Here is a 52377-nt window from a genome sequence, read left to right as displayed (position 1 = left end):
ATATGCACGTAGTCAAATTTGCATATTACAATTCCGGTCTCTATATTGTGATACCTATATAGACTAATATACCTATATGTCTCCGTCGTAATACACATCGGCGGGAAATTAAAATGAAAACCATTTTCGAAGTCGCACACTTTCCCAGACGCCCTGTATGCGGGAGAGTGCCGATATCTATAAGTATCAATAAGTATATTATTATAAATAATAATAATATTATTTTACGCGTGCGCGAGCGGGAGAAAACGCCGCCACAGTCATCCTCCGTCCGACCGATCGAGCGAAAAAAATTCTTCCGCGCGCCGACCGGTACCCCCACCGCCGGGCACGGGTTCCCCTCCCCGCGGCGGCGCGACGGACCGCAGCCGCGGCCGCGTCGTGCATTCCGTTCGGATTTCGTCGGACTGAGTCAGTAGGGCAATCGCGCGCGCAGACCGGTTACACTCGGCGGCGCGGTTCAGTTCAAGGTTTCCCATTTCGGAGAGTTCAAGGCATATATAATAATATAAAAATAATAATATTATATACATGTTATACGCGTGCCTCGTAAACCGCCCGCCCTACTGCCTCAATACCTGATAATATAATATCACGGTGGTCGGCCCCTCCCCCCGGAAAAATCGTCATCGCCCGTCGACGGGATTTTTATTCTCTCGTCACTAGCCGGCCGGCCGCTGTACGATCCGCGCTCCGCTCCGTTCCGCTCCGGACGTGTAAACAATAATAATATAATATAATATAACTGATACAATATTACGTCTATAATACACCGAGAGCGCGAGTTGTCCGCCGATCTTTCGAATCTTGCGTTTCGGTTGACTCAGAACCTCCGTTTTCGAATCGATTAATTTTGAATACATTTTTTTTTTTTTTTTAAATTTGTTTCCCCAAAGTTTTTCTCTACCGGCCGGCCCGCCCCTTCCGCCGCCGACAGATCCACGCCGATCGATCGGCTGCCCGAAACTACTACAGTGGTGACAGTCGGAGCGAACCGCCCCGCACGTCGCTCGGAAACAAAAGAAAATCGTCTGTGAACGACGGGAAAACATGAACAAAATCACGTAAGATCACCCGACGCACTGCAATTAGATCGCGGGTCCTCGTGCAGTCGATTCCTTCCGATCGCATACAAATTGGAGCACAGTGACTGGTAAGAAACAAAAATCAAAAAATAAACTAAAACAAAACATTTATTACACTTACTTATTATTTTTTATTTATTTCATTTTTTTGTATTATATAAATAGAATTTGTATTTTTAAATATTCTTCTTCCGTCTCAGTGCTGTCGCGACAGTTCAAGATTTTAAAGTCACGCTAAATGGTAACTAGACGTGTGTGTACCTATAATAAAATATATTATTATGGTATAATAATATGATAATGTTTATGAATAAAATGTCGATCGCACTGCATAACATCATCTCATAATTTATGTGAGTGGTATAATATTTAAAATTAGTAAATTAATTGCGGCTTAGCAATGTAGATACTTATACTTTTTTGTATCTAGTTGGTGGACCAACACATCAATTATTATTTATTAAAAGTTTAACAAGGAAATAAAACATATTGATAATCGATTAAATCGTGTAATTTGTCAAAATCAAATCCGTAATGTATAATGGATTATACAGCATGCGACTAGCGTAAAAGTAATATAATATATTACTTATTGCGGGAAAATATCATCTTCGTTTGATAATAGTTACTCAACAGTCAACAATTTAATTACAACTTAATACGAATCCGAATAAAATAAATTACAGTTATAAATTATAATAGCGAATACATTGACACATTTGTCATTTTGTATAGAAGTATAGTAAATTATTTGAAAAATAGTTTCTTTAGGTTCCTAAGTATTTATCAAACACGATTTCCTACCAAAAATCTTTCTAAAATATTATAGTTTTATTTTTAAATTCAGAGCAACTATTGTTTTTTTATGTTACTAATTCACAATGTTGTAGTAAATAGTAGTACTATTTACTTAGTAGGTACCTACCTATATAATATGATGTTAACGTGATTTTCCCACCTGCAATATTTAATGAAATATATTAATACAAATTTCCTAAATATTTTTTTTTAGGTATTGAAGCCTCAATACCCAAAACCCAACATGGTTAAACTTAGTAGGTGTCTACCACATTCCACAATTATCATATTTCAATCTTCTATAGGTATAAATACCTAATATTAATTTAAATGTTAAAAGCTTAAATTAAACGCATGAGTTGGTAATGTTTTATATTATATAGGTATATACTTAATACAATAATCGTAATTTTACTGTTGGCAATGTTCTATTATTTGACGAAATATCAATGTTCAAAACACTATCTAAACTATTAACTAGAATACAATCACTCAGCTATTTTATTTTAAATTATAGGTACAATTATAGGGGTACACGAATACCCCATTAAAATTGCATTTTAATTTATAATAATTGAACTGTATAATATAGATAAAAAATTAAACTAAAAAACTTAGAACAGCTGAAATACTTTTTGTAAGATATTATTACTGTGCGAGAAGTTCGATACTAGCACCACCTACCATTATATAATTAATATTGCCCTACTTTTTTTATTTTTGCCGGAAAGGTTCTTTTTCAATTACAGTTCTAGTTTATATTTCTCAAATTGTAAGATGACTTATATATTTTAATAGGGTCTTTATTTTCAAAAATATACATTTAAAATAATTTAATTAATACTTATTATAAGTATATAGAATTATTTTTGGTTTTTTATTATATTTTACAAATTGTATTAATATTGTAAAATATGGTAAAGGTAGGTGGAAAGTACCTACTTAAAAATTAATCTTCACTTGATAAATAATATTAAATAATTAACTACATATTTGTTTTCAAATCAATTATTATTTTAAATAAATAAATGTAGGATAATGTATAGTTTTTATGTTTCATGCATCCATACAAAAAAATATTCTTAAATTACGATTAATAAGATATAATTAAAATTGTCAACAGCTTGCAGGTGACTATAGGTATATAATAAATAATAGCATTGAGTCTGATAAAAAGTTATCACTTTTCAATTTACATACATTTTGCTAGGTAGTAAAAAATGAAGTGTATTATTTAAAAAATTAGGATATTAACAGCAATATATAATACATATAGCTAATAAAATATTAACATATACTTAATATCTAATAGGTAGACGTAATTTTTTTAAATACATTTTTTTATTTTTTGAATATAAATATTTTAGCCGATTATTTCAAACATAAAATCGTTATTCGTAGACGGTGGTTGAAGAAATAAATTGAAATCTATATAGTTCAATTGTATAATAATAATTTACGTCCGTCCTATACAAGAATCTTCAGGTCTAGCCATTGACACTCCAAAATAACAATAACTGTACGTACATTTTTCTTCTATTCATATTTTCAATGAAACCGCATTGGTACCTATACCGTAAAAATTGGAATACTTATGAAGGCATTTTGTCAATAAAATATTTTGTTTAATATTCAGTAGTTAAATATGTTTGATAATAATAGACTCATTAAAAAAATGACGAATTTCAAATGATCATTGTTAAAAAAAAATGTGATGTGCACTTAATTTATTAGTATAATATGATTTTTGAATACTATAAAAGTATTCTAAATACAATAAATAATATTTGTGCGTATGTACATTCTTTATTTTTTCTTATTTAAATATTTAAATATATTTTGTAAAATCTTTATTAGTGATTTCGTTAAGTAAATTATATCTTAGTTAACTATCGTCGTCTTAAGTCATCTATGCTTCATACACAAATGTATTTAACAGATAATTGAGGAATTTAGATTATAGATAGTGAGATAATTGAAAACTAAAAATATTGTTCTTAAATTATAATAGTATAAATGTTTTCTTCGAATCGTTTAACATAACAAATACGTCTAAATTGTTCTTATATTCATCGATAAACGTTTAGGTATGTTATATCCTTTTTAATATTTCAATGGGTGTTATTACTCATTCAAAACATATTTTTATCGCTGGGCCTTTCATTTTATAACTTCTCAAGTAATAACTGTAATTGTAAAAAAAATATCAAGAATTTCATATGAATCTTTTTTTTTTTTTTTACAAATATTTACGTTTTGAAAGACAGTAAATATTTATTTGTAAAGGGAAATCGCATGAAAACAATTTTATGTTTCTTCTTCTAATAGTCCCACATACGGAATTCGATATGACATATGTTTTATATAGGTAGGTTATACCTATACAGCTCATACCTACCTTAAATTAAGAAATAACAGTACATACTAATAACTGTGCCGTGTTAGTTATATATGATGACATCATTGTTAAAAATGTACGTTGTTTGAATTTGGTAATTATTGTTAATATATTTAATAATAATTGCTTTTGAAAATGATAGACCCTAAAAGGTTTCGAAATATTAATGCAAATTTTTTATATTATTATATTATTGTAACGTACTGCAGGATTATATCAAGGAAATCTATAAAAAAAATAACTCATTTAACCTAGGTACACAGTATTCTGCAGTATTTAACGATTATATGACAATATGAAGTTTCGAATAATTGTTATCAAAGATAAATTCTACATCTAATGTGTGGGTGGGTGGCTGGATGGGGGAGGAGGTAGGTTGGGCGTCGTAGGACGCATACTCGACAAAAGCAGAAGACAGCTACGTGAAAGGATCCAAGATGGATATTCGCGATGCCGTTATACATATAATATAATATAGGTATGTTATAGTTATACATACTTACATACATATTTTATGACGAGTTGTGTGAAAGGTGCGAATAAGGTGGTATCGCCCACGTCTTTTATTTTGTATACTCACCTCTAATCAGATAACCCTGTATCCGACGATCCGACGATTGATGCTAAATGTACCCATTCGTATAATGCATCCAGCGTGCAGTGATATACATGATCATGTTTATGGGTCCGTTCCTTATGTTAACCGAGTGACTTAGATACCGCCTTAACTACAGTAGATATACTTATGTACATGCGACATACCTATACATAATAATACATATTATAAGCGTGTGCGAGTACGTATGGAAAAAAAATAAAAACATCCAAACGACATGTCATGATTATTATCATTACAGCCATTATGTTATATATACACAGTGTCCCATATTATATTATCAGAAAATGTATTTATGTGACTTTGCGGTCGACGTCCGCACGTTACCCGTTTATGTGCACGCGTGTAGTGAGCGCCTGTGTTTGTTTGTGCGTGTGGGTATACGCGTAGTTCTCGCGGCATTATTATCATGTGCGTGTGTGATGGACGCCGATGACGACGATGATAAAGGCGACGGCGTCTGGTTAGACTTTGTCAGTTCCGTGCACTGTTTGGAAACTAATTATCTATGCGTGTAAACATGTGTAAATGTGCTGTAATACGTCACATTAGACGAAACTTAGGTCAACTTTCTAGGGGCTGTAGACCGTAGTTGTCCTGACAAAAAGTTAATGCAAGCAATGCAATGCAATAATATTGTATATTTAAATCAATTCCCTAGCAAGCTTTTAGAACGGCAAATAAATTTGCTGTAGAGGGATGCTAAACCTTTGTTTTGGCTGACTATAAGTTACAAAATTGTGCCAATATAGTGTATACGGTCATCATCCTGTCATTTACCGTCGTCTGCACGTGCGTTCTCAGTTGCTCACCAAGTAGTCACCCATCCTTCCGGTCCTTGATCCGTTCCGACGAGTGACGAGTGACACGACTATCGGTGGATCCCGTTTCATTTTTTTCTGACGCCAGAAAATCATATATTATGAATGGATAGGTCGGGTAGCCGGGTCCCAAACATATTACTTACGCGTATTTCTGTCATTTTATTATATCTATCGGCGTTGGTCGACGTCTTCGCTGGGAAAATAAAAACGCTAACGGCGGTTTTGTTTGTTATACAATATGATGCGACCTGCAGGAACGTCCTAATTACGATTTTCTCGTATTGAAAAAACGATTCGATCTAAACTAAAACTAAAACTCACAATATCATTGTATATTACGTTTTTGTCGGAGACTCAGACCTCGAAATGAACGGAATGTTACGATGTAGATACCTAATAATTCAATCTCGTCCAAAATAAAAAAAATGTATGTATGACAATTATACTGTTAAGATGTTGACGAACTTGAGCTTAATATGGGAAATTTGATTTGATTCTTTAACATCAGTTTTAATATAAATATAGGATTAAAAAAATTAATTGTTTGCAAAATGGTTGATAAATAATAAAAAGTAAGAAATCAAAATTAGTTATTTTTTAAGGTAGGCAATTAAAATGTATAATAATTAAATATGTCAACATTTTAACACTGATTCCTTATTGTCGTGTGGGTACTGTTTTTATCCTATTTATAATAGTTCATTCAGAGAGAACAAACGAGTTCATGAACTTCATATTTCAAACAAACTTTCCAAGGTTCCCATGTATAGTACGTCGTCTACCTACAACTCAAATATTATAATAATATAGTATGCACAACAGTAGGTGTATTGCGAGGTCGAAGAACGGCACGGATTTATGGATGTGACATAATTATTGTTATTTTTTCTATCGTTATTTCTTCGCATGGCGCGTGCCGGGCGATAGTGTTATTATTATGTTTACTAAGCGCACGCATCATTTATTATTGAAACATTATATACCTGCGTTCAATTCCCCGCATAAAACCGTACGGGCACGACTATAATATAAAATAGTTAAATTCTTCGTTATAAATCATGATGTATACAACACAGTAATCCGATAGGTATACGCATGATTTAAATCAGGTACTCAATATAGGTACATATATATTATAATATGCATATTATAGGTACATAACTTAAAAGTGCATAGGTACTTATAATAGGTATGATATCTATAGTTGTTGCACAGATCGAGTTATTTAAAATTAGGTAAAATGTTTTATGTACACGGTAGTATTGTATATATTATAATATACGAGTATTCTGTGTAATCTCAACGAGGAAAAAAATACCGATTCGTAATAATCATGTTTGTGTATAGAACGATTTGGATTTTTTTCGTATATGTTATTAATATGTTACTTGCTTATATATTATTACATTGCCATCATATACAGATAAACATGCGACAGTCGAGTTGACTGAACTTTCGACAAATCGTCGAAAAAAAAAACACTCAAACTGCAATTATGAGTACTTATACACGTGTATGTGTGTTTCTGTGCAGATATATTTTGATATTATAACGGAGTACGGTTAGCATTACCTATTATTATGATTAATTACTGCGAGCACGAGATACATATGCCGGCCAAACCGGTATTAAAATGATTGACTGTATGGCTCATATGTGATGGGCATTGTAGCAGTGCAGTAGAGCATGTATGGTGTAGGTATCTATAATATAATACTGCTCGAGTGTTGTGCGAGTGTTGTGGTACAGAGAGATGATGGATGCGGTGCGATTAATGATATTATAACACAAGTGAAAATGGGTATACCCATAATCTTATACATTGTCGGTTCATCTAATACAAAACATTATTTTTCTTATTTTTTTTTTTTTTTTGTAAAATCTGGGGAAAATGAATAGAACTGCAGGTTGCAATACTAAACGTTCTGGATATAAAAGAGAAATTACAGCAGTAAACAAATCAACCAAAACGATATTAATAATAGTGATAAACATTGTACACACCGCTACACCAGAGGTGGAGCTAACAAATGCAGATCACATAATTAAACAATATTCTCTTAATGCACATTGCTTATAAACGATTATATTTATTTTTAATTTGTAAAGTGTATTATATTTATATTTATTAATATAGGTAGGTAATTAAGTGTAATTTTGTTACTTTCAAGCAAAATATCACGGTTACAAAATGATTTAATTATTGATGTACCTAATATTGGTTAAATTAGTACAGTAATAGAGATGGCCTGCACACAGTAGTAAATGGCAGGTAGGAATACAATAATAATTTATTGAACTAACCAAGATGTTCTGATACCTATTGTATTTATTTTAATTAACTTCCAAATATCATTATAGGTACATGTCTTTTAGTCTTTATACCGACTTGTCAGTGTTTGATTTATAAAGAGTAGTGAACGATTTAAATGCTTTACTTATATTATAGGTAGGTACAACGGCGAACAGTGTGAACAATGCATTGTCTGTTGTTAGTGTATGATGTATCTGAACGATACCTAAGCCCATAGTGATAATTAAAATCGTCAAAACATTTTAAGAAATCGAACTTGTTATTGGTTCTTTACTAGTTAACGAGTAATTTCTTCCAACATTTTATTGTATTACCTGCGTACCTACGTGCTATATACTTTGTACATAGTCATCGAATATTATGATGTCTGCTTTTATTAGCACAAATCTATTGTGATAGATCTCAATCGTATTCATATAACGAATATTAAATTGCATTGTAGGAATATATGAATTCAAGTATTGATCGTCATTTAGTAGTTATTAATTTACAAATACGTGGTTCATGATTGTTCTTTTAAATTTAATTTAATTATAACATAAACAACAAAAGTAATATAATTATCGATCATGAATTTGAAAATAATTATTAATTAGCTTAACTGCTTAAGAATATTGTGTTTGAATAAGAACTTGTGTATAAATCATGTAAATAGAGGATGTAATAATTAGTTGCTTTATTGAATAAAGAGAAAACGCATAATATTATAAATTAAATTACCTTTGTATAAAACAATATTATTACTGTGCAAAAATCGTATTTTTATTGTTCGATAACAATGATAATATAGATTTTCTAATAGCTGTTAGAATGCTGTTAGTAATCGAATGAATATGATTTTTGAAAATGTAAACTTTTTTTTGATTCTTGAACCATATAGCGGTATAAAAACACAAATTCAAGTCCAAAGTTATATAATATGCAAAATTATGGATTCAATATTTAAAGTTCAGTAGTATAACGTTTAAATTATAATTTATAAAACTATATCTAATTGATAATTATTCTAGTGAAACGTTAATAAGCCGCCACACTCTCATATTTGTGAGGTCTGTCTCACACATGCGTAACATAGCAAATGTACGTACTTACCGGATTCTTACTACAGTTTGTCTATAGTGTTCATACACAGTTAATATTAGAGTAAGTTGATATATAATCGAATTCGTATAAGAGAATATAAACAGGGCCCAAGCAGTTTCTATTCATGTTTTTTTTACTTTTTTTAATGAGTTAAAATTACTTAAATAATTTATTTTTTCAAATTAATGAAATTCGTTCTTAGATAGAAATTTGTCAGCTGTCTGTTGATGCGGACACACGAGTACATATAAAAAAATATTATCCTTTATTTCTATTTGATGAAATTGTACGACGCAAATCCACGTAAACGCGCGTATACACACACACACGGCACAAATTTAACGGAAATCTCTATTATTAATAATATAATGTCGGAATTGATTTTTCTTTTAATTATTGTGAATGTTGGAAATCGTACGCGCGTAAAGTAAAAGCGAGTAACGCACCGTGATAAATTGATCGGTATTGTCTTTCCAATTTCATCAAAACCGTTGTGTCTAATTATTATTATTATTTCGTCGCCGTCGTCGATATAATTTATTCAGTCACATATAATACTGTACTGCTGTCTACTGGTAGCACACGCAAAAAAAAATCGAAGAAAAAATTACCAAGCTGGTTTTATAATGACAATAACGAAAAAATGCGTACCATATTATCATCGGTCAAGTCGGTATAATAATAATAATAAAAATAACAATATGTACAATGCGGATAATTGCGTGCCTATTGAAAACAAAACCGCCAAAAAGTCAAAACATTATTACGAACAATCTAGCAAAAATCACAACGTTTTAAAATGCGGTTTATATGAATGATTGTTATCTCTTTTTCTTTTCTTTTTTTTTTCTTTTGATCTGTTTCACTTTCGCTCATTTAAAAACCATATCTATAATACATAATAATAATATATACACGGATACAGTAATACATTTATCATACATACATACATACATACATACATACATACATATATATTAGTTTGACCGCAGACATGTGCGCATTTGCCAATGTCGACCAATACGTTCTTATTTTCGAGAAGAAAAAAAAATCATAAATTATGAATAATATGTGCATCTGATAATATTTTACCTATATTATGTTTTACTTTCACGGTTTTCATTCCATGTGAACATTATTATAAATTACATCTATGATCTATGTATACATATACATTAATGTTTTATACACACACTTATATATAATATATATATAATACACACATACACCTCGCAATGTATTTACTCGTTGTCAATCGGTTACGGTTTATTCTCGAAAACCCATTCGATTAATACAAATAAAATTACTAATTTTCCTATTCTTCGTATACCTGCGCGTTTTCAAGATTGAAAACATAATGGAATATTGAATTTTTTATTATTTTTTTATTTTTATTTATGTATAATATATCATTGTACGTTTTGAAGTAGGTTACGCGTTCTACGATGGCCGGAAACATTTATGATTTTATGATTGTGATGTTACCTTTCTATTTTCTCTTCAGTTAATATGGCGTTAACTTGATAATAATAATACACAATATGTGAAATATGTGTGTTCGGGTACTCACCTGAGAGGTTATATAGTCATGAAAATAATAATAATAATAATAAAACCACTTAAATTCGACTAACATCATTGCAACTCACAAAGCTATAATAATATCAAATTAATATTATAGCACATAATGCATCAAATTATCATTAGATGATACAAAAATGATTACAGTTATAGTTGCAGAAGGTTCCCTAAATTTATAATAAGTTATATATTATCATTTATGTAAGTACAGTCGGTATAATGACAATCTTATTTTATTTTGCACAGTTATTATTTTTTTTAAATGCCGAACAAGTTCTTCTAATACCTACTTACGAATAGGATTTTTGAATTTGATAAACTTATCGAATAAAAAACAGTATGTTACTTATTGCCCCTGTCATTATAAACTATAAAGTGATACCATTAAAATTCAGAATCCTCGATGTTCAAAAAAAAAAATATATTACAATAAATATACGATTTGAAATTTTGCAATGGTTTGCAGTGAATATAACAACAAAATGAGTTCTACGCATCTCTGGTTTGGTCGTATGCAGCGTTGTTGCATTCTTCGGTCTGCCTTTAACAATGCGTTCTAAATAGATCAGTTAAGTGTTATTACAAAACCGCAGATTAAATGCAGTAAAAAATTCTTTTTGATGCATTAAGTATGTATTATAATGTATTTAGAAATAAGCATAGATAATACATTAATCCCATATCGATATCTTACTTTTAACTTATCAACTAAAGATCATAGGTTGACATCGGTAAAGGGGGTTAGGGTGGTAGTTTCTGGGAACTAAGGGCTCTAGAAATCATAAAATTAGGTATATTTACCTTTGAATCATGTAAATAGTAATCATCGGGCCATCGGGGTGTGGATCATTTTGCTTTAGATAATTTAATCAAATACCTATATCCACCTAAGTTTAAGATTATCTTTTGATGTATATATAGACATGTTCTATTATATATCATACATTTTGCATACCTCGCTAATTATTAATTTTCTAGTTTTATTTTTAAGAAATTTGGTAATTTATTTCTAAATTTTATCCAAATCTATCAACTATTAAAAAATCTCAATTGGAGGATCTAACTTTACTGAAATGTTGATAAAAAAAAATCAAATTTTGAAGAAAAAAAATTATTAGGTAGGTACTTCATATTACATTCTTTATAGGTGTGCGACTTTTGGACTTATATATTATGTCATTATGATTTATATGTAAAAATAGAGTTGAGATCAGTCATTATAGTATTTAAATAACGTAAAAAAATTTTTTTTTTAATATTTTGATTCATAAAAAAATTTAGAAAATTGTCTTAACACACTTAAAGCTCGAGTGAAACTGTGGTAGTATCCGATTCTGATATGGATGCTGAAATATTCCTGTAAAATTTTGTACTCGTCTGTAAATTTTTCAATCGATGCATTTTGCATCTATCTTTCTGTAATACGATCCCACGAAAAAGCATTTTTACATAATAATTATATTATATACCTCAAGGTAATAACTGCTAATAAAATAAAAACCTTTCGCTACTTGATTTAATAATATATAATTTTATGTAGGTACTCTAATCTTGGAATGGCTATTGATTAAGTCGTATAAATTTCCTCGTTCGACGTAGATAATAGTCGGTGTATGGTTGTGATTTACGATTTTTTCATACAACAATACAAATAATGTGTATTTGTATTATATTATAATCTAAATTTAGTTATTTAAGGGATTTTGGTTGGGAAAGGATAACATAATATTATGTAGGGCTACAACCCTTCAATGGCACACTTATTTTAACTTAAAAAAAATTGTCTAGGTCATAATAATTTATTGTATAGGTTAGGTTAGGTATACCTATATTTTTTTTTTTATTATAAATAAGTTTCAGCAGCAATGGCCACTGGCTGACATTTGATAATTGACAGTGATTTACATAAGATTAGTTATACCTATATTATTAATGTTTTACGGACTTATTTTTCATTATTATTATAAATTGTCTTTCTTTTTATTTCATGATATTTCATTAAATGGGGAGAATCGTTTTTATTATTATTATTATTATTATTATTAATATATATCCTGTTTTAAAAATCCACAATATATTACGCAGTTTTTGTCCCAATTTTTTCTGTTAAAAAAGATAATTTTTTTGTACAATCAAATAATTGTGAAACCGGTTAATAAAACTCAGCAGTAATGAAAACGGGTCATGTTAGGGTTAATAAACATTAATAAAACATAGATAATACTGAAGCTACACAATCGTGTATACTGTATAATAAATTTAAACAAATAAAAAATAAATTGTTATTAATATATCTTAACGTAGTTTTAGTGTTCCTACTTTTTATGTGATGTCAACACTAGTCCCGAATTTGAAAGTATCCAATCAAATTTGTCACATATGAAAACGATTTTCCCTTTTCTGTGTACAATGAAAATAGAATCGTTTGAAATGAAATCAGTGCAGTACAAAAAGAAATACATATTTTCATTATTAAATGGGCGTATGTGTCATCACTCATCTTCACCATACCATATAAATTGCAGAAGACTAAAATTTCTCAATGTACCATCGAACTAAATTTCGTGTATAATCAAATACGTTAAATAATATCGAATTAACTAATTTTTAAAATATTACAATTATATATTTAAAAGTAATTGTGTGAAACATTGTGTTGAACTTGTTCATTTACAAATTTACAATATAGGTAGGTAGATGATTAATGGTTTTAATTACTGTAACTTTTGTTTGGCTAACTGAATAAATAGGAAAACCGACAAAGAAGAATATTAGGTAAAATTTACTATTTGATAGTAGATAAAGTCATTAGTTTTAGCCTTAGTTAATCGTTTATGACACATTATTGGTACTCGACACGTAAAAACATTTGACGAAAAATCATGGCAATTTGACTACATATAACATTTCTAGTTTATGAGCATTAAATTGTTTTATGACTTAAATGCAATTTCATACCAATCAACCAAAAATGTAACCATCAAACTCTCATATTGCAGCCGGCTAGGGATGCAATTTATGAAATCATAATAAATGAATAGTGTATAGTGAATAGTGAATACAATATACTATTGTATACCTATACCTAAACTGCTTATTGCAGGATTCATATTTCATATTACGCAAATAGCGACTGATCGATAGCCATGAAGATTGAAATTACAATAAACCTTAATAAAATGTTTAAATCAGTAAAAATGATTTAAATGATTTAAATGTAATATCTAGTTATTTGGTTACAAATGTAAATTAACTGTTTTTTCTTAATTACCTATATCTTAAGATTATCATGAGTTTTAGAACTTTTGTTTTATATTATTTGAGTTTTTTTCTTAAAAAACGTATAATGTTTATGACTTATAATTATGTACTTAATGAGGTTTTTAAACACTAGATAATAATATAAAAAAAATAATAGGTATCTAATTAAATTCATATTTATAATATGATAATTTTATATAGGTAATTGCCAATTCATAAATAAATTATAAACACATTTTTAGGATTCTAATGTATTATCGTAATACTAATAAGGAATAAGCTATTAAGCTTATACAACTTTAATGACTTAATGATTGTTACGTTTTGAGGTCATAGTGTTATATTTTTTGACAAATTACCAAAAATTGGTAGGTAATTATATTATTGAATTTCCTATATACACTTATAATATATATGTCCCTATATATTTCCCACCATTCTTCTATTATTTTGTGATTTACTTACTGACCAGTAATTTTCGACACTGATTCGTATTCCACGAAATATTTTTTTTTACTCAATACACGCGTACCTATTCACTATTGTAGTATAATAGGTGGAAAAGAACAAGGCTGGGCAAGTTAATGATTTTTTTTAACTCAATTAAGTTAAGTTAATATGCACCAATAACAAAAAGTTAAAAGTTTATTTAACTATAGATTAACTCAGTTAAGTTAAAAGTTAATAATCAATTTTTGTTAACTTTTTATTAAGTTAAAAATAAGTTAATTTGTTTATACAAAAATTAATTTTTTTCCAACCCAAAACTAAATATTATAGATTATAGTGTTTATACTTAGTACAATATTTCCATATAAGTTAGATTCGAATGATATACATTTTTTACTTTAAACAATATGCGATACATATTTTTTGACATGATAAAGAAATATACTGAAATAGTGAAATATAGTTAAATTAAAAAAAAAATAGATTAACTTTTTAACTTAACTTTAACTTTTTAACTCGTAAATGCCCAGTATTATAAGAATAATAATTAAATACTGCAACGCATTTTCAACTTATTAATTATTTACTATTTACAGATGATCATTCTTTTTTTAGAATATTGGCAATATTATTTTTTCTTTATGTAGATAACAATAAAATCTAGGAAGGAATAATTTGATCTAAAATTCGCAATTCAACTACATCGGCTTCCTTAGTATCAACAGTTTCAACAAAAATATATATTAATTTTAAACTTCTATAGAATAAATCATAGCTGGTACTTTATTCACAACTTCACACTTATTAATATTACTACCTAAAATAAAAAATAAACAATATTTCAACGATGTGTACTTTTGTACCATGCCTTATTTTATGAGTTAATTGAAAGCGTCATTGCACAGTATGGATCATATCAAACCTGATCACACGCTGCTTTATTGTTTATTAATAGTTGATACTTAATATACAAATATACAATATACACTTTGTACATAAACATAACACTTATTAATAATTAATATATTATTCAAGTGTGAAATAAATTATCACTTATTGAATGTCAGTAGGTACTCCGGTTAAACGTTATTAGGAAGGTGGTTACTATAACTGCAATAATGTCTGCTAACATACATTAGGTATACATATCTGATATCAGCTACTTACCTAGTTGTAATAATTTATGATTTTTTGAAATCTGGTGAAAATATTGAAATCATTTTTTCACAATATATTTTACATATAGAAATTAAACGCATTTCGTTGAACAATCGATTGTTGGATTCAAAATATGTTCAAACATAAGTGTATAAAAAATTATAAATATATTCTCCCTCTAAAATTAATGGTAGATGTATGATATTAAAAAAAACGTAAATATTCTATTCTTACGCAAAAACGTAAAACAATACAATATTCTGTTGTAAAAACTAACGAGAGAGCGAAAAACATATGGTATTATTACTGTGGGAATCTAATATAAATTAATAAAAACTTGGACGAAGTACAAGTAGGTAAACGAAAGTAATTTTAATAATATAGTACGAACGAAGTCCTTTTTACTACCTATAGGTCAATACCCATTTTTAGAAATTATGTATAAAAACAAATAAGTATTGGTTAAAATATATAAAATTACTTAAAATAGTTACGTTTAGGAATGCTTTACGTTGAACTCGAACATTACGATTTAACGCGTAAGTATTGTGGGAATTATATAATATCGAAATATATTACCTTAGTACTTTGACATTCGTTTAAAAACTACATTTCTAATAAACTATGTATTATTGATTTAAAAATTGAAATACCTATCTCACTATTATAGTAGACGTTGCCAGTATCGTTTTAAAGTCAATTATTGTTTTATTTCATAATCAGAAGACCGTGAATTGGTTTGGACACAATTTATTTTACCTTCTATTGTTAAAAATGGCCAATTATTTTTTCCCAAATAATAGAACATCCGCAATTGAGAAACTATAGGTATTCACTATACATTCCTACTATGATAATTAAAGTTTTCTGGTCTTTACCTGTAATAATAATTTTATACATTTTTATTCAAACCACCGACCTTTAAAAAAGTTGTATAACATTAAGTTTTAAAATGTAGAGTATTTCGTAAACATGTCCGTACAACATTCGATACAACTGAATACAAATCGTTATGTCACGTTTCGGTAATAGTAATCGTCGACGACGGAAATGTCGTAAATCTTGGAAATGCGCAGCAATCAAAATATACTCGAAAGAGTACACTATACGCGTATATTACAATATTATATAGTTAGATCGGTGGGAAGGAAAAGTTGTTCCAAATTTAAGGGAACAAAAACGATTGAATGTTCATGACAATATTTCCGTAGGGTATCCGCAGGTATTAGAATTATTGGACACGTTGGTATATATACAATATACCTGTTATTATTATTTATAACTATTATAACTTTATAGACGACGAGCGTTTTAAAGGTGAAATCGAATTAATAATAATTGTTATAGCGTTGATAAAAAATAAAATAATAATTCGTGTTCACATACGGTACGGCGGCGGTTCGTCCACCGCCGCGGAACAGACCGTAGGCCGAAACACGACGTCTAGGTCGTTGGTCCCGAAGCCCTTGAACCAGAATTTCGAGACTTCCGGTTTCACGATATATTATACGTCGATATTACGGTAGAAAAATTTTGAATAAAAAAAACTCGTTTATAGACGAACACAATATTATATCTAACGGACAGAAACTGGATGAATTAATTAATATTTGCCCGTATAATATGAGTGTATGACACACTACGCTGTTCTTATGCGCTTGTATTATATATTATAGTGGTTACGCTCATCCATCCTTACGCCATCATAATATTATCTCGGAGGAAAAAACGATTTTTACAAATCTGATGGACTGTCAATTAATCTATATGTTATACGTCTTATTAAACCTATAACAGTATTATAATATCATACAAAAAAGTCAAAGGCACACCTATAATATTACACGCGATATATCGATGTATATTAATATAATATAGTAATACCGATCGACGTAAAAGATTTAAATTCCCTCGAAACACGTCGACGCATGATGATCCGGAGGGGGAAGAAGACGACGAGCATTAAGAGGTGGTGGTGTGAATGAGTAGAACGAGTAGTAAAATGTATAGTAGGAGTTCGGTGGAGGTGGAGAAGAATCGTAGTCGTCGCAGTCGTTGTCGTCGTCACCATCGACCGCCTAAAACACATTCACTGCCGGAACTGTACTGACCTGGATGAACGTTCATTTGCATTGTGCATGTAGGCTAAACGGTCCAATGAATAATAATTACCAACAAAGTGAAACTCCACAATAATATCGCGTGTTGAGGTCAACAAGGGAAACCACCGCGTGGATTCTAAATTCTAATCGAATAGAAAGTAAGTAGGTAGGTACTTCTGTCGTCGGAAGTCACGAAATTAATTTACAGTACCTATGGTATATTCGCGGATTAGATATATGCGCATAATGAATATTTTAAAGCCAGGGAAAGAATAATAACAATTTATTAAACGAATCCACCGGGACGAGGGAATACGTTAACATGTTTTTATTATTATTGTTATTATATCATCATATGCCTTCTTCTATAGATGACTTCCTCCCACCTGCTGAGTGCAACTACCTGCAGAGTGCTAGATAGTAAAATATATTATAAATACTGTAAGAGTCACTCGGCTGCACACGGACTTCCGCGAGTAACGATGAGGCGGTGACGCTCATAAAGTTAGGTCTGAGAAAATACACGTGACGAGTCTATTAAATTTCCGATTTACGGTCGGGCGTTCCGTCGTAGGCCACTGCTTCCGCTTCCGCGTAATAATACGATACAGATATAATAATTATATGTTAGATAATATTTACTGTTTTCACGGCGAGATCACAGCGCGACGAACTTCATTGCGTTTGCGGCTGGTCGTCGTCAGGATCGTGTTGCTATTACTACACATATAGTATACGACATAATAATTTATAGTGTGTCCGAAACCGATCGGGATATTCGCATCGTCGTCTGCCGATGACGTCGCCGCGAGTGTAACGTATTTTCGTTTTTCCGTGAGCGTGACTTGTTGTCCGGTGAACATAATACCTTCGGATCACTATGTGCGATATGGTCATATTGCTATATAGAGTGCTTCAATTTGTCAAATTGTTGCTTTTATGATATTATATCCATAAGGGTTGAACGGATGCATGAAAAGGCTCAATTTTGAATTATGAAAGTAGGTATATATTTTCAAATTTCAATGGACACAAAATGATATCACACTTACAATCCCCTGGGTTAAAGTGGACACGATATCGATATTCGTTATAATTAAAAATATTATTACGATTTGATGTCCTGTTATTCAACAAATCAAAAAGGATGTATTACAAAATATGCTATAGGGTATAGTATACCCACGTCTGAAGTTCAAACGAGTGGCTATTTGTATACGCTGTGGAATGATCCTGCTCATTGAGCATTGAATGATATTTCCCATAACATTTAAAACGAAAACTATAATATGTACTATTTAATAGCTATATTTGAATACAATAGACTTTTCACCATTTTATTATATAATAATATATTGGGTAACTGTAATAAATAATGTTGGTCGTTGGTGGGGGGGGGGGGGGGGTACTACCATCCTTACTACGCTTTGATCCATACAATTTATTGATGTCTATAAGATGAGATGAAATACTGACATAGGTAGGTAGGTACTATCCTATTTTACATATACTTCAGGGTGCTTATGAATAACACACCCACCCACCTATTAAATGAAGTCCTCTATCAGCCTTCTAAAACGCTTACATAAAAAAATTAAACCTTTAAATCAGTTGTCACTATAATTGTATTAAAAACTAATAGTGTTATCGTATTTTTTTTATTTGAACTCAGCTGGTAAAGTGAAAAAAAAAATGTTATACCTTAATTTCAATAGTATTATGGATCACCAATGAAGTTATATATTTTCTAAATTGTATAGATACCAAAAATAATAAATAAAAAAAACCTATTTTGCCGGAGACGAACACTCTGTATTAGCTATATATTTTATGATTCGTAGAACCAGTCGCGATATCTTTCTGCAATAATAATACTATTATCATCATCATTTGAATCTTTTCGTATCATTTCACATTTGTAGGTAGGTACGTGCCGGCCCGTACGAGTTTCATCCGAATACATTATATTATTATAATGTCGTATTTTTAATATGTCAGTGTGCCAAACACCGCGATCGCCATCGGAATAAGTAATAAGATAACGTCTGCGTCTGTGTAGTACCTATATACGTTGGTGTATTATATATACATCGTAAAATATAATAGTACGAATGTATACCTACCTATATAACATTGTACGCTGCCATCGTCGGTCTCGCCACGGTGATTCTCGACGTAACGACTACCTATATGGCGTCAGGCGCGTCACTGCAGTTCGGTAACTGCAACAACGATATTAATAAATATTGAATAAAATGAACGAATATTAGTCGGGTGAATGTTAATCAAATACGTATTTTAAATGATAACAATTAGGTTGAACGTAGTATTTTAAACGGTTTTCCAAAAAAAAATTTTTTCCAATTTATAAATGCTTTTTTTTTTTAAAATTATTTCAAGTATATTATTTTGTATATTATGTACTTGAATATACTTTAAAAAAAATAAAACGTATCTTCAACATGACTGAAGGTATCGACCGATTCACCCGCACCACGTGCGGTATTAATAAATAATTATGGTGAAATATTATTGCCGTACAATTACGGCCGTTCGAGATTCGATTATCCGGCCGTGTCTCCCAGCTGTTGTGTATTTTATAATATCTTGTACATCGTTACGATGCTGTGGTTTTTTTCCATTTAGTCACCTGTTGTTGGTGTGTTACATATTATAATATTATGCACGCGTAATACCCATAACCAGCTATACCTATATAATATAATATATATAATGTACATAGGCGTATTTATAGGGCATGTATACATATTATATTAGATGGTATGCACATTTAAGTAAACACGATGACGTTTGCAGTTAAACGTCTGGTCAAACGTTTAAACCGGATACCTATCAATTTGCATCGGAAACTTATTACATAATCACACCGCTTGCATCGTGAGTCGTTGTCGTCGGTGCCCACTCTATAGCCTTCCTACTGGTTATTATTTTTTTCAAAAATGCTTCGATACACAAATATAAAACAAAAATTAATTTTTCAAAGCTCTGAATTTATTTTCAACAGCTGCATAAATATTTAATAGCTTACCAGACAAAAATACTTTAATAAACCTAGGTATAATATAAAGCTAGGTGCATGTACACTAATAAAAAAATGTTATTCTAGTTTTCTAGTTTTCATTCCTGCCTACACCTACGTATTGTGAAAATCGATATTTGGACATACGTTCAAATGTATCGAACTATTAATTTATAATACGAGTATATAATATAATATTATTATGGAAAGCAATTCGAGGAAAAAATCTTCCTACTTATAGATTTAAGAGGCTGTTCGCATATGCATCACGTTTAGACGAGTTAATCCCGTACGACCACATTACCATGGAATTTACATTTTCTACGTGGAAAGCGGTATAATAATAATCGATAATTTTTTTTTCAAACCGTCATGCCGTCATGGTACATATAATATTATCGGTGAATGTGAAATAATGTAAAATCACGAAATGAAACATTATGTAAATCCATTGCACTAGCTATGACTCTATATAGTTTTAAGCTAACACGTGTTTTGACAGTTTATGCGGTGGCGTACAAGGATTAGGATTTTTGTTTTTGAAGTTATACTATCCATGTTATAAAAGAAGCTCATCCAAATACTATTTAAAACGTACGTACGAAAATAATATCAAACGCAAATTTTATTTTATTATTATAATACGCCAGTCGATCCCGAGTTAACAATATTATATAAGTACTTGAAAACACGATCCCTCGGAGGCATACTCATTGGTGCAGTATACAGTGCTTTATAGTATGGACGATTTGGCAGTGGTTTAATATGAATAATGGAAAGATGCGTTTCGGGACGTGCTAGTGCTGTATAAGAACTAAAGGAGGTTAATTATTACGGTGCATCGTGGAATTCGGAAAGAACGCTTTAATAACAACAATAATATTATATTAGTTTTTTTCTACATTAAACAATTTTTATAACGATCTAGCTTTGGGTTTACTTCCAATATGTTTCTTATAGGTATGATTTGCGTATTTATCTATACACAGACACTGATTACCTTTACGATATTTTTTAATGCTGTATCGCAGTCTTATCGATTTTCCGCCAGGCTGGGTTAAAACCAAAGTGGAGATCCATACCGTCCACAGATATTCCTGCAGTAAACGCGTTCTCGTAGAAAATATAAATCGTATACACGGATAACGTTTTTAATATTGTCACGGCGATTTAATCGTCTTTACAAACTTATTACGTTTGCCGTCATGATTTGGTTATAATATTATCGTTCACGCACATATCAGACGCTATTATTATATTACTTACGTATTGTGCGATTAGGAATATAACGGATTTTAGGTGTGACGTCTTTTCTGTCTGGAAAACGGAAATATTTAAACGAATCGTAAGAAATCGAAAAGCCGCAACGGTTTCTGTAGAAAAAAGATAAATTATATAAATTATATAATAACACTGTTAAGGTTCACCCTTGTTCGGTGACAATACCCATAATAATATACAATAATATAGATTGGTAAAATGCGATAAATGCTTGGAAAATTATAATGATTATTACACAAATAACATACTATGTGAAAAATATTAATTACAATGGTTGTACCGGTAAAACGGAATTTAGATTTCGTGAATATACAGGAATTTGCTAGCCTGTAATATTGTGTAACAATGTATATTCATAATTCATATATAGGTACCAAATCATAAATGTCAACCACCGATTGACAGATTAAAAAAAAAAAAAGATATCAATACATTTTGTACATCAATAATCTTAGAAAAGTATCCTATATCATATGACGAACTTTAAAATATATAGGTTATTGTTATGGGTATAGTTCAACGCAGGGCTTGCAAACGTTATATTTGACAAAAAACGATTGAAATTTGTGAACATAATTATAACGGCAAGCGATAATCAAAAATAATTAAATACCGCAAAACAGAAATAATAATTAACATAATATATTATAATATTATATCATTAGACATAAAATAACGCAAAACGCAATTTATAGAATATCATTAAACCAAAAATATGCAAAACGTAATTTATAGAATATCATTGAACAACAAATAACGCAAAACGTAATATTTTAAAATCTATTTATTTAAAAGTACCTATGTTGGTTTCGTAGAAACATTTATTTCATGCAAACAATCTAAGAACTGATTATATTATATTCCATATCCGGGCCATTACCTACCCGCATTAGTTATTATTTTTAAATTTAATGGGTATTAACACTATTTTAAATAACGATAAACGCAAAACTTGTATAACTTTTTAGTTCTAAATATCGATAAACGCAAATCTTTGACAACGTTTGAATTCGGAATAACGATAAATGCAAAAGTTCAATAACGTTTTAATTCTAAATAACGATAAACGCAAACATTTTGTAACGTTTTAACATGTAAAACAATATAAAACGGATTTTTTTTTCAAATGCAAGCCCTGGTACACCGAAATACATAAGCATGAATAAAAGGGCGGAAATATCTAAGTACTCAAATAAAAATGTCACTTATATTTTTAAAAATACTAACGACTTGCCTGTTTTATAATAGAATCACCCTTTATTTAATTCATTCGAATTTTATCAATATTTGCTGATGTAAACTGAAAAGAAATAAAAACAATTTGTTAAATCGTGGTGCCATCTCTAGAATTCTGAGTGATAGGTACCTAGTCTTTTAGCGGTATTCCACCAATTTTTGATTTTATAATACATTTTATCACGATATTATACGAGCGTTAACACGAGTAGTGTAACATTATTACCTACATTTTGTTATAATATACAATAGTCAATGTTGTACCTATATACTATGTGCGTATAATATAATCTGCACACAAGCGTATATTATGATATTGTTATATATACCTATTAATACGTACATCTATATATTGTGTTACACAACTTCATCTGCAGGAATGTTTCGCAAAGAAATCACACCGATCTGCACGTGAGTCAGCAATCGAGAATTACAGTTATACTGTCGTTGGCGATTCATCGGCTACGCTGATTTTAATGAAATTTCGTGCCCACCAAATGGATAGTAATATAACGCGTACACATATTATATTGATCCGAAAACCTATCATTGGTGAGATGCAGCATAGGTACCAATACGCGTATTGAGTGCCCAAAAAAAATGCACCGACTACACGTTTGTCCATACAAACAAGCACTTAGCACATGCACCGTACACATTGAGCGTAACAAATATTAGGGTCATAACTTTTTTTCCAGCCAATCAGTAATTTATTCATATTAATAATAATAATAATATCTTATTAATTTAATTGATAAAAAATAAATTGTCTGACGTAATTTGCCAACGTAGGTACCTAAATAATGTATGGCCAAGTGTTGCCTCCGACGAAGTTCGGACAGTATTATAGTTATACCTGATCTCATAAATTCAGGACGCAAGTATAGCAGTGGTTAAAATATGCATTTTTCAGATCTTCTACTTTTATTAGAACGTTTCTTTATTTCAACTTCTTTTTGTACAGCTTTGTATAATTATCATAATTTTAATATTTTATTTATCTTTAAAACATGATTATTGTTGTTTTTTATAATTTAATAACATTTACACTGCGGTTTCGGATTGCAGCTGTTATTCTGTTATAAGATTCTGACTTTTTAATATAAAATTTCATAGTTTAAAAATTAAAATTAAATCACATAAATAATTAATTGTGCTACCTATTACGTATAGCAATGTTTATAACTTTAATAAGTCTAAAATAAACTTTAGCTACACAGGTCATTAGTTATAGGTATGTACAATTGTATTAAACTAGTTTAATTTTGTTGGTTGCTATTAAATTAAAATATCGTTTGAGTAGTTACCTACATATTTTTTGGCTTTTATTTTGATATAGTTACTAAACAAAATATGTATCCCCAATCTCCAATCATGTTTGTGGTACTAGAGAGAGGTTATTAAGTGCAGCTATTATATGACACTAGAAAACAGGTACATTCAGTAAGTAGGTAGCTACTTCCGAACACAAAGATTTAGTTCCAAATTTAAAAGTTAATACATCCCCCCCCCCCCCCCACAGAGTTACACCATTAAATATAAATATGACACTGCCTCGTCGTTCATACAGTGCCCGAAAGTCGTCAACATTATTGTATTTACCCATACACATTATAGATATGCTAAAACAAAATCCTATGAAGACGTTCAACTTTATTATTATATTTTTATTACACTTTGAACCTTACTAAGGAACTTAATATTATATCAAGTACAGTCCTAAATAAATTAGTGATTTTTGTTTAAATTTCACATATTATTGTATTATAGTAGGGTGTCTACAATTTCGTTTTACTTCAAGCAAGAATTTAAATGTGCCGATAAAAATTGTTTTTTTTTTTTTTTTTAATAACTTCCTATATTATAGTTCTATGCTGAAAGTAGTGTACAAAATTGAATTAATTAAATTAGTGATTATTATAAATTGTAAACAGATGAATGACTTTAAACTAACATTTGTTCGATTTTTAAGACTTAAATATTCAAAAAATCATAAATTAAACGCAATTTCAATGTACTAATTGTTCTATAACTATATAGATATTATTCTTTTGAATCTTGGTTCTATATTAAGGGAATGCGATACCGAGATTTTCTGTTTGTGTCTAACACACACCCGACATAGTATTTTAGACGTGTTTTTTTCAAACATTCCAATTGATCTATTAAAGCAATAAAAATTCTGAAAACAGATTTGAATTTGCCGTCAAGTCTACTTGAAATTGACTTACCTACATTTTTACATAATCCCCCAAATTCCTAAAAATGTCATATTAAAAAAGAGTACTTAAAAATTGTTGTATTTCAATTTCCGGAGAAGTTAAACTCAAAAAATCAAAAATGTGGGAAAAACGATTTCAAGTAGACTTGACGAAAAATTCAAATCTGTTTTTAGAATTATTATCGCTTCAATAGACCAATTGGAATGTTTGGAAAAAACACGTCTAAAATACCATGTCGGGCGTGTGTTAGACAAAAACAGAAAATCACGGTATCGAATCCCCATTTAAACATGAGTAAAATAAAACTATAAAATGTTTATTAATTTTACTGTCAAAAAATTGAATCAATTTTTAAAATTACCAAGAAAAAAAAACCAGGGAAGTTACTCCACTGTATTGTAGGTTTTGACTGTTTTGAGCCTGTGTGCCTCTTCATTCAGTAGGTCACTGTGATGGATGACGTGTTAAATTTTAATTCAATGATAATTATTCATTGCACACGAATAGTGACTCTGAGTGGAGACTGTGTGTCAACCTTTATTTTTAAGTATATTTTTTCATTATTAATTATTATTTATTTAAACATAAGTAATTTATTTTTATGTAAAATTAATTTTCTCCAAAAACATTACATATATATGATATATTTATAATATTTATAATCGTTATAAACTTATAAGTGTGTTTGATTAGGTTTGTGGTATAAATATTGAAGAATAGTAAACTTATGATACAACATAAGTAATGTGTTATTGTCTATTGATACACAACATACAATTTTTATGAATACATTTTATAGAAAAAAATTCAAATATCTGTAAAAAGCTAAAAATAATTAAAAATAATATTATGTCTATACAAAAGTAATATAAATATTTGTCGAAAATTTCAAGTCGTTACGGTTATTATTTTTTAATTACAACATAAAAAAAATCCATTTTGTCAAAAACTGGTTTTGCGTAACATTTGCCATTTTTTTTTTGTATTTCTCGATGATTTTTAAAAGTAATGGGAATTTCAAGAATACTTAAATTAGGGCTTGAATATACTTAATTACGTTACAGTTTCTAAGATTTTTTAACGATTTAGGTCGGCGAAAATTCGTTTTTAAAATAATTCACGCAATTATAATTTTTGTATGAATTGTTATTGTGGTGTCTAGACTTTTAACACAATTTAATGTATTGGTTTTTTTTTATTATTATTTTATTTTGCATTGAACAATTTTTTGGGTGGAAAGAGTGTTATGTAACATTTTAGTGTATCGAAAGTTGAGTCAAATGATACTCTGTAGTGGTTATTTTTTGATTTTTTTTAACAGATTCTTTAAAATTGTAATAAAAACTACTAACACTCATTTTCTATTTTCAGAAATGTTTGTAAAATAATTTTTGGTAATGCCATGGTTTTAATATTAGCTGATTACTTTAATTGAACTTAACCAATAATTATTTGTTATAGTTTTACGTAGGTAGACCTATAAGTATAAATGTATACATAATTAACACTTATATTCTAGAAGTTAAATTATCTACACTCTTCACGGCGCAGTTACAGTTATATTGTAATAAAATAATAACTAAGTAATTGAAGAGTGAATGGATCTGATTGTTTTATTCCAAACGACCAAACGTATATTATATGCTTATAATGATTTGAATTAACGATGTACAAAAGTATGGAACTTGAACTATGACTATAAACGTCTACTTTGAATGTTTTCTAGAAGACTTGGTCAGTATAAGAAAAAAAATCTGTGTTATAGCTAAGTATATCTTAGACGTAACTATCTATTCAATAATAATTGCACATCGTGTATTATTAATTTAGTTGTGAATAAATTTATCGTAGAGAAATACCGATAGGCGATAGTAGGTACATACGACACGACTATTCTATATTATGTTTTCGGCGTCATGTTTCGAATCAGCGGAGGTCAAGCGAGTTAAATTAATTTTAAAATTTGTATTGTTCGTGGATCTCGTATACCGCCTATAGTACCACCTTCTTTAATTGTAATTAGTAAAATAACATATAGCCACTGGTTAAATTAAATTAACATACTAGAGATATGTTATAAACCACATGCTGCTTATTTTTTGCTATGTATAGGTATATACTAATGAGTAATAATTGACTAATTTGCAGGAGGTCGGTGTTAATAATCATACATGAATCGTATCCGATTTAATAGAACTAATGATGATCGCTTCCCGAATTACTATTATAAAACGGTTGTAGTTTAGTTTGAACGCATTGTCACAATAGTCGTTGTTAATTAGTGCTATTAACTGATTTGCTTGCATATTAAATGCCTATGTTGTTAGCACAGATGTAAAGTATTTACATTTTAAACACTTATTTTCTGATTTTATATGTAAAATACAAAATACAAAAAAATAACGCTGAGTGACTAATTTATAAAGCTTGATTCGTGCTAAATTTGTTAGCTTTGTCTCTACTTAATGGAAAATAATAATATTTTATCATCATAAAGTAATTTATACACTAAAAATCTTATCTTGATAAATTTCGGTCCTCGGGAGCTTTCATGGACAAGTTATTATTTAAAAATATTTTAATTATTTTATGAATTTATTTTTGTGTTTAATTAATTATAATAAAATATATTGAAATATATTGTGATACAAGTATTTAAATACCTAGTTTGAAATACATTTCGAAAGTATTATTTTAATAAATATCATTATTTAGGTAACAAGTCTTATTATAACGATCACTCATGGCGCAAGAAACAGTTCTAAAAAGTATTTTACACTGTTTTTGGCCTTAATTATAACAATATATTATAATAAAGTGATTCGAGTTTTCAGTATGAGGATAAATATGAATATTTAATCATAAGTACTCGTACATCTATTAATTGCAAGTTAATTGGAAAAAACCGATTTTTTTCCATAGCAAAACGTCATAATTATATAATTATATAGTTATAACTTTCCAGTCGAATTCAAAATCATCTCCGGTAAATCTCATCATTCCAACACACGCACTATGGTCGGCTTCCGTCCGTATGGTATTCGTGTAGGTACCTTATTCCAAGTACATAAAAAAAAAAAAAACTGTGAAACCAGGTGGTCTCGGCCTCACGTACCTAACCGTCGCATGCGTAGGCGACGATCTCTTTTTGCGAACACCGTACATCGCAATTGTTATTAGCGCATTTTCCACGACGTTTTATAAGTAGGTATACATTCCGATTGACGTGCTAATCCATCGAATCCCGGATAACGGACATAATTGTAAACGATAAACGTGTACACAATGTCGTTTGGGACGAGCGTTTTGGAGGACCTCTTATTATTGCGATTAGTCACACGGTTTGATTGCGTCTTTTCGATTTTACGCTACACGACCGTGACAATAGTTAGGGTTGTTAAAACATTACGCGTCTGCAATAAAATCGGTTGTTATAATAAATACCCCGGCATTAATGACAAGTGACGATAACTCGCTATACTATATAATATGCAAGCGCCTACATTTCTGTTGGTAATAATTTGAGAGCGATGCGAACCAGTGCGACGACAATCGATGAAAACTGCCGCAAACAAAAATCTATTATAGTATTTCGAATAAATAAATTCAGTGCCCCAAAACATTTGGTTAGGCAGGGTTCCTCGATGTCTAATTAAGAAATGAAAAATGCATAGAATACAATTTAAAAAAATTAATGATGATAAATTAACTCATTACGAAAAACGAAAAAAGCGAAAACAATAAAATCAATTCATCATTTAAATTACATAAATAATAATTATGGCGTTGTACGTCTTTCGAATTTTGAATTAGGAATACCTGTCACCGATAGTCAATGGGTATGTATGGGCGCAACTAAGTTTTATGTTTCGGGAGGGCAGTGGCTATAGCCTAAACTTAACAAGTATGACAATCTAAATATCTATACGACGCTTGACCTCAAACATGTTAGTGACTGAAGCCAACACCCTATAGCCATATCAGGCCCCCAATCACTTTTTTTACAATATTAGATATATTTGAAGAGCAAAATTGGAGGAAGCTGATTCCAATTCCCCAAAAAAGATCCACCTCAGTCACGCCAAAAATCGTAACAGAATACAATTTTTGTAATAATAAATATATGTTAAATACTTTCCATACATTGTGTTTTGTTGTACCTACTATAATATCGGCGAATAAAAGTGAGGAAAAATATATTTACTGTTAAGCCAAATATATTTTTATTTATTTATTTTTTTTATTCGTTAAAATTTTACATTTACATGTTATACAACGACCAAATTAGATGAGGATTTATTGACGTGAAGGAATAGTCTCCGATTGACGGAACCCCATGACAAAAATCTAAAACAGAAAATTAGAAATTATTGAAAACTATCTACCTACTTTAACCATCAAAATAGTATTTATATTATTAATATTATATCGAATTTTGGTAGCCATTTTTGATTTTTCAATTACCAATTTCAAATAATATGGAATTATGAGCCTATAAATATAATAAATTATTATAAGTTTATATAAAAGCCGGGAACATCTTAAAGTTTAAACAGAAAAAAGTTAGAACTTTTTAATTCTTTAAGCGATTTTTTTAAAATGATTAATGACTATAATTAATATTATACTGTTTTCATATTGAATAAACAATGGAATGTTTAGTACAATTTATATGTATTTTTTATTTGTTTAAGACTTTTTTTGACGTCTTTTTTATCTGCACCAGACATCAAATTTCCTAGATCCGGCTCCGTGATGGGGCGGCCATGTTAAAGAAGTCTTTGAGGTTAGGTTACCTAAGGTTATCGCGGTTGTTAACCGATTCCCATATAGGTATTTACCATTATCGAAATTTTAACAGGTCGTGCGTGTTTGAACTGTGATAAATTCTTGATAATTGGAAATCACGCGCGTTGTTTTGTTTGTGGTTCACGAAAGGCAGCCGCCATTTCTTTTGCACATTATTGTATAAACAATACTTAACTTCCAACGGAAGTGTATACGCCTCTGTGTACATATATTATTAATTATTTATTATACGTGTTTGCTGACATCGAACACATTCGACGTACACACTTTCGTCGATTTAAAAGTATCGCGGTCTGCGGCGGACCTATATATGCAGCCACGATACGTCAAAAATAAATTAAACCGTCTACGACTAAAAATGCTTAAAATTCATATATCACGGTATTATTATCTTTAATGATATATTAATATATTAATATTTATGATCTCTGCTGGTTATACTGCAAGCCTCGATCTAAAATTCTGGGATCGCGAACTTTTTATATAGACGCACAGTGCGTGCACAATATAATATTATAGTTGGTTTCCACGCCGCAGGCAGGTACCCTATTTATTATTATTATTATTATTATTGGTTATTTAATTTATTTTTTTATACTTGACATTAATACAGTAAATTGTTTTTAAAATTTATTTTGGCAATTAGAAGATGATTTTAAATTAGGAAGTATAAAGTATTATTGGAATTTAAAGAAATTAAAAATGATATAACGGAAGAGAGGATTGATACGGGTATGAGAAAATTGTAAGCTGGTGTGGTGCGTAGGTACACGATGGAGCGAATGGGTGGTCTAATTATTTGTCCCCCTTACAACGGATTCAGATGTAAAATATCCTAGTTACTAATGTTTAATTACCATAATAGTTTTATGATATCCAACACTAGAATGTTATTGTAAACGATTGGAAAATTTGTTACAGAATGATACCTCAGCATGTCCCAGGATCGCTTGACCGCTCTTCGGCTGCTGTCGTACTGTTGGCTGACAGTCATGTTGCCACCCAACACTTTGGCATTTAACGTCGTCTACAACAAGGAACCGTCATCGTCTTCTTCGTTTCAGTCATCAGCTTTCTATCAAAGTACACAATTCGATATGCCAACTACGTAGTTGGTGGTGTGCACAGCGTAATAGAAAAATAAAAACAAATTTTGCCGATTTTGATTAATTTTTCAATCATCTCTATGCTCCATGCAAATTTTTTTTTTCGTTCCAATATCTTACACACAATATTTATTGATAGTATTGACTATCAGTTATTGAGTATTGGACGGGCTAAACCACATGGTTATAATATATTAATATTCTTTACATATATTTCCCTGCGCCCGCCACTGACTAGCACAATATTTAACTATGTAATATGTTCTTAATATATAATCGTAATATACTGCTTCAGGGTGGATCACAAATACCTACTCATTTTATAAATAAATAATTTTGCCAATTTTTAAAATATATGTTGTCTATCGGCTACATGACTTGAAAACATACATATTGAAATAGTACTGAATTGTATGCAATAGATTTCAATGTTTATAAAGGTTTATAGTTTATATAGTCAATATTGATTATGCAAAGAGATAGTTTTTCAGGTACCTAATCTATTTTCATTTCAAATTACGATAGTCATGTTAAAAACATAGTTATACGTCTTGTATTTATTTGTATATTTTATGGGATTAACTTTTACAAATTTGAACTCGAGATCTAAGTACGAAAATAAATAGAAAGGCTGTTATTCTCTTATGAAAATAATCAAAAACTAATAATCTTTTTGCACATACTTGATAATAATATTGTATACTGTTCCAAATGTACATAGGTACTACTTACAGTTGTCGGTTATAGTACTTGTCTAAAATGACTAGTGAAATATTCTATATATATAATATAACTACACGGCTACACTATATGATGATAGATACTCGAATTAGCGAAGCCTCGTCATATGTTGTGTATATAATTGATTTAGTGTATAGGGGGAGGAGATGTGTCGGATTCTCCAGTGTCCTTTTGCAAAATTAAATAAAATAAGCTAATGATGTTTAAAAATGTTTAAAAATATAATATTTTTATTAATATTCAAAAAAATGTTTCAAAAATATTTCTTAAAAAGACGCCACACCCGCATGTGTTGTCAATAATTTAACTGTTGATAGAGTTCCTCATACTTACTTAAAAATTTAAATATCATAAAAAACCCAATGGGAAACACAGATAAATGATAATGTTCTTAGTTTCTTATCTTAGGTACGTTATTTATTGATCATGAGTCAATATACTCTAATATTTAAGGTAACGAGTAACGACGAAAAATGGTTTTACTGAACAAACATTTACTATATTGTATGTTTGTATGGCGAGGACAACACATGAAGGTGTGGCGTACTCTTAAAGTAAAAAAACTATGGTATTAAGCAGGTTATACTAAACTACGATAATATGAATTGTGATATCATAATCTCTTGATAGTTTAAAAAGACTGTCACTGTACTTTATGTTACTGACATACCCATCCTACGATTTATTATTTATCATCGTTATTATTTAAGTGTAGAAGTAGTTGTTATACAAACTCAAGTATCAAAAATCTGGAGGTAATTTATATAATAATTAATAACTATATTGTATAATCATACCCATTAGACATTTACACATCGAAATAACCCCCTTCGAATTTGGGGGTGCGTGAACCCCGCCTTAATATATTTTTGAATACACTAATGCATTTTTTAAGGGTTTTATATAATATAGTAGGTACTTCTACTTTTTGTATATGGGTTAGTTGTTTTTTCAATGACCCCATCAATAAAAAACTATATGATATACACTACTGACTTGACTTTTTATTACTAAAAAAAAAAAGCTGTTTTTTGCGATCCTCTCAACAATCAGCAATTGCTATATAACTATGGTTTGGTATATAAATTGCATCTCTTTGAGTATTTTGCATAAACGCCATAAACACTTGTGATCTACCCTCATGCGAATATTTTATAGTATTTATATAGTAGGTATTTATTATATTGTATGTAGTATTTATATTGTAAGATTATATTGAGCGTTTCGTAACGTCCACGCCGATTTATCTCTTTTCAGCTGGCAGCAGAAAGTTTGGCGGCTACCGAATCGTACCTCGCGCATGCAAAGACGAAACTCATCCGTACAAGAACGATGTATCCATCACCACCCCCACCGGAACCGGAACCGGAACAGGCGTGTGCATGTTCAACTACGAATGCACGCAACTGGGTGGCTCGGTGGTCGGGTCTTGTGTGGACGTGTTCCTGTTCGGCGCCTGTTGTCGGCTGCCGGCCGGCGTAAAACTGCCCGCCGCGATCGAACAGAGCGCGCCGACAGCCGCGGCCGCCACCACTTTGACACCCGGCACGCACTATAACGATCTGCCACCGCTGTCGTTTCAACAGCCGGTGGCCGACACCATACTGATGCACCGTAACGGGTCGGCCGTGCAAAATACTTACAGGCCGGACGACCTGTTCGGTAACTTCACGGCCCTAATGCAGGCCCACCGTGACCGGTTACCACCGGCGGCCGACATGACGGACGTCGTGCAACAGTACACCACGGACGGCGGTTACCACCAATACAATCATCACCAGCACCGACCTCTGCCGTTTGCCGGAAACAAGATCACGTCAAAGGTGGATTACGGCGATGCGGCCACCGTCAAGCTGCAGACGTCGCAGTCACCGCCATATTCGTCATCGTCGTCGCCGGTGTCCAAGTCGACGGACTCGGTGCCGAACATCCGGAAGACGACGCCGTCCGCGGCCACTGTCCAGGCGACCACGTCCAAACAGGGTTACGGCGGCGCGCACCACAATCATCACAAACACCCGTCGGCCGCCGACGACTATTACGACAACATGGTGCTGATACCGACGCTGACGGTTAATGACCCCAACGTCAAAGAAAACAACTCCATCCACCACATACTGTCCATACTCAACTATACGCCACCCGCGCCGGACAGGCATCACGTGGATCCGATGGACGCTTCACCGTCGTATGTCGTCCACCAGATGCAGTCGAGTAGTCCTCCGCCCACCCCACCACCCGCCCTATACACGTGGGGCTCGATTGACGGCGATTCCAAGTCACCCGGTTACGGGGCGTCCACGTTCCCGGTCACCAGGCCCTCGTCCACCATCCACTCGTCGACGCCGGCGCAGCAGCACTACGACCGGCCGACTAACTATTACGGATCGACACCGTCCACCACGACCACCACATCCAGCCACCACTTGCCGGGACCGCATTTCCACGTTCTGTCCACCACGACCACAGCCAAGCCGTTCGAACCGGTCGCGCCCACTGTCATTGTCCTGAGCCCAGCCAACGATTCGAAAAATCCCAACAAATACACAACGCCCGCGTCTGCGGTGTACACGGCCTCCTCGTCATCGTATCGTCCACCACCCTCGTCGCACGTCAAACCGTCGCAGAGCATCATCGTGACGGGCAAACCATCGGTGAGCGCGGCGTACACAACCACGGCCACCTATCACCATCCTCAACACCAGCACCAGCAGGACGCGGCTTTCGTGCCGGTCAGTTCAACCACGATGGCCGACAAATATTACAACGCCAACTACCAACCAACCACCAGCGCCTTACATACGTCAGCCAAGCCACTGGTTTCCACCAACTATGGACACCGGCCGGCATCGACGACGACCACCACCACAACAACTACCGGGATACCCCCGACGCTCAGCAGTGCGTTACACCACGACACTAATAACAACGTGTTTACCACGGTAATAACGTCAGTGAACCATCAATACCACAAGTACCAGCCGACGGCCACGGGTAACGGTGGCTCCGGCTCGTATTCGACGGCCAAACCGGTGGTGAACGATGGCGGTGCGGTGGCCGTGCTGTCGTCCAGTGGCGGCTATAGACCGTCGTCTACTGTCGACGATGATTACCCGACACCTGTAGTGACGCCTGCCACGCAGGTGTTTATCACCGCCTCCGACGTGCACCACCTGCAGCAGCACCACATTCAGCAGCAGCTGCAGCACCACAATCTACAGCACCACACGTCGTCGTCTTCGTACCCGGTTAGCGGAGTGCACGGGTCCACTTCCGACGATGACGTGAGCGCCGTTCCGTTCAACTCCACCGACACGTTTGCTTTCCCGCCGGTCCGTGACCCCAACGTCAACCTGACCGCAGCCACGCAACAGGAGAAACCGGACGTGACCGTCGTCGACTCGGCTGGCGATTACGATGCCGACTCCGAATCCAACCCGCAGCTAACGGTCGACGACAACTTGGACGACAAGGTCCACTTGTTCGTCGAGAAGGTTGTCCAATCGTTACAGGGCAATTTCGAGGACCTGGAAAAGGTCCTTTTGTCCGGTGACCCGTCGTCATCCAACGTGACCATCGGTAACGACGACCCAGCTGGCTGGCCAACAAAGAAGCCCGCTTACGCTACGCCGACGGCCGCTACGCCTACGAAGAAACCGCCAAAACCAGCGGCCGTCAAGCCCACAAAACCGCCAACGCAGCCCGTCAAGTGGACTTCCACCACGACGTACCGGCCGACGCCGATCAGTTCATTGCTGGACGCTGCCCCGTACCTGGAGCTGACCACTGTGTCCCGGCCTACCAAGTACCCGACCCTGCTCACTCCCGTTCAGCTGTTTCAGCCCACCACGTACGCCACGGACAACAAGCGGCCGACCAAACTGCCCATCAAGCAGACGCCTTCCACGACGGTCGTGCTGGACACGCTCAACGTCGAACACGACCATCACACCACCGCTGAACCGGACTACAGGAAAAGTACGTGAGATCGTTATCACGTAATCTACGGTTTGAATATATCATTGGGCGGGGGGGGGGGGGGGATTCGAAAGACGGTTGGGGTGCCATTTCAGTTTTTTATCTGGGTGTGTAGCCAATTGCACTGCATCCCATCTGTAATCACAATAAATTACTAAAAACAGAAGATTCTTCAATCACATTTTTGATTTAAATTGTTTTCTTCCTTTTATTTACTCGTACAATTGATATATTTTGATTTCGTAACATAAGGTTATAATTATTTTTGTATTAAACATAATTAGGGTTTTCTTATATCGCTTTCAGGTCATAAAATAACATATTACATCAAAATGCTTATAAGTATCTCTATAATTGAGTAAATATATTAATATGTTATGCGAAATGGAGAATCGAAATTAATTATTCATTCTAAATTTATGGTTAAGCATACACGAAAGGATATATTTGTAGTGAATTTTAGTGCAGGCGTAACGAAGCCAAGTAGTTAAACTTTAAAAAAAAAAACGATACTATACTATAATACAAATTTTGAGTAGAAACAATAATCAATTCTTACCACAATCCGATGATGTTGTATAATTATATTTATGGGTTTTATAAGCGTACCGGTTTTGGTACAACAATTTGTCTGTTGGACCCATGGATCGTATATTACCTATATTCCTATCGTAGCATGTAGTTTGTTACAAGATCGTAAGCACAGATATAATAGGTATGTTTAATCAAAAATTACTTAGTCCTGTACATTACAATGTGAAACAGAGTCGTCAGACGTGTACAAAAAACGATAAGGAGAGTGCTTTTTTTAATAATTCCTCCACCCCTTCGAAAACAAAAGGTATATAGATTCTAAATTATGAAGTCACACAAATACATTATATTATAATATACTCAAGACGACGTGAACGTATGTTTTCTGTCAAGGCATTATTTTTCGGCGACCCGTCTTGGCCCAGTAATCACGGCGATAATGTTTTAATAACAATCTTTCATATACCGTATACCGTACACACAGCTGTATAGTTGTTACGAATTCTCGTCCGGGTAACTTAACGGTAATATTTATTACAATATTTTAAAGTGTGTAATAAACACGTTGACGTGTTGACTATAACGCTCTTACCTATCGTACACAGACGGTTATTATGTATCGGTTTTTGAATAGGTAACATTCTTTGGTGGTCGGTCGTGTACTATTAGTATCATACGGATTTTCGAAATTTACCGTGTAGATCAGATCCATCACGCTTTATAGGTTTTCACACTGAAATTACGTAGGTAGGTATACTCACAAGACATATTATATGGATTCTATAAGATTTTAGATGACAGTTTTAATCGACCTTGTATAATATATATATATATACGTACTACCTATGTAGTGTGTGACTGCGACAGATGAGTAACACAAAACTAATAAAATAATTTATTATTATATGATGATCGTTTCGCCATAACCCGAGTGTATCCATAGAATTGATTTAATTATTGTTTAATTATTATTTAGTTATTGATTTAAAATAAGTAATAACTCTTTTAAACTTTAGCCTTTATGGTTCCATAATGTATGGCATACTAACTATATATATATTATATATGAGGCATAGATATTATGTCTTATAATATATGTATAATACATGTTTGGGCTAATCTATGATTATTATTAAGTGGATAGTGGATACACTCATTTTTTTCGTAAATTTTCACATCATATTATTATTATATATACTAATATATTTTGGTTTTAAAATTTGTGAAATTTTTGAAGAAAGCCTTCTTTAGTTCCTATTTTATGTATAGCCAGTGTAACTGATACCAGATTTGGCACGCGTGATGTAGGCAGCTTCAAATATTCTAGCATTGGAAATTAAATAATACCACGCGAATTCTAAAAGCGATTTCTATGGTTTCGATTCTGCGACGATGTGTAACGGTCCGGAGAGTACAACACAGCATAATAATATGCGAAACCGGATAAATAGTATAATATTATAATCATTTTTGCAGCGCGCAACAACAGGTTTTCTTTCGCGTAACGTGTAATAACGATGTTACCAAATATGAAATAATATCATAATTTATCATATTACGCTCTATTTTCGCATTAATCTGTGATGTATTATGTTTTGTGTGCACACTTTTAGCGTGCGGAGTGCGGCCTTTAGTGAGGAAAAGCGGTCGGATCGTCGGCGGAACGGGTTCGACATTCGGTGAATGGCCATGGCAAGTGTTGGTAAGGGAAGCCACGTGGTTGGGGCTTTTCACCAAGAACAAATGCGGCGGCGTGTTGATCACTCAACGACACGTCATAACCGCTGCCCACTGTCAACCCGGGTAAATATGATATGATATTATAATATTTTCTTTTTGGACTATAATAGTATACTCGTATTATCATTACTATTTATTTATTCTTCGGGAACGAGAATACTGGACCCCGCTGACATAATAACTAAAAGTTTTGGGATGGGAACTGACCCTTAAATTTTGAACAAAATTTAGAACCAGAACTGTATTATTTAATTTAATTATTGGTGTAAAGAAACCGATACAGGTACTGCGGAATGCGAATATCTGATGCACTGGTAATATAGATTTTTTTTTGGTACAACAAGTTTTAAAATTTAATTTTATTGTTTTTATTTTATTTCCCCCCATAAATGTTAGTACAAATAGCAACAGAAAATATTCATTTGATTCTCCAAGAAAATATAACAGGCCTAAATGAACTATTTAGGTTTTTATTAGACGAAATCCATACTTTGACAAAGATCCATTTTAATTATTATTGCACATAGGTCCGTGAAGTGGGTGGGGGCTTTGCTTGAACGGCCCCTGATCCCGTTCCAAAAAATTTGTAAAACTTAATTGAAATTATTTCCTACACAGTTTTCAAAATGTTCAGCTCGACGCTTATATCATTGAATTTAAAACTTAAGTTTTGACCAACTTTCTGCAGTCTGGATCTCTTATTCGACGGTTTCATACTTGCTATTGCTCATCCTGTATGCTACTGTTGTGTTGTTACGATTGACCATTATGGATACAATTGATTGAACTACTCGTATTATAATTATAACAATCATAATAATAATCATTACCATTATCATCATAGTCATCGTCATCATCATCATTATCATTATTATTATTATAATTGTTTAAAGTGTAACGTCGTGCAATTTACGTTCTAACATACTTTTACTAGTTAACGTAATTATTTTTTTCCCGTCGCGTGTTGAGATACGCTCGTTCGCTTTGAAAGTTAACGCGAACTAGGTCAGCGCCGAGAGGCTCTTCGCGGAAAGAGGTCGCGCACGACGCGCTCGATTGTCTTATCGTAAAAATGGGTATTGTACCTAAATTGAAATCAATCGAACCCGACGTAAGAATTATGGCCGATGGGTGGACGCTATAATATACTTTACTCTTAGATTACTTCCGTATCAACTGTGATTTCTGATTTCACCCCTACTGTTCGGCATTGATAGTTAACAAATAATATATATATATTATATTATATTTAACTCTAAAAGCTTTAAAGTTACTACGAGGAAAACATAATTTAAAGTATAACTTTTCAAGTTGATTAATATTTTTTCATTACCTATCTCCAATGTCACACATAAGGGAAGTAATCGTACAACTTTCAATTTTTTTTTTTTTGCATAGTACTTAATTATTCCATCATAATGAACAATTTACAGTATTTAGGCAATTATGTATTATGTTTCAATGTTTGTGTCTACAAAATTCATACATTTATATTCATTGGTTTTATTTTAATTTAACCCCATTGCATATACCAGATGATGAAACCTATATACAGCGAGATTAACCAAAAATATGTCATGTTTAAATTTTAACTACCGGTATAGATACACATATTATATTAAATATATGACTTCAACTTGACGTATAATTTTTTTAATTAACAAAAAAACTTTTAAGTTACCTGTTTTATTGATTGCTTAACATTAAGTTAATTATTAAATCAACTAACTGATTAAGGTAAAAATTAAAAAAAAATTAAATGTATATTCGTAAAGTTTATTTGTAGGTAATAATACGATCCAAGGTTTTGTTAAAAATAATATAATTAAGGGTTAAAGGTTTGCAAAATGACTTACACGATTTGTATGAAAGTATTTGAATCAAGACCCTGTGAAATTTTTCTCCGTTAAATTTATAAATGATTATTATAATATGATTAATTAACATGCTATATAATTTTAAGTGAGTTTGTTTAGGACATAAAATATGAAAATTACAAATTAAAAAATTTAAATACATTTAAAGTAACATGTGAGCTGACAAATTCATATTCTTATAAAAAAATTAATTTAAACCTGTTAACAAAGTTCGGAAATTAATTGTTACTAGTTCTAGTATGATTTTAAAGGTAAAAAATATGTGTTAAAAATTTCAAAGAGGATAATAATTTGTGGGGTAACTCTTGGAATATATTATTTTAACAATATATTACAATCGTTTATACATGTATAATAAAATAAATTAATGAATTAAGAAATTTCAAACAACTCGAAATATGGGTCTAAACGTAGCGAATAACCAAATATGATGCAATGACATCCATTAAAATCCGTTATAGCGCAATGCGACAACGTGTTTATGTATCGAAAACCGTCTTCATAATATTTCATATTAATTATGCGGTGGCTAGTCAGAATAAACCATCTCGAAAGGTCAGCTATGTGTATTTATCAAAGATCCCACCGATATATTTTATTTTCTATGTGAGACGGTGTAGTAGATGCTAGAAACCGTTTTATAATGTCATGAGTCACAACAGGTAGGTCAGACTTCTACATCGACTAAATCACACTAGATAAGGATTGAGGAACTCGAGTCATCAAATGAATATTGTTTTGACATTTAATCAGTTGGCAAATTGACACGAATATGTAAATAATAATTTTTATTCCTTCGGTATTTCGGTAAATTATACCTAGCTAAATAGTTTGTGATTATTATAGGTACATCCACGGATGGGCAAAATGAATCACTTCATATATTTCAAGTATAAAATACAAAATACATAGAGTTGCGGGTACTGAAAATAAAAAATACTAAATATATCAAATTTAATAGAAAAACACAAAATGCAAAATATGCATTTAAAAAATACATATTATTATATATGCTTTAAAAAATAATTGTGTACCTTCCTATATCTATATTAATCATGATAAGATTTAATTTTGAAAGTTAATTTAATTATGATATTAATCACGAATTTTAAAAACATTTTTCCCTTTAAAATATAAGTTTTTCAAATATTGTATCACTCATCCTCGCATAATTTGGACATTGAATCATTTATGCGAATGAACATAACTTCTCTACTAGCGCTGATAAACACATTTGTATTATGTTTAATAAGCAACTGTTGAATTTTAAGGTAGATTTTTAAACAAAAAATATTTGTGTGTGAATTTTAAGTGAGAATCTAACTTATTAATCATCGCCTGACAGAAATATAATAAAGAGCCTACTGGTGCGATCCATGCTGCGGCTTGTTCTGTGTGGCACGTGGGAGATAATACATTTTAGATAAGAACACGACGTAGATAATCGTGAAGTCTATATTATATTTACACATTGCTTGAGTTGGGAAAAAATGAGAAGACGGATGCAAAAGTGTAATCTACATATTTAATTAACATCTTATTGATTGAGATATAATTAAAAGGGCAAGGGGTACCTTGTATATAAATATATAAATACCTATAAGCATGAATATTTTTCAAAATAAGAGGAATTCGGTTTCCCCTCACGTACCCTCTAAGTTTAAGCACTGCGTTTACGGTATACGACCTCCAGGATATAGTGTAGTATATTATTATATAATTATGTAACAAAAGTAAAGCTTGTTATTATTTCATAACTGGGCCAAAATTACAAAACGTCAAAGTTTTATCATCTATTATTGTTTATTTTGTATTTTGAGTATTTTCAAAATACTTTAAAAATGTATTTAAAATACCTTTAACTGAAATACTGCCTATCCCTGGACATATCCATCGAAATTTTTCTAACCCAAAACAAGCTTCAATTATTTTATATCCGTTTTATTCAGAGTTCCTAATCTAGTAGGTCTATGGGTAGTATATAAATCTTCCGTGGTCATGGCGACATTCCCAAATTGAATAATGCGTTCGTACCACAGTATAAGTACTAATTGTTATATTGTTACAACGATGTGTACGAAAGCGGATTCACCGTCACCGTATAATAATGACTTTTCGTCGTTTCCGTTTCTTCGCAGATTTTTGGCGAACCTAGTGGCGGTTTTTGGCGAGTACGATATCAGCGGCGAGGTCGAGTCTAAGCGGAGCATCAGCAAGAACGTGAAACGCGTCATCGTCCATCGGCAGTACGACGCGGCGACTTTCGAGAACGACATAGCCCTGCTGGAGCTCGAGTCACCGGTCAGCTACGACCAGCACATAGTGCCAATTTGTATGCCGGACGACGAGGATGACTTCACAGGACGTATGGCCGTGGTCACAGGATGGGGACGGTTGAAATACGGTGAGCGAACGTTTTGTCCAACACACTTGTTGTTGTCATCATCGCCAAAAATAAAAAAAAAAATAGACCTTTTACCATTCACCCGAAAAAATTTCGCCCTTTCCCCTATCATATATAATACAGTAAAGTACTTTAGAAAGCACTTAGTATAGATACTTTAACTTTCCATTGTTTGTAAATTAATATAATTCAATAACTTAATAAAACCACAAAAAAGTATAATACAACAGGTTTAATATTAATTACACGAATATTTACTATAAGTATTTATTTGTATATGTTCTGAACACAAATATTTTTTGGATAATTGTAAAATTTTTATTTTTTTTTCCTGTTTATTGAGGGGTTCGACATTATTTATTCAACACTACGCTATTTGTCCGTTGTACAATTAGATTAATTTTTTCCCAATTTTTATTTGAATATGATAATAAATAAAAACGAAGATTGCGAAATATTTAGTACAAAAAGATTAAAATTTCACAGAACTGTAAAATTTAACTTTGTGCAGCTTTGTTTTTTTTTTTAAATTCACAACAATTTGAGAATTTAGTTCCCATGATACGATATAAGTCCAGTTATATTGTTCAATTAATGTCACTCTCATGTAATTATAAATATATCGTACCTTTTTAGTGAACTATTATAGTGTTGAGCTGCAGCGCAACCTATAGTCTATAGTAGTTTACATTGATAGGTTTGGCATTATTTGAAAGGAATGTAGGAAAAATATATACATAATACAATTCTTAAAACGAAATAAAATTATTTAATTAACAAAAATCACAAAACAAAAAAATTACCTCTACATAAAATAAAGATAAACAAATACTAATACATACCTACTATAATATTGGACCTTTGGCAAGCGAACTGGAAATACTGGAATTATTATCTATACCTATCTAAATTAATCAACTATATAGTAGGGAATAGGCATATTCAAATAAAGCGTACCTATAGAGATCTCTCTCACGTAACTGTTTTATCTAAACGCATATTATGATTGTGCTTTGATTTTCGGCAAATAAAATACCTATCTTTCTGTCAAAAATCAATCGATTTTGACGTCCGAGAACGAATCGCATATTATTAACTGCAGATATGCAGGTAGTTAGGTATATAATGTATTCGACGGGAAATGTTCGATTCGATTGTGAAACCAATTTTCGATTTATTTCGATAATATACGCTCCCATCAATCGAAACCGCGCTGCGTAAACCATCGGATTTACCACGACCAACAATCTTACATTTGCATAATATAATGAAACGTGTTCTACAATCCTTCGTAAGTCGCTCGTTCGTGAAGTATGAAAACCTAAAAAGCGTTTTACGTCGATTTAAAATTAGGTGGACACTGGACATTGTATAATATATTATCCATAATTCCTACTTCCTTCCTTTTAGCTCTGGACATTACTACAAGCTACAAAGAGGGTGGGGGGCAGTAACAACTAGGTATTAAGTCTAGAAACCTGTCAGTATAATAAGCAAACGATTACGTAGAATTTTTTCTGATTTGACGAATACCTGTGTCACCATACTTGCTTCTAAAACCGTAGATTTTTTCATTTTAATATGCTACTTGTAGACTAATATTATTATTGTATACTTGTTTATAAATAAGTATAAATCTAGTATTTTTCATCATTATATTTTAACATAAATAACTAGAGAAAATTAACTATCTACTTACCGGACTAACACGTAAATACTGGTGAACCCATAATAATCAATTTAAAGTGAACTTGAAATACAAAACTTCGATTTCACCACCTAACAAATATGTTGGTAAACTATTGGACATTATTAGAAACTTTCAAAATTTGTTTGACTTTTTCACCGGTGGGCCCAACTTGAATTTTTGCACTGCAGAGTTTAGGCTGCTAGAGGAACTGTATGAATGGTTGTAGCCTGTAGGCAATTTATTTAGGCTTAATATGTTACTCTCTGTGTGGTGGGTATTGCCGAACAACTTTCAAATTTGTTTGTTCATGAGCAGTAACGCAAATTCTGGCGTGAACTTGGCAGCGCACAAGTTAAAAAACACATTGCAATGACAATTATAAAGTTAGAAAAATGTCCTTTTAAAATTTTTTTTTAATAATTACTTAACGTCTTGGTGAATTTTAGTTTTGAATCTGATTAATCAGCAGAGATGGGTTGAAGTATGACTTATGAGTATTGAGTATAATATTATAAACAATTATAGTTGTCAAGTTAGAATACCCTGAAAGTTGAGCTCAGTTTGAGTCTGTGAATATATTAAAGACTACAGTATTGTCACAGTGTAATATTATAATATGTATTTTCAAACAGGAGGTGGAGTTCCAAGCATCCTGCAAGAAGTGCAAGTTCCTATAATTGAAAACCAAGTGTGCCAGGACATGTTCGAGACAGCAGGACACACGAAGAGCATACTTAGCAGCTTCTTGTGCGCTGGTTACGCCAACGGACAGAGAGATTCTTGCGAGGTATGTTCAGTTCGAATCGTTATAACATTGTAGCATATTTAGAATGTTTATGCAACATCGGAAATGGAAATTTCATGGTCATTAAAATTGTATAAAAAATGTGATTGTTTGATTGTAAATATACATGTGTCTTACTTTTACCCAAGACAAATAGGCTAAAAATCACTTTCAACATATTATAATAATTAATGGTTGCAAAGTAAACATTAAAAATATATTTTTAAATATTACTCAAATAATTTTAAATCGTAAAAATAATTAAATTTCAAACTGTATAATTTGCCTATTTTACATTATTATTTTTAAACAAGTCATTGTTCTACTTAAGTGACATAATTTGTTTGAAATGTTCATTTGTTATCTGTATACAAGTACTTACAATATATTATAATGAATAATTCTAAGGAATCACATTTTTTTAATTTTAACGTGTTAACGAAAACACATAATTCCAGTCCCACAATCATTTTATGGTCAAATGAAATTTTAAATCACGAAATCGTTGCACAAAATTATACAATTTAATTAGGTACTTGATAGTAAAATTTTATACCTAGATATTTGAATACTTTTACCATAGCTTAGTTCAAACACTTTATAACCAATGACTTGTTTGCACATGGTTACACGAACTAGGATTAATAATCTCTCATCATAATATTATTATAGACGCAGCTATAATATATAGTCATGTATAACAAACTCAACCCCATAATATAGTCATATTATTGTGCACACCATATTTTATTATAACCCTTCTTAGTCTGATCGATCTTGGATCTAATTTTTGTGTGTTTTCGCGTTTAATTTCGTCACAGGGTGACAGTGGCGGGCCTCTGATGATCGAAAAGGACAACGGTCGCTGGACCCTGATCGGCACAGTGTCACACGGCATCAAATGTGCCGCACCGTATCTGCCAGGCGTCTACATGAGGACCACGTACTACAAGCCGTGGCTGCAGACCATCACAGGCGTACAGTAGACACATCGCCGCCGAATCGTCAACACTATTATTGTTATTGTTGTTTGTTGTTGTTTGTTTGTTTGTTGTTGTTGTTATGATTTTATGGTCGTACCGTTATATGGTAGAATATAATATTATGTAGAATAAAATATAGATCCTGGACCCCTCCTCATATGTCAACAGACCACATATTATCATCGCGCATCGTATTATATCTTACACCTAATAATAATATTATAATGATCAATTAATATGAAGATTTATATTACCCACCGTGTGTGCACGCATTATACATTCAAATATTCAAAGTTGGGCAATGGTTACCTTCCGAAAGTAGGTAAGAATCGGGTTACTCTGTACAGTAGGAAAAAAGTTTTCTATTTAGATACGCAATGAAATATTACGCTAGACACTATATCAAAGAAAAGAAATGAGTTACTAAACGAGTTACACAATTTATACCTACACGCTTCATTTTAATTCTTGAGTTGATATTAATAATAGAACATTTAAACTTAAAAACAAAGATATTTCGAATATTATAACTACCAGTTATACGAATTAATACTAATTTATACGAATTATCATCAGTACCATTAAATAGATACGTACTATCAATCCCACGCGTTACTCAGAATTACTTTTAAAAATTGATTCGATTACAATAATCAAGCATATTTTTTGTTTCAATTGTTACTAAATTACCAATCCATTATATAAAATGTTATTTCTTTAAATTTGGTAAAAAGTAATTTAATTTAAAAAACGTCACAACTCAACGCTGAATCTATAATCTAAATATATTTATTATATATGTATGTATGTATGTATGTATGTATGTGTGTGTGTGTGTGTGTGTGTGTGTGTGTGTGTGTGTGTGTGTGTGAGTGTATGAGTGTGTAGAGACCCATCCGGTGACCACATGAGGCATACGACGTAATAAGGTGTGCAGCGAGTGTATAGGTACAGATGGAGGAACTTTAGTGAATAATTTCGTCACCCACCGACCGCGAGCAATCAGCCAGAAAAAATAAATTGTGCTGGGAGTGTGGGAGGAAACAGATTGAAAAATACCGACACTGCTAGTAACAATATTTTATATGTATCATAAATATACGAGGTTCTAATATCATAACAGCTGACAAACGTCTTTATTTTACCCCTCCGACGATTTGTACTATTATTTTCATCGATTCGATTATTTTCGACGATTTCCCATTAGTGCATGACGTGATAATCATATCAAAGTCGCGTATAGGTACATTATCATAGTAATCAGAATACAATTTTCGCCATAATTTATCACTGTAAATTATTATTTATTTGTTTATTTATTTATACATATTTATTATTTATATATATATATTTTTATGCAAGTGTACATTTTATTTTCATTTTTGTAACGTTATACGATATATATATTGTTTGAATCTTTCCTTTCTACTATATTTTTATATTTATAAGATTTATGTACATTACTGTTTTTATTTTTATTTTTATTAATATTATAATAATTATTATTATTTTTGTACTATTTTATCATTTGGATACAACATAGGTAATATTACTATTAATATGTGTTGCTTGAACGTGAACACAATAATATACTATACATACTAGAGATAATGTTATTATATTATATACGCATAATAGCGCACGTACATTATAATATATTATAATAAGTAAATATGTCGTTCAATGACTTTTTTTTAATACATAATATATGAACTTTTTTAATTAAACATTTAAAAAAACATAAAATTTAATGGCGTTTTATTACTATTATAATAATAGGTATACTGTTATTATGCTGCAGTGCTTGAATTAGAAAAAAAAATGATTTAATAATCATTTAAAATAACCAAAAAATGTACTCCTGTTTTGAACTTACTGCCTTATTGTAATATGTAATTAAGACAAATCCGGAATCCCCATGTTTACAACTATTTCTATACTACAATATTATAAGTTATGAAAAAAAATTTAAAGATCAGTGATTTACTGATACATTAATTATGATTACAAACCTATTATCACTACACTCAAGCCAGCAGCATGTTAATTATTTTTGAGCCGTATGTAATATCCGTAAATTTTGTATTAACTCCATCACGCCAGATACGATTCACCCTAAATACCGTTAACGTCTCCTCTTCACCTATCGCTTCGCATCCTACCTAGGTGTCGTTCTGTTTATATTAACTAGGTCTCGGAGACTCGACCTCGGTGTGTGATATTATTACTAAGGGATCAGGGTTACTCTATGTGAAGCAAAGTACTCATTGTATATATATATATTATATATCTATTATTAAATATTAATGTATTATTATTACTACAACATTGAATCTTATAATATACCGAACGTCAAATAATATGATTAGGTATACTTATAAATTGTAATTGAGGATTACCGATCGGGCAATGGTGTGTCGTGGGTGCTAATATCCAATGTCGGTTGAGCCGGTCGTCCTCGGGTCCTCTTCAGGTCTCTGTCACCCATCGACTTCGACTATCGACTGCCAGGAGTCCCGGTCGGTCATTAACACGAAGCGTGCTAAACATCGCGTCAGCATAATATATATTGCATACATATATACACATTTGCCATTACTAACACTCAGCATATTAGCCGTGCTCAACGTAGGGAGCAATGTACGATGTTGATGACAACAATCGTAACAATACCAATATATTGCGATTCTACCATTCATTCAATTTAAAAATAAATTAATAATTTAAATACAAACTGACAGATTACAGTTAGGTACAAACAAATAAATATAATTGATGTCCAAAAGCAATAAAAAAATCGTCAAAGAAAAAATCGTTTTTAAATGTATCTAAAGATTTAAATAACAAAAAGTTCTAAAATTACTTAGGTACACAAATCATGTACCTGTTTGTCCCAATATTACCAAAAAATTATACATTTAAAGTTCTTAAATATACAACGATTAAAGAAAGAATGTAAATATAGTATTTTGAAAAAAGCCATTAAAGGACATAATACATGATACTACTCAGCATAGTCGTTAAGCGTAAATAAATATTATGATTAGGAGGTGTATGAAAGCGGCGTTTGATTATCTATCAATTTATTAGTAATCAATTTACGTACACGTATCCACGATTCCAGTTTCATGATTTTATAAAGTTCATTATTATTATTATAGAGAATTTTCTCTTATAATCTCCTTAGAGTACACTATACCTATACACGTTTTATTATATAAGATATTATATTAGAATGTTGTGCATTTGGCCTAAATCAAAACAATAAAACGGACCACCGTGATCGCCTTGGTGACCTGGTCAGGGTTGATGTCACTAATATTGTTACGAACAAACTTTAACTTTACTCGTTTCGTTAGCATCGACGATTTTTTTTTGAACAGTTATCGTTTCTACCGTTATTTTTTCTCGACATGGATGGTGAAAGCACCAATGATGTTACCGTGATAGGGGAAGATGAGACAACTGAATTTTCGACGATCCCATCAATGATGGAGTTCGAAGAACCTGAAACTCTGAATCCTGTAACCGTGAACAACGAACCTGTCGAAATGGAACCGGAACCGCAGCAAGAGCCGATCGCGGAGTCGTCAGTGCCACCAGCGGTGAGTACGGCTGCCACCACAGTTGCCGCCATCCGACTGGGTTCGGGAGCGGATGATAATCCGACCATGGCGGCTAGTGACGTCGAAGAAAAGAACATGGATGGGCGCGCCCGTCGCACTCGAAGCCGTGGCCGACGCAGCCGACGTGGCCGGAGCCGAAGCCGTCGTAGCCGGAGCCGAAGCCGTCGTAGCCGAAGCCGAAGCCGTCGTAGCCGGAGCAGAAGCAACTACGGTGACTTCTATGTGCAAATCGCCGACGATGAGATCTCCGCTGAGCCAGCCGGTAGCAGTCGCGGTAGCCAGAAGACGGCCCGTGGCGGTCGAAGGGCTAAGAAGCTAGCAATCACTGGTCGACGTGGTCGAAAGGCTTCCCATGAGAGCTCCGTCAGTAAGAAAGCTATCCGTGGCACTCTAGGTGGCTGGAAGTCAGCCAGGGGCAGTCGCAGAGGCCGGAAGACCACCGAATATGTGACTGCACGGACGATTTGGAGCGAACGCTTGCGTCCCCTCAGCCTTCTTCAGAACAAGAAATCGAAGGCAAAGTAAAAGGCTATATTATATTACTGTGTCATACCATAATCATACAATAATAAATTACACTTGATCTAACATAATATTCCTAATATTTTGTACAAAATAAAGAAGTGAGTTGAAAAATAGTTTTCCCCGAACATTCCTCCATAGATTCAGTGATGAGTACGAGCAATATTATGTAAGTGAGTAAGTTATATAAGTAAGTCCATACAGATAATGGTCGCTGATTTTTGAAGTCGATTCGAACACGATTCTAATTTTCTACTTTATTTTAGGATACATTTTGTAGTTTTTGTTGCGATCGATTGCAGTTAATATTGATCGATGTATGTTTTTCATAATAAAAAAAACAGCTTAAATGCGGTAGGCAAAGTAAAATATAAATTTATTAATTGTGTTAAATTACAACGACGGCCAGGATGGCTATATATTAAAATATAATTTACACTTAAAAAGACATAGCTCCCACAGCGTGTTACACCTAAAAGTAGTTGAACAATCACATTTTTTTCCGGGTAATACCGGGTAATTTAGTTTTATAAAAGATAATTTTAAAAAGCATTTGTAAAATGCTAATATTGGTAACATAGTTGTATTTGCATAAAATATATTCAAAATGCATTGATAACATATGTGTACAGCAAATCAATTTATTTTACGAATACTAAACATTTTCGAATAAATACATGTAGATATATAGTACGTATATATTTTCTTTTTTTTTATGTGGATATAGGGGTTTTCAATTTGAATGTTTTGTATACTATTTAATATTTTGCTTACATTTTTTTCTTAAACTTTTACTTTTACTTTAGAATTAAAGTAAACATCAAGTGTCAACATTTATAAAAAATGCAAAACATAAAAAAGCTCTGGACCTCATCAAAATGGTAAAATAAACAAATTTAAAGAGTGGAGTTGTTAGACAATCTTTAAACTAAATTAATGAATCTTAATAAAATTATTCTATACTTAATTAAAAATAATATGAAAAGTGGTTGCATCCAAAAACCGTATACTTATTATGATTTCGAGCAAAGGTCGGACCCAAAAATGTCAGTAGACAAAAACCACGCACTTCATCGCCCATCGGTTCATTGTATAGCAAAATACCACACACTTTATTTTTTAGTGCAATATAACACAATAGATTTGATTTAGTCACCACTCGCCATTAGTCAGTATTGTGTATATTATAGTTGTATGATATACCTACATAATATAGTGGTTAAAACGTACCTATGTGATTTTTAGCGTTTTCATTTAAATATTTTAAATTATGATTGATATTAAAATTTTTGATATAAATAAAGGGGGAAATTGTTTAGTGCTTGATAAATTTAAATACAGAAAATGTAGAGTGCATAATAGTGGAAATGTTAGGAATAATTTTTAAAAAAAACTTAACTTATTATATTTTTTTTTTAAATTTTTTGTCAATCGATTTCAGCCAATAAAACATTGGACATTTTTTTTAAATTAAAATCTTAAATGTTTGAATTTATAAACATTTAAAAAAGGTTTTTTTTAATAAATAGAAATAGTTAATAACTATACATTATACATAGATTATACATTATTATAAAGTGTACAATTTTTGGATACAATAATTTTAAAAAAACGTGCAATTTAACCTATGAAATGTATATGGTTTTTTGACGAAATGGAGAAGTTATAGTTGTATTGATCAGAATTTTAGCTCTACTTTAGTATTTTGATTATTTATACTCGTATAAGTTTTACATTAGTCATATTGAACTTTTAACAAGTATACTTGCTTTTCGATTCTCATAAGGCATGACTAAATGACTAATACCTTTAAATATTTTTAATTCCTCTTTTTCACCTAAAAAAAAAACCAAAGCCGGGAAAACGTGTTTGAATACCTTCGTTTTTAGTGTCTACGAGTGAGTATCCAAATTGATGGCGCATTAAGAAGGAACCTCAGTGGCAACCAGTTTTCGTCGTTAGGCAACACCTGTTTGTCCCCCCCACCAATCAACCATGGTGTGGTTAAGCCCCACCTTTGCGCACAAATCGGCCGCCGAGGTTCCTTCTTAATGTGAATAGAGTATATATATTATATAAAATGGACTTGTCCTGAACCACTGAAGCTATGAGTATGAAATTTGGACACTAGTTT

General features: G+C 32.0%; 1 protein-coding gene and 1 pseudogene across 1 annotated transcript; both read left to right on the top strand.

The window, feature by feature from the left end:
• Positions 1–412: 412 nt before the first annotated feature.
• LOC132934344 (serine protease filzig) lies at positions 413–47815 on the top strand. Its single transcript, XM_061000652.1, has 7 exons — positions 413–1153; positions 31180–31341; positions 33363–36083; positions 38231–38420; positions 42373–42638; positions 44961–45115; positions 45934–47815. The coding sequence occupies exons 2-7, from the start codon at positions 31194–31196 to the stop codon at positions 46096–46098; spliced, it is 3645 nt and encodes a 1214-aa protein (XP_060856635.1). The 5' UTR covers positions 413–1153; positions 31180–31193; the 3' UTR covers positions 46099–47815.
• A 1544-nt stretch (positions 47816–49359) lies between these two features.
• LOC132942190 (serine/arginine repetitive matrix protein 2-like) lies at positions 49360–50290 on the top strand (annotated as a pseudogene).
• Positions 50291–52377: the final 2087 nt, after the last annotated feature.

This window comes from Metopolophium dirhodum, chromosome 1, assembly GCF_019925205.1.
Source record: "Metopolophium dirhodum isolate CAU chromosome 1, ASM1992520v1, whole genome shotgun sequence".
Lineage (NCBI taxonomy): Eukaryota > Metazoa > Arthropoda > Insecta > Hemiptera > Aphididae > Metopolophium > Metopolophium dirhodum.
This window is presented reverse-complemented; position numbering and strand designations above follow the sequence as displayed.

Coding starts and splice junctions, on each gene's coding strand:
- LOC132934344 (XM_061000652.1), top strand. CDS start 31,194: ATGTCCCAGGATCGCTTGACCGCTCTTCGGCTGCTGTCGTACTGTTGG. Junction 31,342..33,362: donor GTCATCAGCTTTCTATCAAA/GTACACAATTCG, acceptor ATCTCTTTTCAG/CTGGCAGCAGAAAGTTTGGC. Junction 45,116..45,933: donor GACAGAGAGATTCTTGCGAG/GTATGTTCAGTT, acceptor ATTTCGTCACAG/GGTGACAGTGGCGGGCCTCT.